We start from the raw sequence: 72089 nt of genomic DNA, 5'->3' as shown, positions 1-72089 counted from the left end.
CATCTTGATCTTTATTTCTTCTATATATATATATATATATGTTTGTCTTTATTCTCTATTCTTCTGCTTCTATATTACCATAATTGTAAACTTAGATTAGGATAGACTTACCTATATCGAAGGGTGTAACAGGTACCATTATGTGCCTATTTTAGGTCGTGACAGTTACTTAGGAGGTCTTGGATACTCAAGAACAAAATTATCCCATCCTTCTACTATGAATGTTTGAAGCATCTCTAAGGTAGGATTGAAAGAAAAATAGTTACTGATGATAAGTCATTACCGAAGTTGATTCATAATTCATCGGTGCAAAGTTCTACTTGAATAATTACTTATGAAAGAAGTAAATTAACAACGTCACATTGACCTAGATTTATAAGTTTAAAACTACAAGTGTCAATGTGGAAATTAAAAAAGTCAAAGATGGATTTGGGGAGCTGCACTCTATTTTGAATAAAGAAAATATTATTATTTGAAAAAACTGGTAACTCCTGCATATGTGTTGCTATGTTCTGAAGGTAAGAAAGAGGAAGGTCAATCATCTGACATCCAAGAAAATGCATTAAAACAACTAACTTTTCCTATCATATAAATTGATGCAATTAATTTATCCTTAAAGATACTTAGAGAGTTGTGGCTCAAAATCCATCGGAAAATATGTCACTCCCTACAAAGCATACAAATAAAGATTTAGATTCACATACTTAAAAGTTATTTGTAAAGGTCGGATACAAGTTTAATAAGATATCAAAGTTAAGAAAACTCTTATCATAAGGTTCCTTCATGCAATAACGTAAAATTTTGGGATACAAACAAGCATCGCTAAATTGCATCTTCATAAAAAAGACAAGTAATAACTATATTATTGTGGAAGAGGAGTTTGTTGCTTCCAATAAAGGATTTATCTTAAATTCATTAAAAAAATCAATTGCAACAAATGCTAGATTCAATAGATTAGATTCATTTAAGAAGAATAAGAAGAACAAAAAACTCTAGAGAAACTACCAAAGCATGAGAATGCCCTCTTTACTTAAATCTCAAAAAGATTTTAAATTTCAAATTTTTTAAATGAGGCAACAAATCAAACTTGTGGTTTCACGTGGGAAGGCACTATAGGCAAAGATTCATACTATGATTTATATAAAAGAATGTGATGAAGATAAAGACAATGTAGGCTCTTCATATCATATTACTACATAAAGTAACCAAGATATCCATCTTAAATCGAGATTGACTAAAAGTTAGAGGATATTTTTATTGTTATCACATATCTATCCATGATAGTGATGTTCAAGAGGGTGAAGATACTCTGGCAGAAGTTAAACAAGGAGTGAAAAACATAATCAACTCTTTGAATTAAGTTAATATGAGCACAAATATATGAAGACATGACCAACCTAATTAAGTGCTTTTATAGCAATTGATATGGAAACTTCTTATTGAATGTACTCAAAGAATATGGAGATGCCTTTTCTTGGAGTTAAACGAGATGCCTAGCTTAGCTTTTAAAGTTGTAGTTCATCAATTGGCAGTCAAGAATGGTCTACCTACTGTTAAATAGGACATGAAACACTTTTGGTCAGATTTGATTTCATTGATTTAGAATGAAGTTGTCAAACTTAATGAATCTCAATTTATTTTTGAAGTTAAATATCACATATGAATTTCAAGTATCATTCTGTGATAAAAAAGAATAGGTAAATTTGAGTTTGTGTTAACTTTAGGAATTCTAATAATATGTGGCCTAAGAGTGAAAATTTCCATCCCATAGTTTATGCTAACACATATTATAAGGTAATTTCTTTTATGAATGGTCCATCCAGCTAAAACCAAAGTTGCCTGGCACCATAGAATGAAGAACTTAGGGCATTCTATATCCAAACTAATACCTTTTGATTTAAATAATGCTAGTAATAAATATCAAAGGGTTAAGAAGAAAATCTTTAAAGACTTGCCTATAATAAGAATCTTACGTTGATGATGTCATAGTGAAGTAAAAGAAAGAGAGGAAACCACTTGTAAGACTTGAGAATGGTGTTTGAGATTCTCTAAAGATGTCAACTCAAATTGAATTCATTCAAATGTGTTTGTAAACTTACTTCTGAAAAGCTCCTTGATGTTGTGGTGTGTGATTAAGAAATTAAAATTGATCAAGTCAAATTTAATGCAACTTTGAAAATGTCGGATCCTTAAATCATTCATGAATTTAAAATTCTTTGAGAAAAGCTTGAATATCTTAAGAGATTCATCTCAAACCTAGTTAGTAGAAGTCAATCATTCAGACATCTCATGAAGAAGGAGGCTTCTTTCAAGTGAGACTAAGGTTTTAGTAAATTATTTAAGAGTATGAAATGATATTTAATGAAATATCATAACCTAAATCAGGGTCTGGCCATGACGGGTATCTCAAGTCCATCGTGGACCAGAGACCACCCCCTTTGCCTGGTCAAAGGATATAATACACTAACAGTGGCTGGATTTTGAACATATAACAAGATAGATAAAGATAATCTCAAGGATCTAAGTCACATACACAACCAATACCCAGTCCACAGTGATCCACAAAGCCTATAATCCAAATCAAAATAATCTAAGTCGGGACATGCCCCTGACGATATCCAAAAATAAGTCCAAAAAAAAGTCTATGATAATAGATAAACCAATAAGCAACGACTTTCTTTAAGAAGAAGGCTCACCACTTCAAGCTGACTCTCAAGAAACTCTAGAATTACCTATCACTGTGCAAGTAAAGTAGAAGTACCTAGCGTAGGGATACAACATCCAAAGACGGTTAGTGGGTCAACTACTATCATACAACTCAGGGATAAAGGGACAAATAATTCCATGATTAAAAGTTTAAAACATGCACTCTATTATATATAAATACATATATACATCACATATCAGGGTAGGGAACGAGGCTTAGAATTAACTTTAAAACCTTAGTCTGGACTGTATAGCTTGACCATCCTAAAACTAACCCACGAGTTATATGGGTCCAGCTATCACCCCCTGGTTGGGCCCTAGTGCATTTTAGCTGCACGAACCAAAGATATCATAGAAGGTCGAGAAATTCTCGTACCCTACGCCATCTATGATACAAATATATATAGTGTGACATAAGCACACAGTCATCAAGACTAACCTTTACATCGGCAAACATGATTTTCCATTATTAGTTTCTCAGGACTCACACCTTCATGGCTAGATACATGACCCCCTTTAAGCCTAACTAAAACATTTAGCACATAACCCATTCATTATTTCATGGAGTCAATTGATGTGCTATAGAAATATATCACTTTTGACGCTTAAAACTAGGAAAATATTTAAGTTTCTTAGGATGTTTTGTTAGATATGATGCATTTTGAATATATTTTGCAGGAAACTAGGTTTTGGATGTATTTCTAAAGAAAAAAAAAAAGAAAAGTGAAGTTTTTTGGGTACATACAAAGGCAATTTTAGGTGTACGTGCTACATACTTAGTGTAAGTGAGCAAATTATGTTGAGAAACTGAAAGTCCAGAGGCTAAGCTATAGGAACAAACAAAAGCATCAACATACTAAATCAACATATGGTCTGCATGTTCAACATATGGTCTGTAAGTGGACTTAGTCTATACAAAAATATAAAAGTTCAAAGAGTTGAAGATCAAAGATTTAAGGGTGGCAACATACTAAGTCTAACATACGATCTGTATATTCAACATATGGTCCACATGTTAACTTGGTAAGTAGCCACCGACTTTGTTTTTACTTTTTCATTCGAGATTTAATTTTTAAGGTTCCCATGTATTCTATAAATATCCTAATGAAGTATTGTATTCAGTTTATGCACTCTTTATATTCACAAACATATATTCTTATTCTGAGATCTGTCTTTCATCTTAGAATTATTTTGTATTGATTTTGGTTGTTAATTAAGTTGAAGTTTTGGATTTTCAATTGTTGATTATTATGTGATTGTTGAATGTCTTCAATTATGAATTCCTTTAATTAACACAAAAATGAGCATCTAATCTCCCTTAGCTAGGGTCGTGGAAACCCTGGCTACATAATAAAGTAGGGGAAGTGTTCAATCCTTCTAGACTATTGTTGCTACATGTATTAGGGTTTCGTTTGTTTTTTTCTTAATGGGTGCACACGTTAGGATCCAGTATGTATCCACTATAAACCCTAAAGGGAGGTAGAGATTGGGAAAAGGAAATCACAACAGTGATTTGGGGTTAATTATCGTAATAATCTTACTTGTACTATCTTCATAAGCCACTTAAATCTCATCTAATCAACTTAAGACTAAGAGGAAATAATTATAACTGGGGTCTAAGGTAAGAGTTAATAAGGCGACACTCTGAGACTGAGAGGAGATGAGTGAAATTTACCAAATAGTGCTAAGAGGTGGTTGGTGATACCAATCTTACCAGACTCTATATGCATAATAGTTATATAGTTGGATTGAGCACGATAAGCGTGCTAAGTTAGAAACTAGAGGGATCATAGCCCTAGTGTTTGTCTATAACTAATACAACCAGAGTTAATATTACTTACTTGTTCGATATTGTCATTATAAATCCCCATTTACTTTCTAGTTCTGCCCATTGACTACAATAATTGAGAGCCACAGTTCCACACATTCCTTTGGGATTTGACCCATACCTTTGTTGGTTTACTATATTTGATAGTGGCCACATAATATTCATATTGAAGGTGTATCTTGAGCATGATCAAATTTTAGTGTTGTTGTTGGGGAGTACAGTGTTGAGTTATGAACCAAAGTTGTTGCAGTTTAAGAGATTTTTTGGTTTTTTTCTTAGTTGGGTGTATGTCGGTGTATGCCTAGCATATGGAGTAGAGGCAATCCTTTACTCCTACTAAATTAAAATCAAGAGAGGATCCTACAAATACCTAGTAGTAGTATGACAGAGCCAAAAAGAGATGATATTCCTAAAGGGGTTCATAATGATGCACATAAGGTTCCTCCCTAACCTTCTGAAAGAGTGCAGGACATTGTTGACCAGCAAATAGAGGTGCACTTAGCACAAGCTTCTAATAGAGGAAGAAAGAAAATTCTCAGCATCTAGATTAGGATATAAAGTTAACAATATAGAGATAGGAAGTAGATCATCGAGTAACACTCGATAGTAATCAGAATAGAGTTAGAGGTGGCCATACTCAAGTGATCTCAGTGTGTTAGTATTTGTAGCCATATGAGGATGATAAAGAGGATCTGGGGTACGTTAAGCCAGCCAAAACTGGAGCTATTATTCTTTCTATTTTGCCCCCTGGCATTAAGTTTAATATATCTAGTGCTATTGAAACATCCAAGGTTTTGACCCATAGAAATTCTCCTGGTATTTCATTTTCCAGACCCAATACAACTCATAGGTATGAGTCATATATTGGGATACGGGTGGTAAGGTATGGTTGTATGCTGACCAGTGTTAGTTGGTAGGATGGTTTTGGTCACTATAATGGGTACGACTTAGGAGTATGAGTCGTAGGGCTTAGTACGAGTTGTATTAGGTACTTCTATGATAGGCAATGTGTGATCCTTCTGGTATTTCATTTTTCCAAGGATACGGGTCATGGGTACAGATCGTATGTTGTGGTTACAACTTGGTTGGATGAGTCATATACTGGATAGTGTTTGATCCAAAGATTGAGTCTTAGATATGAGTGGTGGGTACCAATCGTATAGGAGGGTATGACTCATATAGGTGAGTCGTATCCCTGTGATGGGATTTTTAAGGGACTTAAGTCAGGGTATTCTAGATATTTCCCTACTTACCCTAATTAGGACCCCCAACTTATAATACACTTAGGAGGTTATTTACCCTATTATTCTATTAATTAGTGCTTAGAAACTATTCCAAAACACTCTATAATTCTCTCAAGAGCTTTAGGGGCAAGAAGGTAGGGTTTTATCTTGAGGATTGCTTTAGGGCTTATCTTGGTGATTTCTTTCCATTAATTCTTTGGTATAAGGCATGATTCTCTTCCCTCATTGTAATTTTAACTAAAGGCATGGTTTATATGATTGATTTCATGGTTTTACTATTTTATTATTATAGCTTTCAACTATTATTTGGGGGTTTTGATATTCAATGCTTGGTTATGGTTTTCTATGGTTTTAATTATGTTTTTATATGCATTAATGGTGGTTTTGGACAATTGAATTGCATGGTAATGGTTTAACGGTCTTTGGAATTAGTTTTGGTTATATTATGCCCCCAAGTTGTTTGATGAAATGCTTATAAAATATGTTCATTGCATTGACTTCTTTTAATAGAACTCTTGTATGTTTTAAACTTGGTAAAGGAATTATACATGGTTTAAATGGTTTGAAAAGGCTAAAGGCTAAAGTCTAAATGGTTATACTTGAGGAGAACATGGATTCCCCCAAGTAGTTTGATATGGAATATGGAAAGGCACTTGAAAGTCCCCTTAATCTAAATGGTTTGGCTATAGATATTATTTGCAAGTAATGGGGTGGTATGATGATACCACTAATATTGGCCTTGGTTAATAAATGGATAATGATTTGGTTATTTGGAAATGGGTTTTAATTAGGCATTAATGGCAAGGTATGTAACAAAGTCGTGAAAGGTAGCGGTCCCAGGGGGACCAAAACTAGAAACTTATATTTGCCGATATGTGGATTGGTCTTAGTGGACCGTGTGCATAATGTCACACTATTAGGGGATGTACTAGTCATCCCATAAAATACTTCCTGGTCATTTAGCTACACGCACTGGGTCCCTTTCAGTAGGGGAAGCTGAACTCATATAACCAGTGAATGGTTTTGGATGGTCAAGCTACATAGCCCAAGTGAAGATTTTAAATGCATGCTAAACTTGGTTCGCTTTCCTTGCACTTATATATGTATTGTTGTATGCATTATGGATGGTTTTATTTGGTTTTGTAATTTTATTATTTTATCCTTATCTTGATATTTATGCTAGAGGTCACTCGCTAACCTCATCTACCAGCAGTTGTATACCCATGCTGTACAGGAACTGGCCATTCTAATCCTCTGGTTTAGCATACAGATTCGGTATTAGCATTTGGACTGAAGTGGTGAGCTTTTATCCTTTTGAAAGGTATCATTTCATGTTATGGATTTCCTTATACACTTATCTTTTATTTTGGATATTGGTTTTTACCATGATTGGGGGAATGTCCTAACCAAATTTATTTACTCTTTTGGATAGAGCTTTGTGGTACTTCTGGGGATTGTTATTGACGGGATCGATATTGGTGTCTACCTTAGAATCAGTATTAGTGTAGGAGCTTACATCCTTGGATGATATTGTTGGTTGTTCCATCCTATTACATTTTGGGATTGATTATCATATTATGTTTTGATATTCTCTTTGGTTATGACCTATGGTTTAGTTTGGTATGGTTGGGCGGTTGGACTGGTATGGTTGGATTCGGTTGGGTTGATCATGGTTTTGACCCTCTTCCAGAGTCTTAATAAGAACATTTATGCTATCTTGTAAAATATTTAAAATTCATCCCACCTAAGGTTGGATATAGGTGGTTAGTTTGGCTAATAATAGGAAGTCCTCGATCCTGGTTGGAGTTGGGATACCTATTACAACAATGCTCGGGGTTAGGTCGTGCCAAGTTAGTATCATATCCTAGGTTCGTATTCACTTGGAAGTACATAAAGTCGTGTTAAGTAGAGTCTCTTTTAGGGGTATAAAGTGCGCCACACTCATAAGAGACAGGCTACAAGGCATTTAGGAATGTTTCACTTTCTTGGTAATCTATCTTCAAGATTGAGTTCTCAATCCTCGAATCTTCTCTAATTCTTATTTGTTCATCTTTCAGATCAAGCCTCCTAGATCTGGAACACAAAGAAATTCATTCGTCCCATTTGGGGATAATGCTAAAGGGGTATGTCCTACATCTGGAGTACATCTTCGATCTCATGGTCCCATTCCTGATAGTGCTGGAGTTCCTCCTATTCTGGCTAGTTCTTCTCAGGTCCCTTAGGGCAACGTAACAAACATAAAATTTTGTTGGTCTATTCATGTTATTGCCCAACTGATTATTTCTCAGGATGAGCAGGGTATGGCTAGTTCTTTATCTATTAATTCCACAAGGGTTGGTCAATTTATAAAAATAGGTCCTCTAAATTTTTTCGGAGTAAAGGTGGTAGAGGATCTATATGGTATCCTGGATGAGATAGAAAAAATCTTTTGGGTGATGCAGGCTACTAATGCAAAGGGGTTAACTTTACAGCTTATCTGCTCAAGGATGTTGCTTATCAGTGTTATGAGTAGTGGGATAGAGATAGAGGTGATATGAAAGAGGAAGGGTTGTGCGAGGCCTTTTATAATGCCTTCTTAGATGGGTTCTTTCCTCAAGAGTTGAGAGAAGCTAAGATGGAAGAGCTTGTGAATCTCAGGCAGGGGAGGATGTTACTAAAGGAATATGCTTTAAAGTTCCATCAGCTATCAAGGTATGCTCCTAACTTGGTAGCAAATATGAGGTCGATAATGAGGAAGTTCGATTCTGGATAGCAAGACTGCTTTTCTCATTAAAGATATGGACATTTCTTGGTAGACTATTTATATACAGTAGGTTGAGGATGAGAAGAGAAAGAAGGCAGAGTTTGGGGATGGGTAGGGAAAGAGAAGCAGGTTTTATGATCAGGGAGGTGTTCAGTCTCAGGGTGGTAGAGATGGTGGAAAGTGGCAAAAAAAAGTGGAGGAGTTCTAACTTCTTTTCTGCTAGTGTTCCTTACCAGTCGGGAGACAGGTGTAATCAAGGTGGTGATAATTCTCGGGCACAGGTTTTCTAATCTCAGGCAAGCGGAGGTCAGTCAATTTCTTTGTGTCCTTCTTATCAATTATATGGTCCTCTTCATTGGGGATATTGCCAGTAATTAAGGGACAGCGCCATCAACTCAAGGTTGTCCGGTTAACAAAGTTGCTATAGGGGCGAATAAGATTTCTATGACTTCATCTTCTGCTCCTGCACCGGGTAGTGTGGCATCTTCTTCTGTGACTGCTCCAGGTTCTAGTGTTGGTCGAAATAGGTTGTACGCTTTGGTGTCCCAACAAGAATCTAAGGCATCACCTGATGTCATTACCGGTACTTTACAACTTTTTTCTCGTGACGTATATTGTTTGCTTGATCCAGGATCCACTCTTTCTTATGTGACTCCATATGTGGTTGTGTCTTTTGGCTTCGATCCAAAAGTTATTTTGGATCCTTCATCTATTTCAACCCTGGTAGGTAGCTCAGTTATTGCTAAGAGAGTCTATAGGGGGTGTGGTAGCTGTTGGTAGAAAGGAGACCTTGGTGGATCTATTTGAGTTGGATATGGTGGATTTTGATGTAATTTTGGGTATGGATTGATTGCATTCTTGTTATGTGTCTTTGGATTGTCGAACCGTAAGGTTATCTTTAAGTTCCCTGGTGAACCAGTTATAGAATGGGAAGGTAGTTCCTTATCTCCTAGGGGGAGGTTTATTTCTTATCTCAGAGCTTGGAGGTTAACCTCTAAGGGTTATCTTTATCACTTGGTCCAGGTTAAATATTCTAATTCAGAAGGTCCTTCTTTGTCTTCGGTCCCTGTGGTTAATAAGTTTCTAAAGGTCTTTTCGAATGATCTTCCTGGTTTTTCTCCGACTAGAGAAATAGAGTTTGTTATTGATTTGCTTTTGGACACTCGTCTAATATCTATTCCTCCGTATAAAATGGCTCCGGCTGAGTTGAGAAAACTCAAGGAGCAACTTAAGGATCTTCTGGATAAGGGGTTTATTCATCTTAGTGTTTCTCCATGGGTTGCACCAGTGTTTTTTGTGAGCAAGAATGATGGTTCCCTTAGTATGTGCATTGACTACAGGCAGTTGAATAAGGTGACGGTCAAGAACTCAAATATATAGATGCAATCCTTCAAATTCAGAAGTCAAGTTCAAAGATTAGTCTGTACCAACTCGATTAGACTTGAGTCAAAATTTTTAGTATAGATGCAATCCTTGACATCTGATTTTTAGTAATCAAACGTATTTTGGTTCCTACATTTCAACATCAAAATATAAATTATTTGGTCAGGTTGGAGAAATGTTAAACTATCTATATTATAGAATCTAATCATAACTTTACAAAATGGTCTGAAACCATCATGCTGGGATCCAACTCTTAATTTTGAATATGTTGTACCCCTTTGTATCTAGTTTTTAGATAATCTATTGAATTGTGATTTCAAACTTCTACATTAAGCTACAAATTTTTTGTTATCATCGTGCAGATCTAACACTTTTGATGCATTAAAATCTAAAGCTGACTTTGTAATATTATTTGAAATGAACCCAAAAACATTCAATTCTAGATTTTGGCTAACTTGTAAATCTCTATGTTTAGTTTTGACAAAATTAAGTGTTTTGTGATTTCAACATCCCTACGTCAAACTATAAAATATTTAGCAAAGTCGTGCAAATCTAAAACTTTTAGCATGGTGAAATTTAACGCGACTTCAAAAAATTATCTAGAACTATATTAAAGGAGCTTAATTTTGAATTTTTGATATGTTGTAGATCGTGAAGTCTAGTTTGAAAATCAAATCATTGATGATTTCAATGTCTATGATAAGATATGAATATTCTACCACTAACGTGCTAAACTGAAAAAAATGACAAAAATCAAAAGAAAAAAAGAAAATTATCGGACATTGTGCTCCCTCATCATGACTTACAACATTGTAACTAATGCAAAATAATAAAGAATATATCCCTGCTTATAGAAATCCAAAGGCGACTGATGAAAGGGTTTAATCTATATGGGACAATAATTGTTCAAGACAAACTAGAAAAGAAAAGAAAAATTTACAAACTACAAATTGTCTTAATCATATACAAATTGAAAAAGGTCATGCGGTTATCCAGAAGAGATTAATATGGATAGACATAAAGTGAACTTCTCTAAACAGTCTACAAATCCAACATGGATTGGATTTTTTTCATAATAGGTATCAAGTCAATACTTAATTTAAACAAGAAAAGGGCCTAAAATGTCCCTCAACAGTGTGAAATGGTGCAAAAATATCTGTCGTCTACCTATTGAGCCTAAAATATCTTTTTCGTCTACCTATTGGGCCTAAAATGCCCTTTTTGTCTATCGATTGAGGCTATTTTCACCTTTCTTTTATTTAACAGATCAATTTAGCCCTAATTCATCAAGAACATGGTTTTTTTTACTGACCAACTAATAATTAATTTTTCCATAAAATTCCAACCCATGCAAATCTAATAATCTGATCCGCTAATATTTCAGAATTATTAATCTCACCCTCAAGGAGGGATAAAATAAATACTATAATCCCGAGATGAGTTATTTCATTCAGTTTGTCTCAACCAAACATGGGATAAGCTCATCTTCTAAATTAATCTCGAGATTAATTATTCTTATCCCTCCTACTAAACGACCTCACCTTTGAGGTAAAACATATAATGACATTTGTAGTCTTTTGCTCATCATTTCTTTGTATTTTTAGATGTAAGGTTTTGAATGATTGAGATAAGTCTCTGTGTTTGATTATTTTAATTCTGTTTGTAAGCCACATCAGGATGTGAACAAGAGAGTTTTCCTATGTATACATCTCAACCTTAGTTTTGCTTATTGTCATATGTTTCTGTGAAAATGGTTTAGCAAGTATAGCATACTTTCAGCCACTGATAATACTATCAACCTAATAATTAAGCTTAGCTCACAGTATTCTCAAATTATGCCTCACAAGCTTGTAGTGAGATTATGACTTACTGTTTTATCTAACTAATATTTATTAACGTGCAAGTAATGAAAACCACCATGGTATAGTAGCATGAGACCCCCTGCAACAGTTCCGCAGTAATAAAATTTTACACTATAATTAGACAAATGGTATTGAGCCCAGATTCAGATAAACTTGAGGCTTTCCTTTCTCCTTTTTGGAAGACTATATTAACTAAATAAATAGTGCACAATATCAATTTTTTGTCATTATAAATTGATCTATTAAATAAAAGGGCAAAATAGCCCCAATAGGTAGATAGGAAGGGTATTTTAGGCCCAATAGATAGACGAAAAGGGTATTTTAGGCCCAATAGATAGACGAGGGATCTTTTTGTACCATTTCACATAGTTGAAGGACAGTTTAGGTCATTTTCCATAATTTAAATTCTAATATTTTCTACTTGATGTGGTATGCATTATTCTATGATGGTTTTTGTACGTGAATATCATTGCAATTTAAGTATCAAGTTAATACTTCAAGTCTAGCTTTCTATAAATTAAATCTCCCGATAAGTTTTAAAGCAAGGGACATTTTGTGGATAGTAAAATTTTATTGAATTTAAATCCATAAGAAAGTCAAATTGTATTAAATTAAAGATATATAAATGAAAAAATTGCATGACTTAGCTAACACAAACATCTCTGACAAATCTTGAAGTAAGGAACATTTTGGGACAATAAAATTATATTAAATTTAAATTCATAAGAAAGTCAAATTATATTAAATTAAATATATATAAATCGAAAGGCTTACCAAACATAAACTTCTAATTACCTTATTTATCATAAGTTTCAATTAATACAATTCATAGTCTCTCTTTCCAGGTAAATACAATCCATAGTCTTTCTTCTTTATTTTCTCCATTAATTTGCTATATTTCTTTATCTTCTATTTTTCTTTCTTCTTTTTCATTTTTCTTGTTTTTCTAATTCCCTTTTTAGTTCTTTTTTCTTCTTCGTTTATTTTTTCTCATTTTTTATGTTTTCTTTTTTTCTTTTTCGATTTTTCATCTTTTTTTATTTTTTTCATTTTTATTTCTTTTTTTGTGCATTTTTTTTTTGGATTTTTAAAATTTTTCATTCTTATTTAGTTTTTTTTTTCTTTTTTTTGTCATTTTTTTACTTTTTCTATTTTTTCTCTTATTTTTTGTTGTTGTATTTTTTATTTTAAAATTTATTTATATTTTATATTTATTTGTATCATACTTTATATTTTAAATAAATTTATTATTTGTATTTGAATAGTTTAATCGTAAATATGTATAATTTATCATTTATATTTCACTAGAGGTAGGGCTCGGCTTGTCCACAACAGGACTTATTGGGCTTTTTACGGTAGACCAAGTCCTAGATAAGGTGAATCTGACTTTAGAGAATTAGACTAAATTAGTATACTTAAAGAAGAAAGAGGGAGTCTACTAGATCAAATTTCTCGGGAGTCTAAAAAAGATCATATATTAAATTACTTTATCCGTGAATGAAACTTTTGGCTTACCCTAATTTTTCAGGGAATGGGCCATCATTCAATGCATATTGATTGAGAATCTGTATAATTAATTTGTATACAAACAAGTATGTGAATTAATTATATTTGCTTGAGTCGAAAATATACAAATATGCAATGTATCATTTAATACAAATGTATCGTTAGTATTTTTATGTTAAATTTATAATTTATAGTTGTGTATAAACAAGTATTATTTGTATGCGTATGGTTCAAGCTGTATAAACATATATCATTTGATACAAATATAGCATATGTATTTATATAATTTAGCATTTTTTTTATATAAGTTATCATTTATATTTGCACTGTTCACTTTATATCAATAAAATACAATTAGTATAAGCGAATAAAAATACAAATGTTTATAGAAACAAAAATGACAATTCTTATTCAATTTTATTTAAAAATACATATGATGTTGTCAACTACAAATTCAAATACAAATAAATGAAACTAAAAGTACAATTACAATGTGCCGTCAAATTCCAAATACAAACAAAATGAAATCACAAAATACAAATACAATATGAAGGCAACTATAAAATACAAATACAAAACACTTCTTTAAAATGCAAGTGCAAATTGTATAAAACATAAATAATGGTGCGAACTATAAAATACAAATGCGAACTATGAACACAAATACAATATTTTTCTTTCTCGTTTCTCATTTATTTTTTTTCTTTTTCATTTCTTTTATTTTTTACGTCGCTTTCCCATTCTCTTTTTGTTTTTAAAAATAAATTTATCATTGTATTTTGATAGTTTAGCCGTTAATATGTACTATTTATCATTTATATTTGTATACAAACAAGTATATGAATTAATTGTATTTACTTGAATCTAAAATATACAAATATGTAGTGTATCATTTAACACAAATGTATCACTAGTATTTATATGTCAAATTTATCATTCGATTTTGTATATAAACAAGTATCATTTGTATGTGTATAGTTCAAGCTGTGTAAACATGTATCATTTAATGTAAGTGTAAAATTTGTATTTGTGTAATTCACCATTTATATTTATATTTTTCAATTTGTATCAATAAATACAAATGCAAGTGTTTAAAGAAAGAAAAATAACAGTTCATCTTCAATTATTTAAAAATACAAATGATGCAGTCAACTACAACTACAAATACAAATAAAAGAAATGAAATTACAAATTCAAAAAAACAAATGAAATTACAAATACAAATATAATACACGGTCAACTTGTGAATACAAATATAAAATAGTTCTTTAAACTATAAGTGCATCGACGAAAATAGATTACAAATATAAATATAAATAAAATGAAACAAATGAACCTATCGACGAACATAGAATACAAATACAAATTTAAACAAAATGAAACAAAAAAAAATACAATTACAATATGTAGTCATCTATAAAATATAAATACAAAACACTTTTTTAAAAATACAAATACATCAATGAAAATAAAATTGTATAAAAACATATCATTTTTATTTAGATGGTTCAATTTGTATCAAAAAATACAATTATGTTTATAAATACAAAAATATAAATAATGGTGATACAAATACACAGTATGCTTATAATAGTTCATTATCATTCATGGCTTGTATTCGACGTAGTCATATTTTTAAAAAATACAAAACAAAATATAAAATAGAACCAAAAAAATTGAGAAAAAATACAAAAAATAAAAGAGAAAAAGTAAAAAAGGAAATAAATAAAAAAGAAAAAAAAGATAAATAAAAGCTAGAGATAGATGAAATAAAAAAAATTGAAAAGAAAGAAACGAAACAGAAAAAACGAGAATAGAAAAAAATAAAGTAGAAAAAAATCAAAAAGAAGAAAAAAACAAAAAGAAAAAAAATTAAAAAAAGAAAAGAAAAATAAAAACTGGAAAAAGAAACAGAGAAAAATAAGGGAGACTATATGAATTGTAATTTTGAAAGTTGAGATAAGGGAGCCCATGTTTTGCTAAAACATATGTTATTTTCTGTAAGTGGCCTTATATAGATATATTAATTTAAATAAATATGGTGAACTAATATAATTGAATTAATTATTTAAGTTTAATAAATAGAAATTTAATTAAAATTGAATATTATTGGGCTAGCAAGATGTCATCTTATTATAAATTCTCAATGTGGTGCTACATATTAAATCACATGGCACACCAAATTAAATGCCCGAAGCAATAGAATCGTTACCTATATCATTTTATATAACCTGCCAAGTAAAATCAAATATTATTGTGACAGTTTAATCTAATTGATCGAAAAGAATGTCTTTATTACTACTTGTCACTATCCAAAATATTACCGTGACATTTCAATTTAATTGATCGAAAAGAGTAGGGAAAATTTCAGAAATAACAACTCTATAGCTTTAATTATAACTTTTATAGCAACAGTTTCATAATTACGAAAAATAGTAAATTGTATTTGTATTTAAGTAAAATGTTGCTATATAAATATATATACAAATATATATGTATTACTCATAAATGCATATGCACAACTGAAAAATACATATTCTTCTATTACTATGAAGTGGGTAAAATATTACTACTTTTGTTATAAGTTGTAATTTTGAAAAAATATTGCTATTTATTGTAATTATAGTCTTAAGATTGCTAGTTTCTGTAATTTTTTCTTTATTGAGTATGTCTTGATTAACCATTTAACAATTTAAATAATGTGAAAATAATGTAAATTGCACAACTAACTTCTATAGTCAAAATCTAAAATAATCCCCAAAATCGGTGGCACACAGTACGTGCGGTTGGCACGTACTGTCAGTACGTGCGGTTGGCACGTATAGTCAAAAATTGAAAAGAGTATCGTGGTTGGCACAGGCTAAAATTAGTCCGCTAGTGCTCTCAGCGTTGATTTTGTGTGCTGTCAAGAGTCTAGAAACGAAAGCTTCAACTCCCAACTGCTGTACGTGTTATTCAGCAAGAGAAATGTAACTAAATCCTTTTGTCCCATCCTCTAGGGTCTTTGGTCATGTGGAGAAGCAAATAAGAAACGTTTAAATTTAATTATTATATAAAAAGAACACCAAAGAACCATTTCTGTATGCAGATTTCAAAGCCAATCACTACCTTAAGGAGAACTCTTTTTGTTTGGCAGCATAAAGTTTCCTCAGAAAACCAATCTGTTGCTGATGGTAAAGTGTGAAATCAAGAATAACTGCAGTCCAGCTTGACAAGTTCAGTGATTTCAATCCTTTTATTGTTTGAAAGCAACAAAGAAATTGATTAGACACATGCCGCCCAATGCCAGTACCGGCCATTTCAATTATTTGGTCATTTGTCAACGTTGTAGTTCACCCACCAACCACCTTTGTACACTTGTTCTCAATTGTGATCCCCTCTTTACTTCCCAACACACAATTTCAAAATTTTGAAAATCCTCCTAAACTTTTTTCTTCTTTAATAAGGATCCCAAAGACTATTAAATTGCCAAATTGATTTTCTTGAAACAGAATCCCATTTCTAAGTTGCTTGCACATATGGCTTTCTGTTTTCTTTCCTCTGCTTTGGCTTTGCTGTTACTGTTCCGAGCAGAGCTGCATGGCTCTGTAGTGTCTGGTCGTGTTATTTTCGGTTCAAGATTGTTAGCTAAGGAAAGCCAAGCATGGTTTTCTGACAATGGAACTTTTGCTTTTGGCTTCACCCCAGCAGTGGAGTCTGATGATCAATATCAGTTGGCAATTTGGTTTTCAGAACTTCCAGGAGACAGAACGTTGGTATGGTCTCCTAATATGTGAGTGTAAAAGCCCTTCTCAATAAAAACAACTGTTCATATTTGCTTAGCTTATTACTCCGAGTTTAAGTTCTATGCACTGACACTAAAAAGTAATTACATATTCAGATTCCTTATAAGTAGCGGTGGAGTCTGAATTTTCTCCAAGGAGATTCCAAATATAAAGAAATAAACACACGAAAAAACCAAAGAGATCCAATATATATTATATTTACCTAAAAAATAATGGGATAGTTACCAATATATATCATTTTGCCATCTAGTTTATCAAAATATGCCGATGTATACACTACATATACACTATGTTGTTTGTGGTGTGTATATGTTTTGTATACGTAATGCATATTATATGTATAGGTATGTATAGATATGTATTTCATATGTATAGGCAAGTATAGATATGTATATTATATGTACAACAACAGAAACAACAAACCCAGTGTATTCCCACAATGTGGGATCTGGGGAGTATAAAATGTACGCAGTCCGTATCGCTACCTCCGAAGAAGTGGAGAGGTTGTTTCCAATAGACCCCCGGCTTAAGATAAAGAATAGTAAATAAGGTCGTAAAGAAACATGAAGCAGGATGGATGACATAACAGAAATTAGAACAAGAAATAATAAAATAGAAATCAAAGAAATACGAAATAAGAGAAATAAAAGCAATATGAAATAAGAAATATGAAATAGGACACCCACCTAGTATTAACATACACACACAACCCAAGGACACTGTCATAGGATTACTAATCCGGCTACACAAGACCTCTCCTAACTACTTGCTACAACCCACACACTCAAACTAGCCTTCTACCCTTATCCGCGACCTCCACACCTTCCTATCTAGGATCATATCCTCAGTAAGCCGTAGCTGCTCCATGTCACATCTAATCACCTCCCTCTAATATGTTTTCGGCCTACCTCTACCCCTTCTGAAGTCATCCAACACTAGCCTCTCACTTCTAAGAACTGGGGCATCCATGCTCCTCCTCATCACATGCTCAAACCATCCCAATCTTCCTTAACGTATCTTCTCCTCCACCGAAGCCACTCCCACCTTCTCTGGATAATCTGATTCCTAACTCTATCCCCTCTAATAAGCCCACACATCCAATACAACATCCTTATTTCCGTCACCTTTAATTTTTTAATGTAGGAGTTCTTGACTGGCCAACACTCCACACCATATAGTATGATCGAACAGACTGTCACTCTGTAGAATTTGCCTTTAAGCTTAAAGGGCACCTTCTTATTACACAGCACCCTCGAGGCGAACCTTCACTTCATCCAACTCGCTCTAATACGTTTAGAAACATCCTCATCAATCTCGTCATTCCCCTAAATCATAGACCCAAGATACTTAAAACTATCCCTCATACAAACATCCTGGAATCCAACCCACCACCACTTTGTCCTCATACCTCAAGTCACTAAACTTGCATTTCATATACTCCGTCTTAAACCTACTCAATCTGAACCCCTTACAATATGTTTGGATTGTGGTTTGTCATGGTATGGTGTGGTTAGCAACAGTACCATATTTGTTTTGGTTGTTTATTAAAATATATGATACGGTATGGTTTAATTCTATGGTTAAGGTACCATGAAAACCCTCACTTTTTTGAACCACCAATTTAGTGTATCCCATGATTTAATTATTTTTCTTCTAGTTATATCCTCATATAATATTATTTAATCGTTTTTTTACCCTTTTCCCCTATACTACTTTTAACTCTATTATATATTTATTTTCATGCTTTTTTGCTCACAATCTCTCTTCTCTTCTACGTTCTTCCGTCTTCTTCTCCTTTCGTAACTTCTACCCTACCTTTGGCTTCTTCTCTGCAGGTGCTTTTCAGCTTCTTTCTCCTTTATTGCTGCTGGTTCTGCTAGCTTTTTCTCTGTTTTTGGTGGTGCTGAAAGTCAAATTCGAAATCAGAAAATGGGTTTTATTAAAAAGAGACTAGCAGATTTGTTGCTTGTGAATTGATGAGTTTGTGTTGTTTACACGGTTCAAAAAAAAAAAAAAAGAGAACCACATCAGCCTATTTTCTATTTAGGAAATGGTGCTACTATCTCATCACTGCAATTTTACATTTATAGATAGTTTGGGTAGAAACACTCAGCTAAAAGAAAATTGCAAGAAAATTGATAAGTTTGTGTTGTCTGTAAAGTACACGGTTCAATAATTTCAAATAAATTTAAAATTTTTAATAATTAGGGATATTTTAGTAAATTTACCTGTTACCATACAGTACCATACCATCAAACCAAACAAAAAAACTAATTAAATCACACAAAAAAAACTAATTAAACCACAGTGAGTCCATCCAAATATTGTATTGTACCATATTATACTGTACCGTATCAGACTATACTATACCATACATTATGAAACCATGACAAACCACTATCCAAACAAAGGCTTAGATTCAAGGCTTTGCCTCCAAACCTCCAATTTCTCATTCACACCCCCGTGTTTTATCAATCAGCACTACATCATCCGCAAATGACATACACTAAGGCAACTCAACTTGAATATTCCGCGTCAACACGTTCATCACCAACGCAAACAAGTACGGACTAAGAGTCGATTCCTGATGCAACCCTGTCTCGAATTCTCTCTCGAGTCTTTCCTCCATCGTATATGTCCTTAATAGCTCTGATGTATGCCATAGGAACCCATCTCACCTCCAAGCATCTCCAAAGAACCTCCTTAGAGACTTTGTCATACGTCTTTTCCAGATCGATGAACACCATGTGCAAATTCCTCTTCTTTTCCCTGTACTGCTCCACCAATCTCCTCATCAGGTGGATTGCCTCTGTCATCGAGCGATCGGGCATAAATCCAAACTGATTCTCCAAAATGAACACGACCTTCCTCAATCTCCGCTCAACCACCCTCTCCCAAATCTTCATAGTGTGACTCAACAACTTAATACCCCTATAGTTGTTGCAACTCTGAATGTTACCCTTGTTTTTATGTAACGAAATCATCGTACTCCATCTATAAGCCTCAGGCATTCTCGCAGTCTTGAAAATGCCGTTAAACAATCAGTCAACCACCTTAAACCTGCCCCACCAGTATATTTCTAAAAAATTCACCAGAATTTCGTCAGGTCCCGTCACCCTACCTCTTCACATTCTACGAATAGCCTCTCTGATCTCCTCAACTGTAAAATGTCTACAGTAACTAAAATCACGTCTCCTCTGAGTACTCCAGCTCTCCTAACTCAATGCCTCTGCCCCCTCCTCGTTCAAAAATCTATGAAAATACTCCTGCCATCTCTTCTTAATGTAAACATCCTCCACCAAAACTCTATCATCCTCTTTCTTAATTCACTTCACTTGATCGAGGTCCCGACCCTTCCTCTCCCTAGCCTTAGCAAGCCTATACAACCTCTTTTCCCCGCCTTTCTCCTCTAACCCTGCATACAAGCTTTCAAACGCTGCTGTCTTAGCAGTCGTAACTGCTAACTTAGCCTCCTTTAATGCTACTTTGTAAACTTCCTTATTCACCCTCTTCTCCTCTTCATCTTTACTCTCAATCAACTTAACATATGCCCCCTTCTTAATCTCCGCTTTCTTCTTTACTTCATCATTCCACCACCAGTCCCCCTTATACCATCCTGCCTGACCCGTCGAAACACCCAACACTTCTCTAGCAGTCTTCGTGATGCAGCTGACAGCCCTATCCCACATAACATCCACGTCCCCTCTACTCTCCCACACCCTTATTCCCGCTACCTTCTCCCCTATCTCCAGCGCACTAACTAGCGTCAACCCACCCCCTTAATTATAGGTCGACCTTTCCCGGCCTTTCTCTTCTTGCTTCTCTTGATAATCTAGTCAATCACCAGAAGCCTATGCTGGATCGAAAGATGCTCACTCGGAATGACTTTACAGTCCTTACATAAAACCCTATCCCCCTTCCTCAGCAGCTGAAAGTCAATCTGAGTCTTGGTTACCGCGCTTCGGAAGGTAATCAGGTGATCCTCCTTCTTCAGAAAGCTCGAATTCACTACCACCAGCCCAAAGGCCCTCTCAAATTCCAGCAGAGCAGCTCCCTCACCATTTCTATCACCGAAACCAAAACTTCCATGCGCATCGTCATAGCCTCCCGGTAACACCCCAATGTTTCCATTGAAGTCCCCTGCTATGACAATCTTCTTCGAGCTAGGCACGCTTCTCACCACCTCGTACAAAGCTTCCCAAAATATCGTTTTCACTTCCTCTTCCAAACCCACCTGCGGTTCATAAACACTACACACATGCAGCGTAAACCCCCCAATGACCAACTTAATCGTCATCAGCCTATCACTGACCCTCTTAACCTCTACCACCTGCTTTCTAAGCTGCCCATCCACTAAGATGCCCACTCTATTCCGATGTCTCTTACTCCCTGAGTACCGCAGCTTGTACCCATCCACATCTCTAACCTTAGACCCTATCCACTTAGTCTCCTAAACACACGTAATATTAATCCTCCTCTTCTTATGAATCTTCACCAGCTCTACGGACTTACCCTGAAGGGTCTCTATGTTCCAAGATCCTACCCTCAACCTATATTCTCTCGCCTCTTGCCTACCTCTACCACCCCTCATCGAACCAGCCTTAACACCTGACCTAAACCCCAAATCCACCCCCGCCCTCCCCTCTACATCCCATCCCAAAACCTTCCCCAGCCACAACCTCCTCGGACATGACCCTATTCTACTATGAACCCCCAAAGCCACAACTCAAAAACCGAAACAAAGCCCCAAACCGAGAAACACACAAACAAGGAAACAGTAGGAAAACAGAAGGCACGAACAAAATACACTATTCGGCCTAGCAGCTAGAACAACACAACAATCTCCACCAATAGGCTAAAGCAGCCAGTCACAAATAATAATCACAAGAAATAGAATAATACAAAAAAACTAATCTGTAAGAAGTAACTAAATATCAAGGTTTAGATGTCACTGGGGTACTCCTGCTTGTTGCTGGTTCCGGCAATTTTGATGTCGAAATTGGTTGCCGGAATAGAGTCGCCGGAAAGAGGCCGCCGGTGCGTCACCAGAATGTCGTTGGAGCTTCTTCTGGGTATTGCCGAAATCTGGACGCCGGCTGACTTCGTACCAACCTATTTTGACCGGTGCTGCACACTTACTCCGTTGCCGGAGTCGAGCCGGCGAAAACCCTAATTCCGCCGGCCATAAGTGACGAGAGGGACACAAGGGAAGGGAGAGAGAAGGGGATTGAGAGAACAGGAGAGAGAGAGAACGAGGGAGAGGGAGTACCTTACCTGTTGCCGACGCCGGAGTCGGCATCGAAGTCAGTTGCAGTGAAAACGTTAGTGAACGTCAAGTCTTGCAGAACTTTCGGTGTATATGCATGTATATTAGTATAAAGTATACACTACCTACACACTGTGTACATATTTTTTATACTGGATGGCTCAATGGTATTGTGCTGTAATTTTCTCAAAAATAATTTTGACCTTGTATATGTAGTAGAATTTACCAGCGAGGCGGTTTGCATGAACATCCTTGTGTCCTCCTAGACCTGCGCTTGCTTATACCGTTTTAATAGGTAATCTTTATTAATAAAACTTTAACAGGTAACGTCATAAAAATGGTTCTTATTACAGTATCATGGTAGTTTTTACACTATTAGGGTGAAGTATATGACTAAAAACCATTACTTATTAGTAGGCAGATGCAGATGCAGCTTATAATCAATAGGTACAATTGAATCCAATCTTTTCGACACAGAACATAGATATATACGTGGAAAACTAGATCTGCCTACGTTAGTACGACGAAAAGTTGCATGATCAAACTGTAGCTTCTGTTCATTAACTTTTTGATACACACAAACTCCATTCCAGCTTTAGGGTTTGCTTTTTCTTTCTAAGTGCAAGATTTGGTAATTTATGGTGAGTAACAAGGTCTTGGAAATACTCAGCACATATATGTAAGTTCGAAGTTACAGAATAGAAATGTCACTCTGGTTTAAAACTAGGAAAAAACAGAAAATATATACACCTCCACCTCTAGTTTTTAATAAAGCTTTTGCAGGTAATATAACTTTTTGGCCATTTTGTCAATCCTCTAAATAGAAATTCCCCAGTCAGCAAAGATGCAATATTGGAGTTTGCCACCACAGGAAATCTCTTGTTGATGGATGGAGACAGCACAGTGTGGGCCTCAAACACCTCGGAAGCAGGCGTCAAGTTTGCAGTCATGTCTGAAAATGGCAACTTCATTCTCTACAGCACCAACCGAAGTATTGCATGGCAAAGTTTTTCACATCCATCTGATACTCTCTTGCCTGGTCAATCCTTAACAGTATCACTAGAATTAACATCATCAAAATCACCTTCTCATGGTGGTTACTACACGTTAAAAATGTTGCAGCAGCCTACTTCACTAAGCCTTGCATTGACCTATAATGTGCCCAACTCCTATGATTCGTCGCCTGAATTTTACAGCAATTTTTCTTATTGGTCAGGACCTGAAATATCAAATGCGACTGGAAATGTTATTGCGGTATTGGATAAAGCTGGAAGCTTTGGTATTGTTTATGGCTCATCTTCTGATGGTGCAGTTTATGTATATAAAAATGATGACGATTATGGAGGACTATCATCGGCTGTAAATCAAACTAATTCCAATGTGGCATCCGTTCTTCGTAGATTAACCCTCGAAGTTAATGGAAATTTACATTTGTATCGATGGGATAATGATGTGAATGGATCAAGGCAATGGGTTCCAGAATGGGCAGCTGTGTCCAATCCCTGTGGTATTTCTGGAATTTGTGGCAATGGGATATGTAATTTAGACAGAAGCAAAACAAATGCTTCTTGCACATGTTTTCCAGGTACTTCTAAGGTGGGAAATGATGTCTCATGTTCAGGAACTACTTCAGTGACCGGGAAATGTGGACTTCGGCAAGAAAACTTGATGTCCCAGTTCAAGATTTCTACGGTTCAGAAAACCAATTATTATTTTTCGGAATCATCTGTAATAGGAAATTATAGTGATAAAGGGACGGTGTCCAAATGTGGCGATGCTTGCTTATCAAACTGTGATTGTGTTGCTTCTGTTTATGGCCTCCATGAGGAAAAGGCTTATTGTTGGTTACTCAGGAGCTTGGAATTTGGTGGATTTGAGGATCCTGTTTCAACCTTATTTGTGAAGGTTGATGCCAATGCCTCAGCATCTGGGAATTCATCACATGAGTCAGAGAGTGGGCGCAAGAAAGTTTTGATACTTCCTATAGTCTTGAGCATGACTGTTCTCATTGGGCTGCTCTGTTGTTTATTATATATCAATATCCATAGAAGAAGATCCTTAAAGAGGGCACTTGAGGGCTCTTTGCTCTTGTCAGGAGCTCCGATTAGTTTCAGCTACCGTGACCTGCAATGTTGGACTAATAATTTTTCTGAGTTACTTGGAACAGGTATAGATATAAACTTTTTATTACTTTTATGCCACTAACCTCTCAACTATAGAAATCAAAGCACAGAAAACTGGCCTCTTTCAAATAAGGTAAGAATATGATCAGCAACATTGCCGCTTTGACAGGTGGATTTGGCAGCGTATACAAGGGAAGCTTAAAGGATGCAACATTGATTGCAGTAAAGAAACTTGATAAAGTTTCACCTCATGGGGAGAAGGAATTTATAACCGAGGTCAAAACCATTGGCTCTATGCATCATCTGAACTTGGTTCGTCTATGCGGATACTGTTCAGAGGGAACCCAACGGTAAGTAAATTATTTTCCATTATAATTTGCGATGTTATAGAATGAGAAATCTGTAGAAGTGTAGCATCATAGTCAGGGATTAACACACCTTTCACTAAAATTTTCATTCTTTGGCAGGCTACTAGTTTATGAGTACATGAAAAATGGTTCATTAGACAAATGGATATTTCATTCATTTAGTACAAGAAATAGACTACTGGATTGGGCATCACGTTTTCGCATAGCAATTGGCACTGCACAAGGGATAGCATATTTTCATGAACAATGTAGGAACAGAATTATTCACTGTGACATCAAGCCAGAAAACATACTTCTGGATGAGAATTTCTACCCTAAAGTATCTGATTTTGGACTAGCTAAGTTAATGGGGAGGGAGCACTCCCACGTTGTCACTATGATCCGAGGAACCAGAGGTTATTTAGCCCCCGAGTGGGTCAGCAATCGACCTATCACTGTAAAAGCTGATGTTTACAGCTATGGAATGCTTCTTCTAGAGATCATTGGTGGTCGGAGAAATCTTGATATGACTTGTGATGCAGAAGACTTCTTTTATCCAGGATGGGCATACAAGGTATGCACTTGATTTTGACATACAAAAGAGCACAATTCTCTACTTTGATTCATAGTGTTCTATCCTTTCTGGTTTCATGTAGTATTTACTATTTTTCTCTTCTTCTTTTTTCCAGGAGGTTACTAGTGGAACACCTGTAAAAGTTGTTGACAGGCGACTTAGAGGAGCTGTAGAAGAAAAAGAAGTAATGCGAGCATTGATGGTTGCGTTCTGGTGTATTCAGGATGAGGTATCAAACAGGCCTTCCATGGGGGAAGTTGTGAAAATGTTGGAAGGATCACTTGACGTGAATATGCCACCAATGCCACAGACAGTTTTGGAGTTAATAGAGGAAGGCTTAGATCAAGTATACAAGGCAATGAAGAAGGAACTTAATCAGTTCAGTTCCTTCTCTATTGCTACCCATCCATCATCTTATGCTACATGCAGTCACTCCACTATGTCTCCTAGATAGCTCTAGGTGAGAGGAACACATTTCTTAGGATACGCACTTGTATCGTCATTGATTATTCATTCCCCCTCTCCCAAAAGAAGTCCACCCAAAAAAAGGAACACAACCACTTTTGTATCATGTGTTGCTACAACACCACACACATTGCAAGAACTCACTGTACTATTTTATTATTTCACTCAATTCCTCTGGTCTCTCAGATATGTCCAATATTTCCTCTGTATAAATCCTTTCTATCCTTTTTCGGTTTCTTTTACTATAGTATATGAAAATAACCGTAATAAGATCAGATACACTAGACCAGTAACCAACTATCCAATAGCAGCTAGTAAGTAGTGATTATATTTAACCAGAGATCTCAGATTCGAACCTGATTGAACACGGAGCCGCCTTCGTTAGGGACGGCTCACATCCTCCCCCCTCCCCCCCCCAAACCCTAATGTGGGATTTCCCCGTGAGAATACGGATTTGGTTGGGCCCCAATGTGGTACCGCACATTGAATGGAAAGCCAAAAAATAAACTAGTAATTTTGTGATTCTTCATGTTCTACGTATTGAAGTCTACAACGATATGTTAGAAAATTTGATAGAGAACGATAATTCAAGAAGGCTTGAGGTGATAGGCTGATAGCCTGACTTTTGGGGATAGCAGGCAATGCTCTTCTAAGATGCAACAAGCATACTAGTATTAGTTTTCTTAAAGAAATTACTACAAGATTATAGTAGGATCTTGATTCGAAATACCAACAGAATCCTAATCAAATTCAGGGGAAAAATTACATTTGACTTGGTGTTAAAGCTTTGATAGCGTATTATGGACGCTTAGAAAAGTGAGTGTGTTTGGAGAGCAATGTAAAATAAGAGATTAGAGGTGGCTTTTTGAGTTTTTACAGGTAAAGTGAAGATTGAAAGGTGAAAAGAATTTCGTTCATACCACAAGAAGATTTTACATTTGTGGCCCAGAAAGAAGACTTTGCTAGCATGCCTAATTAAAAATGTTCACAAAATCAAGAAAATTGGTAAGCTAAGCTAGTAAGCTGCAGTTGGTTTGGCTCAGTGCATACTGAACCTTCCCCGTGTCAAGAGCCTACACCAAGTTATGCACAAGCTCTTTCACCTACCCAGTGGAACAGTTGAGGTGCAAGCAACCTTGCCCAAGCACCGCTGCTATCAAATGAAAAGGTGTCCCATAGAGTTGTTAATCCTGATTCCTAATCTTCATCTACATCATATTCCCATGCCATAAATAGACCAACACTGAGTTTAGTGCTTCTTTCAATGGGATAATTGGGGCCGTGATTAGGCAACATATGTGAAGTTTGATGTGCTACAAAATGTATTACAGATCTGCACCTTGCTTCAATGTGATTTCGCTGAGTGATAATGGGACCAGTACTCCTTAACAAGCTGCCCAAAGAGCGAATCTTTATTCTTCATCAGCTTCATAAATTCATCATACTCCACTAATTTTCCTGTATTACAGCAACCAAAACAAGTCATGGGGATAATATTAACATTTCTCTGAAATCATGGGGATAAGATTAACATTTCTCTGAACTACTAAGCATGGGTAAACAGATAGACCCTACAGTCACTAATGGCCAGAACCATTGTACAATCCATGACTCTGGGTATTCTATGGGCAACTGTAATTACAGTACAATTAGCAAATTCCGTCCTGATAGTTTTCTGCAATATCATGTCAGTGGCATTGTCAATTGATGCTGTCGCTTCATCAAGCACCAAAATCTTGCTTTTCCTCAAAAGAGCATGCTCCAAACAAAACAATTGCCATTGCCCCATGCTCCAGTTTGACTCGTCTTCCACAACTGAAATGAATACATGGTCAATAAGAAGCCACTAGTATAAAAAAACCTGATATGTTCAGAATATTACCCAAGGAATCAAGCCCATTCTCTTTTTCCTTAACTGCCTCGCGTAGCTGACATTTCCCAAAAACCTTTTTCCAATGAAGATAAAATGATAATAAGTAATCAGAAAAAAACTATGCTATTTATCGATCAAATGCTAAAAATAATGGCTTGATATAGAATAGTTTAAGTATATTACCTCCCAAATTTCTTGATCAGTACTGTTCCATTGAACAGAGTAGGATCCTGAGGTATTACCCCGAAAGACCTCAAATCATGAGGACCAATTTTAAAAATGTCTACTCCATCAACCACAATCCTTCCACCTGCAGGCTCTACTAGTCGAAATAATTCACTAATGAGTGTACTCTTTCCACTGGCAGTCCGTCCAACAATACCAACTTTATGACCTCCTTCAAATGTACAGCTGGTCCCTCTAAGAACAAGTGTGGAATCCTTCCTATATCTTTATCTGTTTTGAGGCACGCTCATTAGTGACATCCCAAAAGATTGAAAACTAGCGCAGATGAGGTTTACCTGAAAATCTTGCATTTCGACTTCACCCCTTGAAGGCCAATTGACTGGGGTACGGTTCTCTTTAAAATTTCAGGAGCTTCACTTGGTATTTGCATATACTGGTTAAGTCTTTCCACAGAAATGATATAGTTCACCAAAGTGAACTGTTATTGAATGGAAGAAACAAGAGTTATGTTTAGAGAAAGATCATAAGATAAAGCCATCCCAAAAAAACCTGCAATAACATTAACAGGTATTAGGAAATTAATTGTGTTTTACATAAAGATCAATGATAAAGAAAAACCAGAAATACGCGCTTTTCTATCCAATTCCAAGAATATTATGAGTTGATAACGTGCCAGAGCTAAAAGTCCCAGGAGGAAGTAAAACCATGCAAAGTGCTGAAGAAGCAAGAACAGTTGCACTAATAATTTCCGGCAGTTGAATCAGCCACTCATTTGCTGCAAAATTGTGGAAGAAAGGACTGGCATTTACATCAATTAGTTCAAAAGTTATCATGAAAAATCTCTCTTCCTCTTTGAATACTCTTATAGTCACAGCTCCAGCAATGGATTCAGCAAGATGGTTGGCCACAAATGATTTGGTAGTTCCATTGATCCGCATCAATTCTTTGGCAGATGCAAAGTAGTATCTCTGTTGAAAAGAATAAGGTACGAAAAAATAATATATGTTCGTCTGCTGGAAGCACAACATCAAACTTTCTTATTCCCTGTAATATGACCAGTACCTGTAAGAAAATGGCCACATAAACCATTGGGATGGAGACAAACAACACTTGCCAAGTAACAACACCTAGCACTGTAAGTTTAGAATAGAAGTTTGTGGTAGCTGCAACAGCAAAAAACAAGTAGAATGGGACGTCAAGGTCAACTATACTCAAATCTGATGAGACCTGCAATAATGGAATGGGAAAGTGAGAAGGTAGAAAAAATTGTTAGGTACATGAAAATTATTAATAAGTATCATTTTTCTCTCAATTGTCATGTTTGAGATAATTACCCTGCTCAGTAACCTTCCCAAAGACGTGGAGTCATAAAATGACATAGGTGCACGGAAGAGAGAATGTAGCAGCTGTGAGAACAAGGACTTTGAAGAGTGCAAACACAAAAGAACAGTTGATAGAAATCTAGAGAGCAAAAACAGTGTGGATACAAATCCAATTAGCAAGTAAACTGAAATCAGTCTCAACGTGCTAACTTCCGGATTTTCAATATTTGTAGCCATCCAGGAGTTCTGTAATATCTGACCGACCACAAATGCAAGTTGCGAGAGAACAGCTATGGCAAAGAACAAGTATCCTTTATTTTGATTTAAATACTGGACATAGGGCTTAAATCCAGTGTCTCCAACTTCCCTATCCTTTTGCTTGATCAACTGATCTCCTCCAGAGGTTTTGGATTGTTTACCGCTATCCTTCTTTTGAATTTCTCTTGAACAAGTATCACTTCATGGCGTAAAAAGAGCCTCTGTAACCCTTTCTGAACCAGCAGTCTTTTTGTGTGCATTAACCAAGTCTTGAAATTCTTTGCTCGAGGCCAACAACTGATCATATGAAGCTGAGCGTAAAATTTCTCCATCTGACATTAACTGCAAATCAAAGTAGACAATTCCGTGAAAACTAACCAGAACCATATCGGATGCAGGAAGAAAATCAACTTGATGGGTTACCAGTAAGATAGGCTTCCCAGAAAGAGCTCCCATAATGTATTCCTGCATAGGATCAATTGAGCTTACAAATGGCAAGAAATGGAGAAGAATCACATCACTGAAGAAATGCCACGTTGAATAGGCTCGTCGAGGTATGGGCATCTACAGCACTGAAAGGATCATCTAAGAGATATACATCAGCATCATGATACAGTGCACGGGCAAGTTGAATTCTCTGCTTTTGTCCACCACTAAGATTGACTCCTCTTTCTCCTATTTCTGTGAGATCACCATAAGGTAGTAATTTGAGATCTTTTAACAGTGAACACTTCTCCAAGGTTTGCTGGTATCTCTGGTTATCCAATGGAGAACCGAACAAAATATTCTCTCGTATTGTCCCTGTCTGAATCCATGCGGATTGAGAGACGTAGGCAGTTGTTCCATCTATTTGAACCTGCAGAAAACATATAATATCAAGGATCAGTCACAGATATTGATTTTTTTCTCAAACTTTAGTACACCATATTATTATGATTGCTATGAAAACTTTAATCCTGCTTCTTATTACCTAACCCACTAGGAAAGAAGGGAACAGCCACTACAACTTACTGTTCCATGTATACTTGGAACCTCCCAGAATTGTTGACAAGAGAGTTGACTTTCCTGAGCCAACTTCCCCCCATATAGCAACCTTCTCACAAGGTTTAACCTCCAGATTAATGTTTCTGAGTGTTGGTCGTGATGGATTCTCTTCCCATGAGAGAGTATCTGATTTGATGAGTACAGCGAGATCTGTGCTTCTGACGTGTTCCCCTCTCAAATTTGTCATTTCCAGCTCAGATGCCTCGAGGAACTTGACAATCCTCTTGAAGGAGACCCCTTTGCTTGAATTACCACACCAATAATGTCCGGAATTGATCTAACAGGATCCTGGACCAGGCGTAAAGTTGCAACCAAGGTGAAAAAGATGCTCGCGTTTAGTGGAATACCAAGGAAATAGCAAGTCCCAAAAGTAGCAGCAGAGACCAAAACAGGAGATGAGCAGACAAGGAAACTACAATATGATCTACGCAACTGAACAGCTGATAACCACTTTTCTTCTACTTGCCTCAAAATCTGGATAACATTTTTGAAATGGCTTTCCCATGCATATAATCTTAGAACCTTCATATTCACAAGAGCCTCCAAAATAGCTTTTAGCCTATCATCTTGTGCAATCATCAACTTGGACTGGAACTTATGCTGTAACTTTGCAAGGGGACTACTGCACAGCACAGTGAGTATAATCACTACCAAGGATGCAATAGTTGCAAGACCAACAGTGAGGAAGAGAATTATAAGCACGAGGTGGAGCTGGACAGTTTTCCAGGTTTGATGCAGCCAAAAAGGAAACTCTCCAATCCGATAAGCATCCCCAGTAACATAGTTGATCCAAAGTAACATAGTTCATTATCTCACCACTGGAATGCATCACCTTGGCGGCATTAGATAATCTAATTTGCTTCCTATAAATAGCTGCTGTAAGTAAAGACCTCACTTTTAGGCCAATTAGTCTGCTCCTGAAAAACCACCATCTTTGTGATAAGGACTCCAAGCTCTTTGAAGTAAAAAGCGGAATGACCCAAGAAAAGTCCCTCATTTCTGAAACTTGCATTTCCTTCAGCAACTTTAATAAAGGCATTAAGTAGCAAAGGTCCTGCTGAAACAGTGACTACTTTCAGCAGTGCAAAGAATCCTGAAACAATAATCTCTTTCCAGTGACATATGAGAATTGTCTTCAAAACTGATGGCTGGGAAGAGGCATTAACTTGTTTCTGCTTGTTCAATAGCTCCTCAAATATTAAGTAACATGATTCTTCCCGATCTGCCTCACTCAGTCCAGGTATGTCCTTGTCAAAAGAAGGGAAAGAAGGATTGAAAAACAAGTTGAAACAGTGAAAATGATGCAGCTGTAAGTTGCTACAAAAAAGACTGCAGTGAAAAAAAAGGAGAAGCTGAAACTTTTATTGAGTGTTTTCAATTTTTTTGGATGGTTACAAATGCACAATGTGCCTCCTATTTATACTAGTGTATAGATGATTCTAGATATCCTTCTAGATACATCTACAAGAAAAATCTAGTGATCCTTATCTTCTACTACTCTAGAATATCTAGATAATTCTACAAGATATTTATTCAAGATACTACACTAGGATATTCTAGAAGAACCTATTCCAAAAAATATCTAATATCTAGGAGTTTCTACCACAAAAAATATCTTCTAACTAGGAGTTTCTAGATAAATCTTAATTTCCTAACACTCCTCCTTAAGATTTTTCATTGAAACTCCCTGCAACGGCCTTTGAAACTCAAACTTGTTTGTGGGAAGAGCCTTGGTTAGAATATCAGCTTGTTGTTCTTCACTTCTGCAATGCACCAGCTTAACTTCGCCATTCTTCTCGGCATCTCGCAAATGAAATTTGATGTTGATATGCTTCGTCCATCCATGTTGCACTGGATTTTCAGCCATAGCAATGGCTAATTTATTGTCCACATAGATCATTGTTGGTTCTTCTGGCAAAAGATCCAATTCAAACAAGATTTTCCTCAACCAAATTCCTTGATTTGTAGCAGATGCAGCAGTCACATACTCGGATTCAGCAGAAGATTGAGCTACGATATCCTGCTTCTTTGTGCTCTAAGAAAATATGCCTGAACCAAATAAAAAAGAATAACCAGATGTGTTTTTATAATCGTCCAAACATCCACCCCAATCACTATCTGAATAGCCAATAAGAACTCCATTCTCCACACTTTTGTACCAAATGCCATAATCAGTTGTCCCTTTAATATACCTCAACATCCTTTTAGCAGCTCCAAGATGCTTGATGCTGGGACATTGCATATATCGAGACAGTAGACTAGATGCAAACATCACATCTGTAGCAGTCAGATACAACAAGCTTCCAATAAGGCTCCTATAAAGTTTTGAATCTGCCCGCTCTTCTCCATCATCCTTCATTAACTTTTCATTCACAACAAGTGGAGTTGAAACAGGTTTGCACTTATCAAGCTTGAACCTTTTTAAGAGATTCAGGGCATATCTCTTTTAGGACAAGAAAATTTCTTCAAAAGATTGAGAAATTTCCATTCCTAGGAAGAACTTCATCTCCCCTAGATAAGACATTTCAAAAGCTTTTAGCATCGCATTTTTGAATTCTTGAATTGCAAGAGAATCTTCACCTTTGATCATCAATTCATCAACATAAACAGATATCACAATTAACTTCCCATCAGCTTGCCTTTTGAAGTATAAAGTAGGCTCATTTAGGCTTTGGTTGAAGCCTTGAGATAGCAAATGAGTATCCAGCCTACTATACCAAGCTCTTGAAGCTTGTTTAAGGCCATAGAGAGCCTTTTTAAGCTTATACACCTTGTCTTCTTCACCTGCAACTATAAAACCTTCAGGTTGTTCAACATAAATATCTTCTTCAAGAAATCCATTTACAAATGCAGATTTGACATCTAAATGGTAAATTTTCCACTTGTATTGTGCTTCAAGAGAGACTAGAAATCTTACTGTTTCATGCCTCGTGACAGGAGCAAACGTATCTCCAAAGTCCACTCGAGGCTGTTGGGAATAACCTTTAAGTACGAGTCTGACTTTATGTTTGAAGATGGAGCCATCTGGATTGAACTTTGTTCTATAGACCCATTTGACACCAATGATGTTTTTTTATCGGGCCTATCAACCAGCTCCCAAGTATCATTTTTATTAATCATGGTAAGCTCCTCTTCCATTGCAGAAATCCAAACTTTATGACCCGTTGCTTCTTCAAAGGAAGATGGTTCGACGAGAGCAAAATTGTATTGCTCAGAAACTTCAGTTAGTGATCTGGTCTTCAAAACTAGAGAATCAGTTGTCAATTCAACATTTGAAAGGTGTCCTATTCCAGCAATAGGACTGGAAGAAATATCACTTGTCTATGGATTTTGAGCTGCAACTGAAGTACTCCCATCTTGGTTCTTTACAATAATATCTCAATCCCAATCATAGTGTCTAGACTCGTCCACTGCAAGATCTCTACTGATAAGCACCTTCTTCGTACGAATATTATACACTTTGTACCCTTTTGCAGCTGTGTTATAGCCTAACAAAATACAGAGTTTTTCCTTGTTATCCAATTTGCCTCTTTTAGCATCTGGAACATGTGCATAACAGACTGAACCAAAGACTTTTAAATGTCTCGCAGATGCCTTATACCTTTCCATGCTTCAAATGGCGTCATGTCTTGGAGTGATCTAGTTGGTAATCTGTTCAGCAAATAGACGACAGTATTGACTGCCTCAGCCCAAAAATATTTAGGCATCTTTTTTTCTGCCAACATACATCTCGCCATCTCCATCACGGTTCTGTTCTTCCTCTCAGAAACCCCGTTCTATTCTGGAGTGTAGCTAACAGTGAATTGTTGTTGAATACCCACATCTTTACAATACTTACTGAACTGATGTAAAGTATATTCAGTTCCATTATCTGACCTGATATACTTCAACCGGCAGCCACTCTCCCTTTCTACCATAGCCTTGAATTCTTTGAAAACAGAGAACACCTGAACTTTGCTACTTATAAAATAGACCCATGTCATTCGAGTTAGATCATCTATAAACAGAATAAAATATTTATTTCCACTCAAAGAAACCGTCCTCATTGGTCCATATATATCTGTATGAACCAACTCTAGATTTTCCTTCGCTCTCCAAAGACTTCCTTTAGGAAAGGATCGTCTATGCAGTTTACCAAATTAACATGACTCACAAACATCTCGGCACATGTCAATTTTGGGTACATCAAGCACCATACCCTTGGATTGCATATACATCAATGAACTAAGGTAGTAATGACCGAATTCTTTTATGCCAAAGCCAAGTATCACGCATTTCAATATTAAAAGAGCAACTTTCAGCAGAATAGCATAAAATTGGAAAGGAATTACCAATCATGCTAATTGTAGCTACTTCACAATCTTTAGGATCATAAATGACACATTTTTTATCCTTAAAAGTAAGTGAATAATTATTGTGAAGCAACTGAGCAACACAACAAGTTTTGAGTTAGGCTTGGCACATAAAGAACATCGTTTATGATTTTCATACCTTCGTCTGTATGGAATTTCACTGATCCTCTTCTTTGAGCTTGCACCAGTGCACCATCTCCAAGCTTCACTTTGGTCCTATCAGACCTGTGCAGGCTAAGAAACAGATTTTCATCAATCGCCATGTGCCTTGTGCACGCACTATCGACATACCAATTATATCGATCAACATATGATGTGTGCGAAGTCATGAATACATCTTCCTCTGTTTTTTCAACTTGGTGATCTTTCGCAAAATTTACTCGTTGGGAAGACTGACCACTTTAAGTTTGCTTTTGCCTGCAATACTTCTCAATGTGCCTATACTTCTTGCAGTATCTGCATTGAATAAGAGACCTCTTGGACTTCTGCCAACAATTCTTCTCCAAGTGGTTTGTCTTCTTACAAATTAAGTTGCTCAAATTCGGATACGGGTATCTGAGACGGGTGCAGATCCGAGAGTCGGATTCATCAAAATATAAATTTTAAGATTCGAGGGTGCGAATCTGTGTGTGGATACGGGTGCGGGGATGCGGCTAAAAAAATTAAATATTACAGAGTTATAAAGATATTTACCAAAAAATAAAAAATTATAATTAAGAATTTAAACTAATGTTGTCAAAGTAAGAGTAAACTGATCGACATAGTATTGTCAAAGTATACACGTTTTTTAGTTTTTACTTTTTATTAAAACATATATCTGTTAATGTACACGTGTTAATATAAGTTATTAACAATACAAACAAATAAAGACGGTCACTTTGACAAAAAAAAAGTCATTGTGTCCAACGACCAACGCCGACGACGACTGGGGTGGGAGAAACGGATGACCGACGATGAATGAGGTGGTACGACGACTACAACGATGATTTCCAGCGATAGCGATGATGATTTCCGGTGACAGCGACGGCACATCGACAACGCTGTCTCTTTTTCGGTGGTGGATGGTCGAAATTTTTTCAGGTAAGTTGCCGGTTAATTATTCGATGTTTTCCCTCAATTTCTTCTTTAGTTTGGTCAACGTCTCCGAAATAGGTTGATCAAATCGGAGACGGCGAAAGCACCCATCCCCGCCTCAGTCTCGTGTTGAGATGGATTCGGCGGCAATACAGCCAAGTCCGAGCAACGTAGCTTACAAATACCACAAGGTGGAAATTTTCCTTTCCTCGACGATTCACCTTGGTATCCACCAAATTTTACCTTGCTCGAATTTATGCCTTACTTGAAAGGTATCTTCAACTGTCCCTTCACTTCTCATAGTTACCCTTGCTCTTGGATTTGCAAATTAGAGATCAGCTCAGCTATTGAAAGAGTAGTCAAGTCACAAGACTCTTCAATAGCTGAGATTTTTTATTCAAACTTGTCCGGAAGGTTGACCATGATCTTCTCAACAACCTTCTGATTTGAAAAGTTTTCACCAAGTATCCTTATTTGGTTCACAATATCCATCAGCTTGGAAGAGTATTCTTTCACACTATCCGAATCCTTCATCTTCAAGAGCTCAAATTCCCTCTTCAAAGCTAAGACCTTAACAGACTTAACTTTGTTTTTGCCTTCAAACTCCTCCTTTATCTTATCCCAGGCTTCTTTGGCTGTCTCACAAGCCATAATCCTTGTAAACATCACTTCCTTAAGGCTTGAATGTATGCAAGTGAGAGCTCTTGGAGATCTAGTCACCAACTCATCATGATTTTTGATATCATTGAGAGTTGGGTTGTCTCTCAATGGCTGGACAACAGGTTCTCCTCTCTCAACAACATCCTACAAGTTGAGAGCCTTCAAATAAGCCTTCATTTTAATGGCCCAAATATGGTAATTCTCTCCCGAGAAAATTGAAGGACCCATTGTTAGTTGATTTTCTGGTGCCATGTTTTCAGCAAAGAGATCCAAAAAAAGAAGCTAAAAATAAGATGAGCCAATCAACAAAAAAATAGATTTAGATCCCGTAAGAAATGGGCTCTGATACCATGTCAAAAGAAGGGAAAGAAGGATTGAAAACAAGTTGAAATAGTGAAAATAATGCAGCTGTAAGTTGCTACAAAAAATACTGCAATGAAAAAAAAAAGAGGTAATGAACTGTTGGTTTTCATCTCCTTATCTTCTAAATCCAAATGCGAAATATACCAATCCTAGGAAGCCATTAAAAATTACAGAAATCAACTGCAAACACGAAAACCCATGAAAGTGAGCAGGAATACTGGTATCTCCTAAGGATGCCTTAGAAAACAAATTAAGATGAGCAGAAGTATAACATCAAAACAAATTATCAATACCTGATTGATACAGGAGAAAGGATCTTCCATTGACCCAAAATCAGCATGGCAAAGCTCTCCATTATCGACCGAGCAACTCTATGCCCCATAAAACACAGTCCATAGGTCCTTCATTTCCTCATCCAGTTCTTTCTCCCTATAAATTTTACTTTCATTTGTATTGATTCAAGTGAATAGGAAATTCATTCATGATGCCAAGTATGTCTACCAAGATCATATATACTAATGAAAAGACACTCTAGTATAACACAATAACCAGTAACATATAAATAAAGATTACTGTAATAATAACAAGAAAGAATGTTGTTACCATGACCTTGTTCTATCTTTTATATGAGTGGATAAAGCTCATCACTGTGAAAGTGGACCACACTACCTCTGGCGCTGCTACTTTAAGCTTAAGGTAAGTATGAGAAAGACAAGAAAAATTCATGGGGATTGTTTAATGAGTTTAACTTCCTATACACTGATTGATACACGTTGCACTGTCAAGTCATATTAGAGATAATTAAAGGTAACTGATCCCTGTATTACCTGAAAAATAAGGTTATGGAAGAAGCATCATTGACAACATCCTGTTCAGTCATGAGTTCTTCGAGGGGTATACAAGGAAGGGTATGTCTCCAAGATGTGTCTTTAAGGTGGATCTAAAGAAAGCATATGATACTCTTGACTGGCATTTCCTGAAGACTATGCTGGTTGACCTTGGCTACATTGGATAATAGAATGTGTGACAACAATTTCCTATTCACTTGTGGTAAATGGAGGGTTGACTAAGACATTTAGAGACAAGAGAGATACCAGGCAGAGCGATCCTATGTCCCCTTACCTTTGCCTGTTAGCTATGGAGTACTCGTTGTTAATGATGCAAGTGTATTTTACTTCATGCTTAAAATGATAGATTACAACAATAATATATACACAAAGCTAGACACAAAGGCCAAGAGCAAATCCCTGAGATCATGTCTTCTACCAACAAATATTAACTATGTATCTGACACACAATCTGAAAATAGATTACTCTCTGACTATATCTTGACATTTATATACTATCTGACAGTATCTTGACACTCCTCCTCAAGCTGGAGCATACATGTCATATGCTCCAAGCTTGCCGCAAATGTATTAAATCCGAGCTCCTCTAAGGGACTTAGTAAGAATATCTGCCAATTAGTCATTTGAACCGACGAAGCTGGTGGCAATGCATCCGGACTAAATTTTCTGCCTAATAAAATGACAATCCATCTCTATATGTTTTATTCTTTCATGGAAAACTGGATTTGAGGCAATATGTAGGGCAGCCTGATTGTCACACATAAGCTTTATTTGATTGAATTCAACACATTTTAACACTTAGAGAAGTTGTTTCAGCCAAATAAGCTCACATGTAGCAACGACCATAGCTCGATATTTAACTTCTGCACTAGATCTGGCAACATCTTGGTTCTTACTTTTTCAAGAAATTAAATTTCCTCCAATCATGATGCAATACCCAGAAGTGGAGCGTCTATCACACAGAGAACCTTTCCAATCTGCATCAAAATATCCAACAATGTCTGTGTGACCTTTGTCTTCATATAACAATCCTTGTCCTAGAGCTCTTTTGATGTACCTAAGGATGCGAATCACTGCGTCCTAATGATCTTTACATGGAGCTTGGAGAAACTAACTAACCACGCTTACCGCAAATGAAATATCCAGGCGTGTGATAGTGATATAATTTAATTTACCGACTAGTCTTCTATATCTACCAGGATCTTTTAATGGATTCCCTTGTCCAGGGACGAGTTTGATATTTGGATCCATAGGAGTGTCAATTGGTTTGCAATTTAACATACATGTCTCCTCTAATATGTCCAAAGCATATTTTCTTTGTGAGATAGCAATACTTGTCTTTGGATTGTGCTACCTCAATTCCCAAAAAATACTTTAACTTCCCTAAATCTTTGGTTTGAATGTGACTGAACAAATATTGTTTTAGCTGAGATATTTCTTTCGGATCATTCCCAATTATGACAATGTCGTCAACATAAACAACAAGAAAAATGTTCTTTTTTGGACCATTATGTCGACAGAAAATAGAGTTATCTACTTTATTTCGAGACATCCCAAACTGTTAGAGTAATCTGCTTTACTTCGAGACATCCCAAACTGTTAGACAACAAAACTAAATCTGCCCAACCATGCTCTCGGAGATTGCTCGAGGCCATATAGAGAGCGTTTGAGACGGTATACTAACTCTGACCTCCCCTAAGCAATAAATCCAGGAAGTTGTTCCATATAAACTTCCCCAGCAAGTTCGTCATGCAAAAAGGCATTCTTCATGTCTAGTTGATGAAGTGACCAATAATGCATTGCTGTCAAGGATATAAGCAGTCGGACAAATGCAATTTTAGCAACTGGAGAGAGCGTTTCACCATAGTCAAGACAATAAATCTGGGTGTATCTTTTGGCAACAAGGTGAGATTTCAATCGGTCAACTGTTCCATTCGAACCTACTTTTATTGTGTAGATCCATTGACTTCCACCAGTAGATTTCTCCTTCGGTAACTGGACCAATGCCCAAGTATTATTGGTCTGTAAAGCATTCATTCCATCAATCATAGCTTCTCTCCACACTAGATGTTCCAATACTTCGCTAATAGTCTTTGGTGTAGGTACATTAGATAGGGTAAATACAAAGGTATAATATAATGGGGCAAACCAATGATAACTTAAATATCTCTCTGGTTGTTGATTTCAAGTAGTGCATATATCTTTGCGTATGGAAATTGGTGGGGTCACTGCATCTAATGAAGGCATGACTGGAGAAGGTGACGAAGGAGTATGAGATGAGTCATCAGGAGCTACCAGTGTATCTGGACTAGGAGTAGTACTATCATTATTATTGTTAAGAGGACGAGCACGTCGGGTGTATGCTTGAAGAGGAGGATGAGCGGTTTGTGGGTTGTTTGAAAGATTGATTTATTGTAGAGAAAGTATGAGTACTGGCAAAATTTGAGGAATTAAACCCCTGCTTGTAGTGTTGGGTGTAAAATAGGGGGATGTTTCAAAAAATGTCACATTTGTACTGATAAAATATTTATTCGATTTCGGATCATAGCATTTGTAACCTTTTTGGTGATGAGAGTATCCTAGAAAGACACACTTGATTCATTTCGATTGGAGTTTGTCATTTCTAGTACTTTGATCATGGACAAAGCAAGTACACCCAAACACTCTCAAAGGTAAATGATAAGGATTTTGACCTGGAAAGAGAATTGAGTAAGGACTTTATTGTTGCAACACAGTGGAGGGCATTCTATTTATTAAATATCAAGTAGTGAGAATAGTATCCCCTAAAAACAAAGAGGAGTGTGATGGTGTATAAGCAAAGTTCGAGTAGTCTCGATAAGATGCCTATTTTTAGGTTTGGCGACTCCATTTTGTTGAGCAGTAGATGCATAAGAAGTCTGATGAGTGATTCCCTGAGATGATAAGAAACCAGCAAAGGGAGAAGATAAGTACTCCTTGGCATTATCACTACGTAATACCTTAATTGAAATGCCAAATTGATTATTTATCTCAGCACAGAATTTTTGAAAAATAGAGAATACTTCAAAATGATTTTTCATTAAAAATACCCATGTGCAACGAGAAAAATCATCAATAAAGGTAACAAAATACTGAAATCCTAAACTGGAAACAACATGACTAGGACCTAATACATCTGAGTGAATAATGACAAACATATATATAACCCTGTTATTAACTCTTTTAGGAAACGAAGTGTGACTATTTTTCCCAAGTCGACAAGACTGAAGAAGACAAAGTGGAAAGACTAGGAATTAATTTCTGAAGCTTTGCTAGACTCAGGTGACCAAAACGGCTGTGGAGAAGATCATTTGAGGCAGCGAAAGTGAAGGCAACTGGTGGTGGTGATTTTGACATGTGATAGAGTCCCATTGACTCATATCCTGTTCCAATCGTCTTCCCCGTTCTCCGGTCCTGTACAACAACAGAGTCAGCCAAAAAAATGACACCACAATTCAAGTGTTTGGTTAATTTGCTAACAGAAATCAAATTAAATGGACATTTAGGAGCAAATAAAACTGAGTTTAAGGAAATAAAGGAAAGAAGTTACACGTCGCCTATTCCTTTTAGGGCAGTTCATAATCCATTAGCAAGGGTAACTGCGGTAAGGATTGTGGAATGAATAAGATTTGAGAAAAGATTCTAATTACTAGAGATATGGTCAGATGCACCAGAATCCAATATCCATTGGCAAGAGGGTGAAAACCTCGTAAGACTAATAAAGAAATTACCAGTTTGTGAGGTATCGATAAAGGTGACTATCATGTAGCTATTTTATAGTGTAAGTAATCACTATACTCTGCTCCAGAAAAAGTAATAGAATTGGACAGTTGACCATCTGTGTCTTTACGGGTCTGAACCGCATCAGCTGTACTATAATTGTTAGTACGTGGTGGTCGACCGTGCAATTTCCAACAAGTTTGTTGAGTATGTCCTGGCTTGTTGCAATACTTGCAATAGGGTCTAGATTTTTTGTTGTTCCCCCTTTGCTGGACATTTTGTTCCTGTGGATTTGCATTTTTCACAGCTAATACAGATGTCTCGACGTTTGTGGTATCATTTGTTTCTAAACCAATATGCAATAATCGAGCTGAAATGTCGATTAAGGAAGGAATTGATGAACTTGCCAAGATTTGATCCCTTATAGGACTCAGATCAGATCGAAGTTCATTCAGTGTTAGAATCATAAAAACCTTATCTCTTTGTTGCTCCTGTGTGGTGACAATTTCAGAAAGTGGCATGAAAGAGTCAAAATGATCTTTCAAGGTTTCTATGTGTCTAAAATAACTCGCCATATATTCTGTTGAAGTTGGACTAAGTCTGAGACAACCTTGTATATATGTTGTATGGCATTCATATAAAAAGTCTTAGCTTTAGTCCAAACTTTATAGCAGGTTTTACAAGATTGAAATAGTTTGAGTAATTTAGGATCCAAAGAGTTCCATAAGAGATTGCATAATTGAGCATCAATTCGAGTCCACTTAGTCCTTTCACTAGCAAAAATATCACTAGTATTTTTAACTAAATGATCCTCATATCCTTGTCCCATAAACCACATCTCAACAGATAAAAACCATGGTGTGTAATTATTACTACCTTCTAATTCATGGTAGTAATAACAGTAGAACTTGAAATAGAGGAAAACATCGATTTGACATCACTTGAAGATTCAATTTTCTCTGAGACATCAGTTACTAGAAATTCACCTTTCTCTGCCATTATGGCTACGATTGCTAATGAAACACCAGGAAAAAAAGTATTTTTTTTTTTACCAAAGAACAAAATGAGGACAAATACAAGAAGTGAGCTAGAAAAAAAATTTGGTTAAAAGCAGGGACGGACCTACGTAGAGGCGAGAGGGTTCACCCGAACCCCCTGGGCAAAAAATTATGTTGTATATGTAAGGTAGAAAATCTATATTTATGTACATATATTAATTTTGAACCACTTGACACAAGATTGTTGGATAGCTCAGTGGTACAATCTCCACTTCTTGGGGCGCTACTTCAGGCTTGGTCGCGGGTTCGATCCACATCAGGCTGCTTTTTTTTTTTTTTTAAAGTAGACTGAAACCAATAGCTGGACGCCTACAGAACAAAAAACAAGAAGCCTACAACTATTAAAAAAAGACTACAAACCTCCAGCTATATAAAAAAAAAACTTTAAAATAAGTTAAAATATAAGTTTAAGTATTCTATATTTATAGACTATATATTATTACGTCCCTTGAAATTATATTTTGTTGGCTTATTCACACATTTATATTTTTATTTTTCGAACCCCCTGAAGAAAATTCCTGGATCCGCCACTGGTTAAAAGAACTCGAAACAGAGGAAAGAGAAGATCAAGGCTCCTCTTGATGACTGCAGATCTGGTAGAAACTATTTCAGATTTGTACTGAACAAGAACTTCACAAGAAAAAAGGAAGAAACAACCGATGAAGATGACTGCTTTTTTTCTGGTTACTGAAAATTATGGGAGTAATGGGTAAGACTAGAATGAATAATTGACCCTCACCAACTCAGAATAAAAGTTTGATATGGATGGAAAAAAAACTGTCAGAAGTGGCTGCTATTAAAGGAAGATGCCGGAATAGTTATCGAAAAATCTATCAGAACAGTCACCGGAAAAGGCAAATTGAATTTCTACAAAAATAGCAGAGGCTCTGATACCATGTTAATGATGCAAGTGTATCTCACTTCATGCTTAAAATGATAGATTACGGCAACAATATATACACAAAGTTGGACACAAAATGTCAAGAGCAAATCCCCGAGATCATGCCTTCTACCTACAATAATTGACTATGTATCTGACACATAATCTGAAAATAGATTACTCTTCTTGACATTCATATACTATTTGATAGTATCTTGACACTCGCAAAGAGAAATGAACCACCTGGCATTGAATCAGAATTTCAACTTTCATCCAAGATGCAAGAAATTCAAAGTGATACACGTGTTTTGCTGATGATTTACTTATGTTTTGCAGGGTAGACATTGAATCTATTACACTTTTACAACACACATTCCAAAAGTTCTCTGATGCACCTGGATTACAAGCAAACTTGGACAAAAGCCCCCTTTATGTGGCTGGAGTGTCACAAGAAGTGAAATCAGAGATCCTACATTTACTTGGCTATGCAGAAGGAACACTCCCTTTTAAATATTTGGGAGTACCACTCGCTACAAAGAAGCTGAATATTAGTCAGTGCTTGCCTCTTGATGAGAAAATTACTGCTAAAATCACCTATTGGTCTGCAAGGATGTTCTCATATGTTGGAAAAGTGCACCTTATTAAGGCTGTCCTCTTTGGGATGCAGCTATATTGGGCCCAAATTTTTGTGCTCCCTAAGAAGATAATGAAGATGATTGAGGTTGTCTGTAGATCATTCCCTTGGACAGGTGCTAGGCAAATTTCCAAGAAAGCTTTAGTGTCATGGGAAAAGATATGTTACACAAGAGCTGATGAGGGATTGAATGTGATAAACTTAAAGTTATGGAACAAGGCAGCAGTTATGAAACAATTATGGGCAATCTTTCTAATGAAAGATTCACTGTGGATCAAATGGGTACACTACTACTATATCAAGCAAAGGGACCTGACAGATATGGAGCTACCCAAGAATGCATCTTGCATGGTTAGGAAAATATTGGGATGCAGAGACATTATGCTGCAACGGAGCTCAATTCAAGGCTAATTCACACACAGGATAGCTGAGCTGCAGAAAGGAGATATGTACCAGATCAAGAAGGCTTATTGTTTGCTTCTCCCTCAGCTGCCTAGAGCACCATGGAAGAGCATTGTCCTGCAATCACAGGTCCATCCATCCAAGGCGTCATTTTAACTTGTGGCTTGCAGTACAGCAGAGACTTGCAACTGTGGATAGGCTCCAGAAATTTGGTTTTCAGGTACCAATGGATTATATTTTCTGTGGTGATGATATTGAGAGCTTTACACATCTATATTTTGATTGTCTTCACACCAAAAGATTATGGAGTAGATTATTACATTGGATGGGCTATGGTAGACCTGTTGGCACCTGGTATTCAGAAATGCAATGGATAAATCAAATGGAAAAACAGAGAACTGGGGAAGCTGCAACCATGGTGGTGTGCTGCATTTGGCGTGAAAGGACCTCTGCTAGGTTCCAAGGTGGTCGCTTCCGTGTTGACACAGTTTGTCGAGCAATTGCATTACACATACATATACGAGGAAGAGGGGTGATCAAGTGGCAATCAAGACTTCAGAGATTAAATTGTTTTCCCTAGCTAGTGCTCTTAGGATTCTGAAAATTGAGTAGAGCTGTAATAGAATGTTATTTTATCCTGTAGATAGGCTCATTAGTATCTAGTTGAGAGGGAAGGGTCTGCCTGTGCCTTGAAATGTAATGTTCATTTTTTGATTAAGAAAATAAAATAAAATGAGGTAACTGATCTGCTACAGTTGGTTATAACATGAACTTATGGTGTATAAATTCGCTAATTATACCGCTGGTGTATATAAGTTAAATCAGTGTTTAAATAGTTTACAGGCTTTATGGATGTATTGACCCATGACTAAACCATGATCATAAGGTACCTGGCATATAGTGGAGGAGACACTCTTGTCCAACGGGGTCTTTGCCGGAATTACACTATGTCAATAGGAAAAATAAATAACTTTTTAATATATATGGAGTATATGTTGGATCCCCTTTTCATTTCTGTGTTTTATTTTTTTATAGTTCAACTTCCCTAGGTGAAAATTCTAGTTCCTTCACTATCGATATATATAGAATAAAAGAAATTCAACCAAGAAGAATACAATCCAACATCCAATCAAGAAACAGCATAAACTACAGCAAACCACAACATTCTGAAGCATTAGAAAAGAATAAAATTCAAGGCAACTACATCTTGGAGCTAGGAAATAAAAAGTAAATCAATGCATATGCAACTATGCAAGTCTTAATTAAATACGATAGCATGCAAGGATATAATTACAGAGAGTAAAGGAAAGGACTAACCAGAGGGAGAGAAAACAGGCAACCGAGATTCCAAAATATCGCCAAACAAATACAATCTATCTACTCCTCATCGAGTACAAAAATTGTTATTCGTCATCATATTGTTTTTTGATGATTGACAAATTGATAGTGACAATGTAATGATGTGCAAGTAGTACAACCACTGTTATGATTTGTTTGCTCTGAGTTCCTGTATATGGTTATTAGAGGTTAGCGGAGTAGTATAGTCAAGACTCAAAGAGTGTCATTGCTAATGTCCTGGACGAATATTCCCTTACTGTTCCACGTGCTGTTATGTCTTCCTATTTTCCTATTCCCTTTCACCCCTCTCCATCGGTGTTTTATTGTCATTCACATTCACACAATCACACCCACCAAATACGGATCTTGGATTTTGAGTTAAAGGTACCCTTTTAAATACATTTAAAAAAATTTATAAATATTTAGAGATGGATTAATATATACTTTATCGTCTAATTTGTACAAAACTAAAATCTTTTCACACACTTTTTTTGCATAGGTACATATATTCGTCCTCCTCTCATTGTCGAGTTTACCTGCAGTGATCACAATCACGCTTTATTCCCTTTTCAAGTTGCAAAAAAAAAAAAGACCCAATCTTTATAAGCAAAACACTAAACAATCAAACAAACGAATACAGCAACTCTAAATCTAGGTTGAAACTGAAAAGGAAATACAAAATGGAATTTCATATCACAATCAACAGTAATTCTAAATCTATGATGAGATTGAAAAATGGAAAAGAGAATTTCTGATTCCGAATATTGTTGACACCCTTTCTTTCATAGTCCTTGAATGAACCAAACCCTCAACATCTTTCTTGTTTCTTGTTGGATGCGGCAATTTATACCAAAACCCTCCTTTATATCCTCTTGTTTGCCTCACAATAAAAGACAAGAACCTGTGTTTTATAAGCACATTACTACTACTCTTCAAAACAGAAGCCATTTTATGATGAATTGGAGAAGAAGAAGAAGTAAGAGTTAATGATGTACTATTACTTCTTGGAAGTTGAGTGAGTTTTTCTGTTAAGCAAACAGAACAAACTCCTGTAGACTGTCGATGCTTTGGATGTTTCTTGCAGATGATCATGGAGTATCTGTTGTGTGCCTTTGACTTGCCAATGTGTATGATGTGTTGTCTCTTTGATCTGTACATTTTTTCCATGTGTGTATTGCTGCATCTCTTTTTTAATAATTTCTTGGAGATTTAGTATAAAATATTAGAAGCCTAGTAGCAAGATCGTGGGAATATAAAGGAAAGGAAAAGGTGTGAATTGGAAAAGTCGATGTACAGCTGGAAATAAAAGGTACAGCTGAGTCGGTGAGTAAAACATACATACGATACCTTTTCTATAATCCCACACCACTATCCTTTTATATTATTTTTACACTCTCTTTAAGAATTTATATAAGTTTATTAATATTTAATTATTTAAAATGTTAACCTCTCTTCAATAAATATTTTCTCTAATTATACGTATATACTCTTGAGTCTTCACTTAGATTTTCTATGTTGCTAATTAGTTAATATTTATTATTTTCAAAAATAATTATTATAAAAGGCAAAATAAAAATAATATATTTAATTATCTTAAAAAATTTTAAAATAACAATTATTTTAGATCATTTTATTTTTTAAAAAATAACAAATAACAAGTAATTTAGAGGGAGTGCAACCAGATCTCTCTAAAATGTCACATCGTTATAATGAAATTTTACTATAGCAGCCTGATTTTCTTCGAAATCGATTTCTCATATTATATTTTACTTCTCTATAATGACATTGTACCTATAACAACAATACTGTTTATTAAAGAGGTATATTCTTTGAAAAATTATCAATATACTCAAATCTTATTACATAATATTTTTTAAGAAACTAGTTTAATTACATGTGGAGCCTTTGTTTATTTAAAATCAAAATTTAATAATTTATTTCAATTAATTTCAAAACGTTAAATAGTAAGAAAATAATAGATTAAATTTGTACCCTATAAAATTAAATTATTTCTTAGGCAAAGATTATATGATATTGAATGAAATTATAACAAAATTTAAGTTGACAAACGGTGTGATTATACTAAAACTTTGGTTTTTGACAAAACTATTATCTTTCAAATCTATGATTTACTAAGCCATAAAAATCAAGCATCTTGTTCCTTGTATCTTTTTAAATTTTAACAGAAATTTAATGTAAGTATGATTCTTAAGTGAAAAATATCAAGTTCGTATAAATTCTTGTTGAAAACATACGTGATAACTTAAAACAGTAATAATCACAATCTCTTATTTCTAAAAGAAATTGAATTGGTTGATCAATATGAAATTCTTTAAAAATCATATTAAAAAATTTAAAACAAAAAAATGGTGAACTAAACAAATTAAAGAAAAGATTATGTATTACATGCTACGGAATAATAACTTGAAAACCTAACCTTGTTATGGAGCAATTAATGGTTATGAAGGATTAAAAAAGTGGGAAATTATCTAATATTTTAAATCTTTTTTTTATGAAACTCTAAAACTTTTCCTCCAAAAGAAAAAAAATCTAAAGATGATAGATTTTAATTTTTTTCTATAAATTATTTACAAAAATTAAATAAACTTAAACTTTAGGAAAGAGGACTTTATCTTTTGTTTTTGTTTCTTTTTTCCATAAGTGTGTACTTAATTTTTCTTAGTTCAATTGTAGAATTGCTCTTTAAATTAACAATATACTCATATATTATTATATAATATTTTAAAAAAAATATAGTATGTAAAGAATAAAATATCAAAATATTTATGGTAATCATCATTCATGGCATCCACAAAGTAAATTTTAAGTACGAATATCTTATTTAAAAGAAAAATTATATTTAAATGGTGTCATATCGGTTATTTTATAACTTCACAAGGAAAAGATTACTAATAATTGTTTTTTTCTTCTACATTCATGTTTTTTCGAATTTTGCATACTTTTATTTATAACAGCTAAATATGGTTTGAATGTCAAATGTCGATATACATATATAACAACACATCTCTATAACATTCATGAAGTTTCTGGACAAACACTATTATTATATAGAGGTTTGGCTATGAAATCAATGTTCAAGCCTAAAGTAAGGTTCCAAATAATTTAAGGTCCCAATATTAATTCCTCATATTGTCACTCAACTTAGTAAAAAATATCTTATTAAAGTTATTTATCTTTTAAAAAAAAAAAATAACAGCCTTTTGAGTTTTGCATTATTTTTTTACAAATTAATAATTGTTAAAAGAGACTTAAAAGATGAAAGAAAATGGCCAAAGTAGCCCCTTAAGTTTGAACTTTGAATTTAGTCTTATTCTTTGACATGATATATTAATAGGCCTCCAACTATCTTTCATTATTTTACTTCATAAATTAAATTTTTTTATATATTTTATAGATAAGTACATAATATAATTTAAAAAGACACACATAATATTAAAAAACAAAAAGGATAAAGGATGTTAATTTATAGCGCAAAATAGGTAGGTATATGTTTAAATGAAACAATGAAGAAGAACATATATTGTTCAAAACTGGGAGATGTATTTAGTTTTTAAAGTCATGTTGGAGAGATAATGTAATTTTTTCCTAAACATTATCACAAGATGACAAAAATAATATTTAAAAACTTTAACATTTTTAATTACACAATGGTTATATGAAATCTCCTAGTTTTATTTGATGTTAAATGAATTATGCTATTACTATGATATCGTTTGATATGCATCAATATCTATTTCTTCATGAAAATCCTTTATAATATTTATATGGGATTTATTTTCTACTAGTTAGAGGTCCTAGGGTTTTTTTTTTATTTGAAGAAATTCATCATCTTCTTTATGAATTATTAATTTTTGGATAATAATTTTTGAGCAGAAAAAACTAATTACTATATTTGAACTATTTTATCAAAAATTAAAGACTAATCATAAAGTAAAAATATAAAATATTATTTTATTATTGAATTCCTAAAGTTTCAAATAAATAGAATACATATAAATTTATTTTAAACAATAACAATCATAATTTTGGTGGACTCCATTATATTTTCATATCATAGTTAAAAGTAGAACTAAAAATTTACTCACTACTTTTTATAGTTGAAAGGTTATTAGAATTTTATATTGTTAAAAAATAAGGACTATTTAAATTCTAAGTTCAAATTGAATGGTCTATTTTTGTTATTTTTCTCTCATTTTTTAAGTCATTTTTTAATAATTATTAATTTGTAAGAAAAATGCACAAACTTAAATGAAATTATTGAAAGAAAAAACAAATGACTTTGATGAGACACTTTCTTAAGTTAAGTGACAATATGAGAAATTGACTATTTTTGAAGGAAAAAATATATAAAATAACATACTTAAGTATTAAATTATAAAAAATAACAACACTTTTATCAAATTATATTTTGTAGCACATATATTTATATGTATTTGTATTTTTGTAGCAACAGTTTGCAAAAATACAAAATACAACTTGTTATATTAAGTAATTATGAAACTATTGCTATGAAACTCATAATTAAGGGGATAAGTATACTCACTCCTTGTTTTTTGGGATTGGCTCCTCTCCAGTGGTCAATCCATCTAGTTCCTCCAGTGGGGCACTAACTTTCTTACACGTGTCCTATAAAATACTAGATGGTTTTGATTTATTTTTTCTACCAATTAATTTAACCATGGTCAATATTTTAAACCCCATCTTCCTTATCTCTCCAACATCCTCCTTTACTTTTCAGATTTATCATAAACTAGTAATAAAAGCCATGCTTCGTGCGGTTAAAAATAAGATTTTAAAAAATTATATTAATAGATATTATTGCAAATTATTAGAAAGAGAAATATTTTGTTTAATTATATGCATATGATGATTAATTGTAAATATTTGATTACATTACAAAATCTTTATTTGTGTTTAAGTATTCTGTTAGACAATGAAATTTTTGTTTCTTTATAATTTCTTCTATTTAATTAACATGAGGATGAGAGTAAAAAAAATATAACTTGGAATCGTCAGAATACAAATTAAAACAAAGGAATTAAATTCTTAGTTAATCAATCTATATTTTTCTTTGTCAATATAAATAGTTTTACTTAAGAATTCTGGCCACATCATTGCTTGAATGTATGTATTATTGAAGTTCTCTTATCTTAAGACATTCTGATATATCGACGAAACAAGATGCATCAGAAAAAATATTAGTCAAATAAAATTCAAGTTGAAAATAAATCACAAATTTTAAATTTCTTAACACCATTAATAATGAATGAGACATTTATAAAAAGATTTAAAAAATTCATGAAATAGTGATAATATAACTCTTAAGTTATGAATTATCTTGCAATAAAAAATATAATAAAAAAGAGTAAGTGAACTTATGGATTCTAGCAAAAAATAAATTGAACTTTCACTATCAATAAAAAGATTCTTCTTCTCCCATATTTCCCCTCTATTTCTATCTAATACATGCACTTTTTCCACTAACGTTGAAGAACTCTCTCTCCTTTCTAACGTTAAAACCCTAACGTTCCATTTTAACTCTCACCCTTAACATACTCTTCGTCGGACCTGTAGACTCCGACGTCGGTGACGGCGTAGACGCGTCGGAAGCAGGTAAGGTTTACTCTCTCTCTATCTTTCTCTCCCCCTAGTTCTTCCCCTCCAGTTCTCTCTATTTTTTTCCCTCTTTGTTCCCATTCTCTATCTCATCACGGGATCGCCGGCGGAATTAGGTACCGTCGGCTCGACTCCGATGACAGTGTAGGTGTCCATCAGTGGTAAAGCAGCTTGGTACGACATAAGCTGGCGCCCAAATCCCGGAAGTACCTAGAAGACTCGTTTGCGATACTCCAGCGACACTTCAGCGACGCACCAACGACGTTCTTTTAGGTGACTTTATTTTGGCTACCAGTTTTGACATCATAATTATCATAAACAGCAGCACGCAGAAGCATCGGTGACATCTAAATTCTCACATCTTAACTTTAATAATTAGTCATTATGTATAGTTTGGTTTTCTATATTATTTTATTTCTGCTATTTGTTTTCTGTTTCTGTTCCTTGCTTTTATTTTTGTTTCTTGTTTCTGTTTCTTATTTTCTGTTTGTTGTGTGTTTGTTCTAGCTGCTAGGAGGATCAGTGCACTTTATGTGTGCCTTCCTTTACTATTTTTGTACCGTTACTTTATTTATTTTGTGCGTCGGTTTGGGGCTTTGTTTGGGCTTTGAGTAGTGGCTGAAGGGATGTATGGTGGATTAGGGTCATGTCCGAGGAGGTATAGGTGGCTGAAGGGGTGGATGGTGGATTAGGGTCATGTCCGAGTAGTGGCTGGGGTGGGGGCTATTTTAGGAGAGAGTGAGAAAAGAAGAGCTGGGGTGGGTGTGAGGTATAGGTCAGGCGTTAGGGTGGGTTCGGTGAAAGGTGTTAGAGGTGGGCGAGAGGCGAGAAAAGATAGGTTGAGGGTAGGGTCTTGGAATATTGGGAACCTTCAGGGTAAGTCCGTAGAGCTGGTGAAAATTCTTAAGAAAAAAAGGATTAATATTGTGTGTGTGCAAGAGACTAGGTGGGTGTGATCTAAGGCTAGGGATGTGGATGGGTATAAGCTGTGGTACTCAGGGAGTGATAGGCGTCGAAAAGGAGTGAGCATCTTAGTGGATGAGGAGCTTAGAGGGCAGGTGGTGGAGGTTAAGAGGGTCAGTGATAGGCTGACGAAGATTAAGTTGGTCTTTGGGGGTTTTTCGTTGCATGTGTGTAGTGTGTATGCGCCGCAGGTAGGCTTGGATGAGGAAGCAAAAATGAATTTTTGGGAGGACTTGGACGAGGTAGTGAGAAGTGTGCCTAGCTCGGAGAAGATTGACATAGTAGGGGACTTCAATGGCCACATTGGGTCTCACCGGAAGTTTATGACGATGTGCATGGAGGTTATGGTTTTGGTGAAAGAAACGGTGAGGGAGATGCTATGTTGGATTTTGCAAGGGCCTTTGGGCTGGTGGTAGTGAATTTGAGTTTTTCGAAGGAGGAGGATCACTTAATTACCTTCCAAAGCGCAATAGCCAAGGCCCAAATTAACTTTCTGTTGCTTAGGAAGGGGGATAGGGGGGTATGTAAAGACTGTAAAGTCATTCCGACTGAATATCTTTCGACCCAACACAGGCTTCTAGTGATGAACTTATCTATCAAGAAGTGCAAAAAGAGAAGGGCCAGGGAGTGTCGTCCTAGAATTAAGTGGGGGTCTTGACACCGGTTAGTGCTTTGGAGATAGGGGAAAAGGTGGCGGGATTGGGGGCATGGGTGTGTAGGGGGGACATGGATACTATGAGGGATAAGGCTATCAGCTGTATCACGGAGACTGCTAGAGAAGTGTTGGGTATTTCTAGGGGTTAGGCAGGACGTCATAAGGGAGACTGGTGGTGGATTGAAGAAGTTAAGAAGAAAGTAGAGTTTAAGAACGAGGCGTATGTAAAGTTGATTGAGAGTAAAGATAAAGAAGAGAAGAGGGTGAATAGGGAGGTCTACAAAGTAGCAAGGAAAGAGGCTAAGTTAGCAGTTACGACTGCTAAGTCGGCAGCATTCGAGAGCTTATATGCAAGGTTATACAAGAAAGACGGGGAAACGAGGTTGTATAGGCTTGCTAAGGCTAGGGAGAGGAAGGGTCGTGACCTCGATCAAGTGAAGTGTATCAAGGGGCAGGATGGCAGTGTTCTGGTGGAGGATATTCATATTAAGAAGAGATGGCAAGAATACTTTCATAAATTTTTGGACGAAGAGGGGGACAGAGGCATTGAGTTAGGGGAGCTGACGTACTCAGAGAAGAGCCGTAATTTCAGTTACTGTCAGCATTTTAAGGTTGAGAAGGTCAGAGAGACTATTCGTAGGATATGGAGGGGTGGAGCGATGGGGCCTGACGAGATCTCGGTAGATTTTTGGAAGTATGATGGTGAGGTAGCTTTAAGGTGGTTGACTATTTTGTTTAACGGTATTTTCAAGACTGCAAAAATGCCTAAGGCTTGAGATGAAGTACGTTGATTCCTCTGTATAAAATTAAAGGTGACATTTAGAGTTGCAACAACTATAGGGGTATTAAGCTGTTGAGTCACACTATGAAGATTTGGGAGAGAGTGGTTGAGCGGAGGTTGGGGAGGGTCGTGTCCATTTTAGATAATCAGTTTGGATTTATGCCTGGTCGTTCGATGACAGAGGCAATCCACGTGGTGAGGAGATTGGTGGAGCAGTATAGAGAAAGAAAGAGGAATTTGTATATGGTGTTCATCGACCTGGAAAAGACGTATGATAAAGTCTCGAGGGAGGTTCTTTGGAGATGATTGGAGGTGAGAGGGGTTCCAGTGGAGTACATCAGAGCTATTAAGGACATATACGATGGAGGAAAGACCCATGTGAGGACGGCGGGAGGAGACTCAGAGTATTTTTTGGTGGAGACAGGGTTTCACCAAGCTTAGTCTGTTCTTATTTGCGTTGGTGATGGACGTGTTGACGTGGAGCATTCAAGGCGAGGTGCCTTGGTGTATGTTATTTGCGGATGATGTAGTGCTAATTGATGAGATGCGGGAGGGGGGTGTAAATGACAAGTTAGAGGTTTGGAGGCAAACCCTTGAGTCCAAAGGGTTCAGGTTGAGTAGGTCCAAGATGGAGTATTTAGAATGAAAGTTTTGTGACTTGAGGTAGGAGGATGAAGTAATGGTGAGGTTGGACTCCCAAGATGTCTGTGAGATAGTCAGTTTTAAGTATCTTGGGTCTACAATTCAGGTGAATGGTGAAATCGGTGAAGATGTCTCTAAAAGTATTAGAGCAGGTTGGATGAAGTGGAGGCTCGCCTCAGGAGTGTTGTGTGATAAGATTGTGCCCCTTAAGCTTAAAGGTAGATTTTATAAAGTAGCAGTCCGGCCGGCCATTTTGTATGGGGCGGAGTGTTGGCCACTTAAGCACTCTCACATCCAAAAATTAAAGGTGGCAGAAATGAGAATGTTGCATTGGATGTGTGGGCTTACTAGAGGGGACAGAGTTAGAAATGAGATTATCCGGGAGAAGGTAGGGATATCTTGGTAGATGATAAGATGCGGGAAAGAAGACTGAAATGGTTCGAGCATGTGACGAGGAGGGGCGCGGATGCCCCAGTATGAAGGTGTGAGAGGCTAGCTATGGATGGTTTCGGGAGGAGTAGAGGTAGGCCGAAGAAATACTGGAGAGAGATGATTAGACACGATATGGAGCAACTCCAGCTGACTGAGTACATGACCCTAGATAGGAAGGTGTGAAGGTCATGAATAAGGGTAGAAGGCTAATGAGAGTGTGTGGGTTTAGCTTGCAGTCCGGGGAGTTATGGTGTAGTCGGGTTAGTAATCCGAGGCTTGTACATAGGTGTCCTTGCTTTGTGTGTGTATGGTACGACTAGGTGGGGGCCCTATGTCTTATGTCTTAGTCCCTACTTTTTTTCGTGTCGTTTTTATTTTAGCGTATTTCGTATTTCTCTGATTTTCAATGTACTATTTCTTATTCCTGATATTATTATGCCATCCATCCACTTGTTACTATCCTTTAGCTTGAGCCGGGGGTCTATCGGAAACAACCTCTCTACTTCTTCGGAGGTAGCGGTATGGTCTGCGTACATTTTAACCCCCTCAGACCCCACTTTGTGGGAATACACTGGGTTTGTTGTTGTTGTTGTACTATCAATAAAAAAAATAGTGGCACATAAATAGAAATTTATAGGATCAGAAGAGGAATTACAGGAGTCAAAATATTCATAAACATTTTAAAACTTAAATGTTTAATGACAAGTCATGCATTTTAAATTTAATTACAACCCGTAAAGATTTGTAACTTCTAATATGAAATAATAATGTTTTGACATTAATTAAAAAAATAGAAGAAGTCCAAAATTTTACCTCTACAATCAATGCAGAATGGTGCGAATTTATCAATATTTTTTTTGGTTGGTTATATGACATAAAAATTGCTCATATTGATTAATTTAAGTTATGAATATGAAAGATTTGGAGGTTATGAAAAGTAAATAAATATAATAATATTATTAAATAAATAAATTGATTAATATGAAGAATGAAGGGAAAAAGAATATGATTAATATGACACTTATTAAGATTTAGCCAAAATATTATGAAAAAAGTTGAAAACTCAAAAAAAAATAAAATCTAATGATAGCCTTTAGAGACATGCCACATCAACAACCTTTCATGTTTTATTTTTATATTGAGAGAGATTGAAAAAATCTATATTCAAAGTCAATTGAAATTTCATTTATTAACACTTTAAAATTCCTCTTTAAGGTTTTTAGAGAAAAATAATATAACGTAACCAACTAACCATCATGATTCATGGTCATTAGCCTAATAAATTAAAATTAGTCCGTCATTAGAAGATGCATGCTTTTAATTAAACAGATCTATAAAAAATGCATTTTTTATCCCCCAAAAAGTATTGCTACAGTCATCATCACCCATTCTATCACTGAATGTAAAAATCAGATCTCTATCAAAAGAAGAAATTTTTTTCGATGAATTAGATTATTCTAGAGTAAGATCATTACAAAAATCAAAGATGTACTAATAAGTAATTTTTCAAATATGTTCAACATCAAAGAATCATAATTTCAAATATTTCATCCATAAAAACAACTAACCAGTATGTGAGAAAATTTAACTAAACAAATATAACACATTCAATCAGTTATAAAATAAAAAATTTAAAATATAAATTGTCAGAACATAAAATATGAATAAAGAATGACGAACAACTTCAATACAGAAAAATATAAAATTAAAGAACATATCAAAATAGATACTCGAGATTCTACCATAATATTGTCACTATATTTATAATAGCAAAATAATTTTTTTAGACATATCAGAATTTTGAGGAAAGAAATCACATTCACGTGTGAAATATAAATCAAATAAAGAAGATGAAGGAGGAAAGTGGTAATTAAAAGCATTTAATTAGTATCTTTTGAGTTTTTAAATTTTTATCGTTCTTAAAATAATTAAGAAAATACCTTTTACTTTTTTAAAATTGTATATTTAGTATGATTCCTTGAATTTTTTAATAAATAAGAGGAAATAAAAGGAAAAAAAAAAGAAATCATTTAAGAAAATAATATAAATGCCATTAATGATGAGATTAAGGGAAAGTAAACGTACAACTATAAAAGAAGGAATGATTATATTTAAAAAAAAAAATATGGCAATCATTAATGCTTAATTGTATTAAATTGTGGCTTATTAATAGGACAATTAATTTATTTTTTCAGCACAAATAATGAGAAAAAAGGCAGAAATTATCAAAATTTGAGAAAAAAGATAATTGCCTTTTCTGACTTATGAGAGGTGCCACATCAGCGGTTTACTTATTCTCCTTTATATATATATATATATATATATATATGATTGCTCACTAAAAAATTTCAATACCAAGTCAAAGCTAAAATAAAAATTAGTAGGTTCTCCTATGGCCTATAAGGTGAAGAATTTTTCATGTTTGGATAAATTTTATATCAAAGTTGCTTCTGAAGAATGGTCCTTTGTCTCATCAGTTGCAACCAAGGAGAATCTGTAGCCTTTAATTTATAAAGCTAAAAATATTAGTTTTAACCTGGATTGTAGGTGCAGAAATTTAGGTTTATTGAAAATTTTCAATGGCATATTAATTGAGTTTGATATGTTTTTAAGTATACAGAGTTAAAATAATGATTAAAAAGTGGTAGGGGTGATACTTCAATTGATATTCATCAATGAAGGAATATTGGTAAAAACTTCAGAACTCTTCATTTTCTACGACAATCATAACGGTCCTCTTCTCCTTTCGTTTAAGTCAAAATAGAAAAAATATAATGGGGACAGTTTTTCTGCATTTTCCTTCACATAAATTTGCAAAGTTTTTAGGTTTAGTGCGGACACAGTTATCATCAATCTTCTTCAGATCTTCTCTGATAAGAAATTGCTCAATACAAAAGAAAGCGAATTGCGATGGAAAAAAATACAATTGTTGACCAAAGTTAAAATAGCTAGTTTTAGTAAATAAATCATAACCATATATTACTTTGAATGACACGTGTAAAGAAGTTAATACCCCACTGGATGAACTGGACTGATTGGGTACTGGAGAGGAGCCAATCTCTCCCATTTTTATTCAAATGTTAGATTCTTCCACTATCTATATGTAATAATAAAGTTGGATATAGAAGAGGCAGTGTGACACCTCTTTATGACCAATATTTATATTTATATTTCTTTTTTTTTGACATTTTTCTCAATTTTATTGTATTTTTATTAATTTCTACTACTAACTATGAATTAATTAAAGACTTATACAATAGTTGTAGCATTCAAGACTAATAAAAGGAATCATAGTAGCTGAGTTGATTGACTACTTGAACATCCATATTGTTGGGTGTAACGCCCCGAAAAACAGGTCCCGGAGCGTCACACGGTGTTTGAGGCTACGAGTAGCCCCAAGCTAACCCTTTGAGCCATTTTCATTCAGTTCAATACAAATCAACGGGGTTTCCATATATAACCCTCAAATATCAACAGAGTAATCATTATCCAAGAATAAAAGAATTTCAGAAAGATAACAAAATGTGACTTATTAGTCAACTCCCAACATCTATACTAGTCTGTCAAGCCTCTAAGAAAATCAATAAAAACAGCGAGCCATTGAGATATGCCCCAACTGACTCATATTCAGTTATCAAATGTAAGCAATTTCTTGAAACCAACATCAAACATCACGTCCTCGAAATATGAGGACTCACCACAACAGAGGATGTAGAACAGCGTGCCCAAAGAATCACTGTCGAACCTAGAACTGAGCACCTGAATCTACATTCCGAGAAAATGCAGCCCACATCCGAAGATGTGGGTCAGTACTATGGAAAGAAACCGAGTATATGGGGGTGTATGCAGTTGTATAAACATTATCATCATAAATATTTATAAGAAATATGCAGGATGTATGAAAGACTCACATAGCCCAAAGAAAATCATCATAATCATGAGAGGATGAAATAAGTACAATAACACATGTGAGTCATCATATAATTTATCAGTCACTTTCAGTTCATCAAGAATATCAATTCTCATTATGTAAATATCATTTAAATCTTTCGAAAGAATAACTTTCATAATTCCACTTTCAAATCACTTCACCATTCACCATACACACAAGGAAACACACACACATTGGGAGATCCTATGACCGACATAAGCCATGTGAGCTACATGGAGTCCAACGTACAACCCACGTTAGGAAGAACCATCCTATCCTTGCCATCGGAGTAGGACTATTAATATCAAATCCACACAAACTAGTGATCACTATATAAATCAGCCTCAGGCTCACTCCTACGGGGGCACGTAGTTCTAGGGAAGTAAGGTCGCTTTATACCTCTCACTCGGTGCTAAAGATTTCTCTCGGACTTAGCTTAGATCATTTCAAAGACAATCCACAACAAAACAATTTCAGCAATATATAAATATACATCGGGAGCCATCATGCTTCCCATCTATCAAAATCAACCACGTTGTGGATTTATTTCACACTCGAGTTCAAAACAACTCCATTCAGACCAAAACGTCAAATTGTTCAAAATATCTCAAATATTCAACATCAATGTTCTCAAAAAAACATTTCCAATGGGGATTCACGATCCAAATATCAAAATCATGATAAATATTGTTCAAGATTCATGCTTTATATCTCCACACATGTAAATTCATCTTTCAAAATCGTAAACATCAAGATTTCATAACAATCATTATAAGATATGGGTTTATGTTTCAAATTCATAAAAATCAAATAAAAATCATGCCTTTGTAAAGAAAATTACTTTTGGGCACAAGAACGAAAGAGAGTTCTTGTTGAAAACCCCCACATACCTTGAATGATGAACTTTAGATCGATACTCATTTTTGAGATGTTAATCGTGCCTTTGAATGATGGTTCTTGGAGTTCTTGAACTAGGAGCGTGGAATCTTGAATAAATTTGCAGAATTAATGGTGAACTTTGAAGGTTCTTGAAGTTGGATGTAGGAGCTTAGGGTTTTCTTGTTGAGGGAATTTGATGAAATATAACATATAATGCTTCTAATAGGCTTTAATATAGGGTTTGGACGGATTTTGGGTGAAGGAGAATGACCAAAACGCCCCTAAAAATTAAATAATTCTCGAATCTGTCCTTTGGTGGACTGTTTTGATAGTCTGAAGTAGATCAACCATAACGTTTTACTCCAATATCCAAAATGGATGAAACCAATTTCATTAGAAAGAGGACTCTCATATCTTTCCGTTGATATATAGTATCTCACCCAGATTGTTGTGTACGAGGAGTTATGATCGTTTGAAGTTGACCCAAAATTTCACTTTTGATAGGCTGAAGTAGATCGACCATAACTTTTTGCTCCGATAGACAAATTGGATGAAACCAATTTCATTGGAAAAAGGACTCACAGAGATTTTCGTTGATATATAGTAGATCACCTTGGTCATTATGTACAAGGAGTTATGATCATTTAAAGTTGGAGAAAAAATACACCAGGCCTCAGTACTTTTTCCTGCACGTTTTACTATTCACTACTATTCATGGTTCAATCGGAATGTTCATAACTTGTCGCTCGGGTGTCCGTTTTGGATGATCCACATATCGTTGGAAAGCTTATTCGATAATCTATGCAATGGTGGGTTATAATCTAAGACATTCCACATGAAAAATTTATAATTCATTCTAGAAGATAGAACCCAACATGTTTACGCACAAAATTTCAACGAAAAATTTCCCGAGGTATTACATTATCTCCCCTTTGGAAACATTCATCCTCGGATGACGCTAGACATGACAAGATTAGATAGGGAATAGAGCATACAACTGAAACCATTTGTTAAAATCATCACCACATCGTTTCTCACTCCGAATGCAACATAGAATGGATAAATTCAAGAAACTACAGCTGAACACATAATAAATGACAGCTGAACTGCTGCAACTTTTATCAAAAGTTTATGATTTAGGAAAGAATGGTACCTTCGGCTTGATCGGAGTTCGCAGAAAACAGGTGCGGGTACTTGGATCGCATATCCGCCTCAGCTTCCTAAGGTGCACCCTCAACGGATTGGTTTCGCCACAACACCTTGACCAAGGGAACTTCTTTGTGCCTTAGTCTTCGGACACTGAAATCAAGAATCTCAACAGAAATCTCATCAAAAGAAAGATTTTCTTGAATGTAAGCACTCATAGAGGAATTCACTACCATAACATCGCTAATATGCTTTCTAAGCATGGAGACATGGAATATTGGATGAACAGAGGACAACTCGGAAGGCAACTCGACCTCATAAGCTACCTTACCAACACGGCTAAGAATTTTGTAAGGACTAACATAACGGGGACTAAGCTTCTCCTTCTTTCCGAATCTCTTCACCCCCCTCACGGGTGAAATTTTCAGATACACTAGGTCACAAACTTCAAACTCAAGGTCTCTCCTTCTAACATCCGCATATGACTTCTGACGACTCTACACAGTTTTCAACCTTTCCCTAATGAACTTAACTTTTTCCATAACCTCAAATATCGAATCAGGACCACTCACAGCCACTTCACCAACCTCGAACCAACCTATGGGTGATCTACACTTCCTCCCATATATGGCTTCAAACGAAGCAATGCCAATACTAGAGTGGAAACTGTTATTATAAGACAAACTCTATCAACGGTAAGTGATCATCCCAACTTTCCTTAAAGTCAAGTGCACAAGCTCTCAACATATCCTTTAAGGTCTGGATGGTCCGCTCAGCCTGACCATCGGTTTGTGGATGAAAAGTAGAACTCAAAAGCACTTGAGTACCAAGACCCTTCTGAAAAGCTTTCCAAAATTGCGAAGTGAACTGAGTACCCCTATCCAAAATGATAAACAAGGGAACTCCATGCAGTCTGACTAGCTCTCAGATATACAATCTAGCGTAATTCTCAGTAGTATATGAAGTATGAACAGGAAAGAAATGAGCAGACTTAGTCAACCTATCAACTACAACCCAAATGGAATCATGATGGCGTCGGGAAGGAGGTAAACCAATCACGAAGTCTAAATTTATCTCTTCCCACTTCTAGGTGGGAATACTAAACTCTTGCATCATACCACCAGGTCTTTGGTGTTCAACCTTAACCTGTTGGCATGTTGCACACTTAGATACAAACGCTGCTATATCTTTCTTCATGCCACTCCACCAATAAATTTCCCGCAAGTCTTGGTACATTTCGGTGGCACCAGGATGAATAGAATATTGTGCCCCGTGCGCTTCAGCCATAATCGTTTGTCTCAGATCATCAATATTTGGGACACACAATCTACCCTGTAATCTCAACACACCATCTCCCCCTTGGGAGAAAACCTCTACTTTTTGGTCATTGACTGACTCCTTCAGTCTGACCAAACTAGCATCTAAGTATTTCTTTTCCTTCACTTCCGAAACCAAGGAGGATTCGAAACTACTTTGGACCCCTATACTACCTTCAGCAAAAGTCAAACAACCTAACCCCCAATCTATCCAAACGATGTACATCACGAGCCAACTCTTTCTTACCTTCTACCACATGCGAAACACTGCCCATGGACACTCTACTTAGGGCATCCGCCACAACATTGGCCTTGCTCGGATGGTACAACACACTCATATCATAGTCCTTTAACAATTTTAACCATCATCTCTGCCTAAGATTTAATTCTCTCTGGGTAAACACATACTGCAGACTCTTATGATCAGTGAAAACATCAACATGGACACCATACAAATAGTGTCTTTAGATTTTCAAAGCAAACACAACAGCAGCCAACTCAAGGTCATGGGTGGGGTAATTTTTCTCATGGGGTTTTAACTGTCTAGAAGCATAAGCTGTCACCTTACCCTTCTGCATCAATACGCAACCCAACCCAACTCTCGAAGCATCACAGTACACCACAAAACCATCAACACCATCAGACAAAGTCAAAACAGGGGCTGAAGTGAGTCGAGTCTTCAACTCCTGAAAACTCTTCTCACAAGATTCGGACCACAAGAACTTCACTTTCTTTTGGGTCAACTGAGTCATAGGAGATGCTATAGAGGAGAAACCCTTAACAAAACGGCGATAATATCCAGCTAAACCCAAGAAACTTCAAATATCAGTCGAAGAAATAGGTCTAGGCTAATTTCTAACAGCTTCGGTCTTTTGGGGATCAACTCTAATACCCTCGAAAGAAATGATATGACCCAGAAAAGCAACTGACCTTAGCCAAAACTCACACTTACTGAACTTGGCAAACAACTTGTGATCTCTAAGAGTTTGCAAGACAGTTCGGAGATGATCAAAATGTTCATCCTCACTACGGGAGTACACCAGTATATCATCGATGAACACTATGACAAACATATCTAGATATGGTCTGAACACTCGATTCATGAGGTCCATGAAAGCTGTTGGGTCATTAGTTAACCCGAAAGACATAACAAGAAACTCAAAATGGCCATAACGAGTTTAGAAAGTGGTTTTCGGGATGTCACACTCCCTAACTTTGAGTTGATGATAGCCGGAACGAAGGTCTATCTTTGAGAAATAACTTGCAACTTCAAATTGGTCAAACAAATCATCTATTCTCGGAAGGGGGTACTTATTTTTTATGGTGACTTTATTCAGTTGGCAGTAATCAATGCACATATGCAAAGAGCTATCTTTCTTTCTTACAAACAACACAGGAGCACCCCAAGGAGAAACACTGGGCCTTATGAAACCCTTATCTAGTAAATCTTTGAGTTGCTCTTTCAACTCCTTAAGTTTTGCAAGGGCCACACGGTAAGGAGGATTAGAAATGGGCTGAGTATTGGGAAGAAGATCAATCCCGAACTCTATCTGTCTATCAGGAGGTATCCCTGGGAGATCATCCAGAAAGACATCAGAAAACTCATTAACGACGTTAACAAACTGAAGAGTTGGAGTCTCAGACTTAGTGTCTTTGACTCTAACCAAATGGTAAATACACCCCTTGGAAATAAGCTTTCTAGCTTTGAGGTAAGAGATAAAATGACTCTTAGGTAACACAGAATTCCCAGACCACTCAAACACGAATTAACCCAGAAACTAAAACTTGACCACTCAGGTCCGACAATCAATAGAGGCATAAGAAGAATACAGTCCATACCTAGAATCACATCAAAATCTACCATGTCTAACTCAATTAGATCTGCCAACAAGACTCTATGAAGAACGGTAATAGGACACTTTTTATACACTTTCTGGGCAACAATCGAATCACCCACTAGGGTAGAAACTAGTATAGGCTTAGGAATAATCTCAGGACTCATTTCAAAATTCACAGCAATTAAAGGTGTAACATATGAGGAACTGGATCCAGGATCCAACAAAGCATACACATCAAACTGAAATATACGAAGCATACAGTAACAACATCGGGAGAGTCCTCTTATTCCTGGCGGGATGGTAAAGCATAGAATTTATTCTGGTGCTTCCTGCCAGCATTGCTAGAAGAGGCGCCCTAAGCTAGGGCTGGGCGAGTTGCTGGAACTGGAGTACTAACAGTCTAAGTCTGGTTTGAGGGCGATAGTCACGACGCCCTTGTCTATCCTATGGACAATCTCTAACTCTATGACCCACGTCACCATACCAAAAACAACCGCTCTTCTCACCCCAACACTCACCCGAATGAGCCCTACCACACTTAGGACACAGGGAACGATTTAGCTTACTGCCAGTACTGTACTGGGACCTGGATACACAACTGCTACCTTGCTCCTGCCTACCTCTAGGCACAGGAGCACTAGCAGATAATGGTGCTGACATAGACGAACGATCCTGATACTGAGGGCGACTCTCTCCCTACGATCTAGTCTGACCCTGTTTGGGCTGCTCGGACCTAGCTCTTTTATTCCCTCTCATTTTATCTCTCTCCTTAATCTTATCTGCCTCAATCTGTTGGGCATGAGTCATCAGCCTAGAAAAATTCATCTCACTATTCAGCATAGCAGACCTACACTCCTTAACCACATAACTAGACACTCCAGTCACAAACTTACTCATACTAGCCCGATTATCAGCCACTAAGTCAGGAGCATACTTGGCCAACTGATTGAGCATACTTGGCCAACTGATTGAACTTTAGACAGTACTCCCTAACAGTCATAGAGCCTGTCACAGGTTCATAAACTCTTCCACCTTCGCCTCCTTTATCTCCAAAGGGAAAAACTTATCCAGGAATGCATCCTAGAACTCTTTCCAAGTTGTAGGGACAACTCCGTCATCTCTATCTTTTCTCCAAGCAACAACCCAGTCATAAGCAAGGTTTTTCAACCTATACGCAGCCAACTCCATACTATGTTCCTCAGATACATGCATCACCTGAGTAATCTTCCGCACCTCCTCTAAAAATAACCGTGGATCCTTATTAGACTTGGACCCATAGAATTCCGGCAGATTCATCCACATGAAGTCACAGATCCTGGAAGCAGCTGAATCACCTCCCTACTGCTGTGGAGCTGGGGCTGGGTTGGCCTGAACATTTGCAGTAACAGCTTGGACCAGTTCCTGAAAGGCTGCCCAAAATTCAGCATGAGACACATTTTCATTCAATGGGTCAGCGGGTTGAGGTTGCTGACCATCATTATTTCTTATCGCTTGACGTGGAGGCATATTTCTAAAGAGAAGAGCACGAATCAATAGCAGAGAGAGACACTTTAAGCATGATAGACTTCTGAAAGAAAGAATCACACTTTTTCCTAAAACATCTTGTAGCCTCTTGCTCATAGATGTGGTGCGCTACACATTGATGGTCAAGACTCTACTTAACGTGGCTTGTCAGACTCTCTAGGACACCTTAAAACCTTAGGCTCTGATACTAAGTTTGTAATGCCCCAGAAAATGAAACCCGGAGCGTGACACAGTGCTTGAGGCTACGAGTAGCCCCAAGCTAACCTTTTGAGCCATTTTCATTCAGTTCAACACAAATCAACGGGGTTTCTATAAATAACCCTCAAATATCAACAGAGTAATCATCATCCAAGAATAAAAGAATTTCAAAAAGATAACAAAATACGACTTATTAGTCAACTCCCAACATCTATACTAGTCTGACAAGCCTCTAAAAAAATCAATAAAACCAGCGAGCCATTGAGACATGCCCCAACTGACTCATACTCAGTTATTAAATGCAAATAATTTCGTGAAACCAACATCAGACATCACGTCCTCGGAACATGAGGACTCACCACAATAGAGAATGTAGAATAGCATTCCCGAAGAATCACTATCGAACCTAGAACTGAGCACCTGAACCTGCATTTTGAGAAAATGTAGCTCCCATCCGAAGATGTGGGTCAGTACCATGGAAAGAAATCGAGTATATGGGGGTGTATGCAGTTGTATAAATATCATCATCATACATATTTATAAGAAATATGCAGGATGTATGAAAGACTCACATAGCCCGAAGAAAATCATCATAATCATAAGAGGATGAAATAAGTACAATAACACATGTGAGTCATCATATAATTTGTCAATCACTTTCAGTTCATCAAGAATATCAATTCTCATAATGTAAATATCATTTAAATCTTTCAAAAGAATAACTTTCACAATTCCACATTCAAATCACTTCACCATTCACCATAGACACAAAGAAACACACACACATTGGGAGATCCTATGACCGACATAAACCATGTGTGCTACATGGAGTCCAACGTACAACCCACATTGGGGAGAGCCGTCCTATCCTTGCCATCGGAGTAGGACTATTGATATCAAATCCACACAAACTAGTGATCACTATATAAATCAGCCTCAAGCTTACTCCTACGGGGGCACGTAGTTCTAGAGAAGTAAGGTCGCTTTATACCTCCCACTCGGTGCTAAAGATTTCTCCTGGACTTAGCTCAGATCATTTCAAAGACAATCCACAACAAAACAATTTCAGTAATATATAATTATACATCAGGAGCCATCATGCTTCTCATCTATCAAAATCAACCACATTGTGGATTTCTTTCACACTCGAATTCAAAACAACTCCATTAAGACCAAAACGTCAAATCATTCAAAATATCTCAAATATTCACCATCAACGTGCTTATAACACACACTTTCTAGAAAAACATAATTTCCAATGAGGATTCACGACCCAAATATCAAAATCATGATAAATATTGTTCAAGATTCATGCTTTATATCTCCACACATGTAAATTCATCTTTCAAAATCATAAACATCAAGATTTCATAATAATCATCAAAAGATATGGGTTCATGCTACAAATTCGTAAAAATCAAATAAAAATCATGCCTTTGTAAAGAAAATTACTTTTGGGCACAAGAACGAAAGAGAGTTCTTGTTGAAAAACTCCACATACCTTGAATGATGAACTTTAGATCGATACTCATTTTTGAGATGTTAATCGTGCCTTTGAATGATGGTTCTTGGAGTTCTTTAACTAAGAACTTGGAATCTTGAATAAATTTGCAGAATTAATGGTGACCTTTGGAGGTTCTTGAAGTTGGATGTAGGAGCTTAGGGTTTTTTTTTAGGGAATTTGATGAAATATAACATATAATGCTTCTAATAGGCTTTAATATAGGGTTTGGATGGATTTTGGGTGAGGGGGAATGACCAAAACGCCCCTAAAAATCAAATAATTCTTGAATCTGTCCTTTGGTGGACTGTTTTGATAGTCTGAAGTAGATCAACCATAACGTTTTACTCCAATATCCAAATTGGATGAAACCAATTTCATTAGAAAGAGGACTCTCATATCTTTCCATTGATATATAGTATCTTACCCAGATCATTATGTACAAGGAGTTATGATTGTTTGAAGTTAACCCAAAAATTCACTTTTGATAGGCTGAAGTAGATCGATCATAACTTTTTGCTCCGACAGATAAATTGGATGAAACCAATTTCATTGGAAAGAAGACTCACAGATCTTTCCGTTGATATATAGTAAATCACCCAGATCATTATGTAAAAGGAGTTATGATCATTTAAAGTTGGAGCAAAAATACGCCAGGCCTCAGTTCTTTTTCCTGCAGGTTTTACTGTTCACTACTATTCACGGTTCGATCGAAATGTTCATAACTCGTCGCTCGGGTATCCATTTTGGATGATTCACATATCTTTGGAAAGATTATTCAATACTCTACGCAATGGTGGGTCATAATCTAAGACATTCCGTACGAAAAATTTATAATTCATTCTATAAGATTGAACCCAACGCGTTTACACACAAAATTTCAACGAAAAATTTTCCGGGGTATTACATCGGGTGAGAATTTGATCCCCCATATTATAATCCCTTTCTCTACCCTTAATTATCTTTTTTTTAAAAAAAAACTATTAACCTTTTCGATGGAACCTAAGTAATCGTTTGGATCTTACTCAGCCCACTAACGATTGAAATTTGTCTGCAATACAAATTGAAATAATTACATAATATTAGACCTTAAGTTACCATTATTATTTAAAATCTCAATCCATTAAAATAATTACAAAAAATTCAAACTCTACCCAATTATGTATCATGTCATTTTTCCTATATATTAAGTAGTATAGCTGAGTAAAAAAATTAACTAGCCACAATTAGCATTGCACAAATCTTTCACATTCCTTGTAGTATCTCTAAATTACATTAATTAAATTCCCCCCTATAACTTCATACAATGGTTTCTTTATTAATTTCTCCATTTAAAGTTATCTGTCACTTATTTTTATTTGTCATTTTTGATATATAAAAAAAAATCTAGTCTTACAACAACAACAACAAACCCAGTATATTCTGCTGAGTTCGAAATCGAGAGGGCGTCATGCGGAAGCTTAAAGTTTGCAAACTGAGATGGTGATAATTCAGATGACAATGAAAATAAATACTAAAAATATATTATTAATATGGTTTGGTCAAACGACCTACATATTAAAAATAATATTGAAAAAACTTAAAACCTATTGAAAAAGGATAAAACATGTTGGGAGAAATCCCCCCCTAAACAATACTCTTTGATGACTACATTGTGGATGCTATTGTGTTGTGGTATGAGAAGGGGGTCTTCTATTTATAGATGTTCAAAATCTTTCCTCTATGAAAGAGGTTAGTCAAATATGAAAAAGAATTATATTTTTCTTTTATGAAAAATAAAAGTAATTATGGTATTACTTTTATTTTTCTTATAAGAAAAATAAAATTTAAATTTGGTAAGAAAATCAGGGCAAAAAACCCTAACAAATCTCCCCCCTTTGGCTTGATTTTCTTCACTTGATCCGCCTTCTTCACATCTTTGATGTTTGTTCTTCACATAGTCTTCATCACTGTTGTTTGACATGCTTAAAAATGAAGCTTTTGGGTTTAAAAATATATTAGCCCTTTCGAGTTAAAAATATTGGAGCCCTTTGTAGGGTTAAAAGTAAGCTTTATTTTTAAATATGTAACAGTAGGATTGTTGAAAATATGATTGACAATTATCTCCACATGTAGTTTTATTTTGACAAAATATCTTCATTATCATCAAATTGATTGCAACTTTGATCTCAACATGTCATCAATCTAAACTATTGGACCATTGAACTATGAGCTCTGATACCACTTGTTGGGTTCAAAATCGAGAGGGCATCATGCCGAAGCTTAAAGTTTGTAAACTGAGACGGTGATAATTTAGATTACAATGAAAAACAAATACTAAAAATATACTATTAATATGATTTGGTCAAACGACCTACATATTAAAAATAATATTGAAAAAATTGAAAATCTATTGAAAAAGGATAAAACATGTTGGGAGAAATCTCCCCCTAAGCAATACTCTTTGATGACTACATTATGGATGCTATTGTGTTGTGGTATGAGAAGGGGGTCTTCTATTTATAGATGTCTAAAACCTTTCCTCTAAGATAGCGATAAGCCAAATATTGAAAAGAATTATATTTTTCTTTTAGGAAAAATAAAAGTAATTGTGGTATTATTTTTATTTTTCTTATAAGAAAAATAAAACTTAAATTTGATAAGAAAATCAGGACAAAAACCCTAACATATTCCTACATAGTGGAATCTGGGGAGGGTAGAATATACACAGTCCATACCACTATCTCCGAATAAGTAGAGAGACTATTTCCGATGGACAATTCTTGTCTTACCATTAACATTAATTGCTTATTATTCAAATCATTTTCAAGACATAATATTAAACATCAATTAATATGAATAGTACAATAAAATAGTCATGTCAGTAATTATTTTTTAATGAATATGCCAAATTAAAATGTAATATGATTGTATGTCTTTTCCTATTCTCTCATTTAAGGACTCACATAATAAGTATCAAATTAAAGAGATTGTGTTATGGTGGATGTATATACAAAGAAAAGAAAATATCCCTTTTGATCAGTTAAGCAAACAAAGAAAATTTTGTGCCTTTTCCCTATCCTAGAAAGTTGAAAGATTGCATATCAAGAAGAATAGTCAGTCAATCGAAACCCTAATATCATTTATCATTCTTTATGTACTTTATTCGTTCACTTTTTTTGTGAATTCATTAAAAAATTCGATAGTTATACCTCAATTTATGTGTCTAAAATTATCATTTTGATTGCAGGTTTAAGAAGCATGTTGTAGTATATCACAACTCTTATGATTTTGTCGTAAATATTCTCTAAAGAAGCGCTATAAATATTTCAATCCAATTATGAGAAAAAAGATCAGTTTAGAGATTGAAATCTCCATTCTCGGCAAAGCCTGAGTTCTCTTTTATTTCCTTTTTTAATTTAAACTTGAAAAATGAATAGCCATTAGATAATGTCATATTAAATATTCTTTCCCCCTTCCTTAGTAGGATTTTTATTCTTATTTGGTTGTTTTCAAATAACGTTGTTTATAGATGTGCTGATCCTGTATAGTGATCACAAAATAAAAAATTGTCTTTACCGAGGACTCGATGTCAACTTCGATAGTCGAAGGAGTTTGAGGTTGGGCTAAAAGAGAAAAAATTAGGAGAATGGAAGTGGAACGAGAAATCAGAAAGTGCCGAGAGAAGAGAAAGCCACTTACAGTTTCATGCCCAGGAAGTCATCACCAGGAATGAGATTCTCCGTGCATACAAAAACAAATTTGTCGATCCAGAGCCGACCTTTATCGTCTAAGCTATAAAGGTCACATTTCTTTCCACGATAGTTAACAGTAAATAACTTTTCTCGAATAAGGCGGGGAGAAGAGAGCATGATGAAATGCTCAATTGCGAAAGCTAGACCTGGAGATTTGGTAATGACTAAGAGGCATGCAGCTGCCCTCCCAGGAGCGGACCCACATATTGGTTATAATATACTTCTCCGTCTCAAATTATTGTTTCAAATTTTCTAATTTTATTTCTCATTTTACTTTTTTTTTTTTCATTAGAAATAATTTTTTTTTCATGTTTTATCCTTTGCATTAATTATTTTTTTCTTCAAATTAAAATGTAAACATGTTTTAATAGGTTTACTATGATAAACTAACTATATTATTAATTATTTCTCTTAATCAATATATCATCTCAATTTAGGACAAATAATTTAAGACGGATTGAGTACTAGTAAGCACCCATTAGTCACGTAATGACTGAAGTGCGTGAGATCGATCTCTGATGGCAACAAAATTGTTTTCAATTTTTATTTAAGTGAGCACTTTTTAGCCGACTGCTGGCCGACACAACTGTCATTTTTTCCAACCTTTTTAATGTTTGACTTTTAAGTGTATTTTAAATTGATTACTCCATGAAACAATTTTTTATTTTATTAGTAAAAGAAATTAAAACTTTTAGCTTCCCTTCCTTTGTTTATCCACGTGTGCTATTCAGAGGCACTTTTCAATGGAAAGGTAATATTTTTTATTTTTTGATTGTTTATGTATAAATATTATATGTCTTGCCCTCTCTCTACTTTTATGATATATGCCCCTGAATGTTTAATTTGTAGACATGTGTTTTAACATACTAGTTTAGAGTACATGTTTTGTACGTGTATCTTACATCAATTAATAAAATTATATATATTTTTTGTCATGTTTATGAGTTTCTTTTCTTTTTTTTTATTTTTCAAAACATAAAATTATCTTCTTTCTCTTAAGAATCAGCAGTCCCATCAACTATCAAGTGTAAATCATCAATAATTGTAGCA

General features: G+C 35.6%; 2 protein-coding genes and 1 pseudogene across 2 annotated transcripts; 2 read left to right on the top strand and 1 right to left on the bottom strand.

Moving 5' to 3' along the window:
- The first annotated feature begins 16174 nt into the window (after positions 1 to 16174).
- Positions 16175 to 26017, top strand: LOC107873395 (G-type lectin S-receptor-like serine/threonine-protein kinase At5g24080). The gene is made up of 5 exons (XM_016720240.2): positions 16175 to 17044; positions 23148 to 24490; positions 24616 to 24796; positions 24914 to 25367; positions 25483 to 26017. The coding sequence occupies exons 1-5, from the start codon at positions 16791 to 16793 to the stop codon at positions 25819 to 25821; spliced, it is 2571 nt and encodes an 856-aa protein (XP_016575726.2). The 5' UTR covers positions 16175 to 16790; the 3' UTR covers positions 25822 to 26017.
- A 706-nt stretch (positions 26018 to 26723) lies between these two features.
- Positions 26724 to 47190, bottom strand: LOC107874343 (annotated as a pseudogene).
- LOC107874342 lies at positions 43374 to 44533 on the top strand. Its single transcript, XM_047414375.1, has 2 exons — positions 43374 to 43462; positions 43825 to 44533. The coding sequence occupies exons 1-2, from the start codon at positions 43374 to 43376 to the stop codon at positions 44531 to 44533; spliced, it is 798 nt and encodes a 265-aa protein (XP_047270331.1).
- Positions 47191 to 72089: the final 24899 nt, after the last annotated feature.

This window comes from Capsicum annuum, chromosome 6 (assembly GCF_002878395.1).
Source record: "Capsicum annuum cultivar UCD-10X-F1 chromosome 6, UCD10Xv1.1, whole genome shotgun sequence".
NCBI lineage: Eukaryota > Viridiplantae > Streptophyta > Magnoliopsida > Solanales > Solanaceae > Capsicum > Capsicum annuum.
Note: the sequence above shows the minus strand (reverse complement) of the source record. Positions and strands in the feature narration are given on the sequence as shown.

What these genes read in the sequence shown, in the direction of transcription:
- LOC107873395 (XM_016720240.2), top strand. Translation starts at nt 16,791, where the DNA reads ATGGCTTTCTGTTTTCTTTCCTCTGCTTTGGCTTTGCTGTTACTGTTC. An exon ending in TTGGTATGGTCTCCTAATAT is followed by an intron (nt 17,045 to 23,147) that starts GTGAGTGTAAAA and finishes TCCTCTAAATAG; the next exon opens with AAATTCCCCAGTCAGCAAAG. An exon ending in ATCCAGGATGGGCATACAAG is followed by an intron (nt 25,368 to 25,482) that starts GTATGCACTTGA and finishes TCTTTTTTCCAG; the next exon opens with GAGGTTACTAGTGGAACACC.
- LOC107874342 (XM_047414375.1), top strand. Translation starts at nt 43,374, where the DNA reads ATGGAAAAAAAACTGTCAGAAGTGGCTGCTATTAAAGGAAGATGCCGG. An exon ending in CAGAACAGTCACCGGAAAAG is followed by an intron (nt 43,463 to 43,824) that starts GCAAATTGAATT and finishes TATGTTTTGCAG; the next exon opens with GGTAGACATTGAATCTATTA.